Source organism: Gobio gobio (genome assembly GCF_949357685.1).
Source record: "Gobio gobio genome assembly, chromosome: 10".
In the NCBI taxonomy this organism is placed as follows: domain Eukaryota; kingdom Metazoa; phylum Chordata; class Actinopteri; order Cypriniformes; family Gobionidae; genus Gobio; species Gobio gobio.
The window spans coordinates 42,477,551-42,549,639 of record NC_137116.1 but is presented as its reverse complement, the minus strand read 5'-3'; the positions used below and the strand labels follow the sequence as shown (position 1 = coordinate 42,549,639).

The window sequence follows — 72,089 nt, the reverse complement described above, 5'->3', positions numbered from 1 at the left end:
CACATGTGGGGGTCGCCAGAGGGAACCATGCACATGGGGCACCTGGCCGGACATGAGGGTCTGGGCTCGAGAGGGCAGACTGAACTGATGTCGGCGTCGACAGTGCTGGAGGAGCTCAGGGCTCTCGGGGAGCTCACCTGAGGAAAATAATCGCACGTATCCAGTCCGTGGAGTGGAGTGGCGAGCAAGCGAAGACACCTGAGCCTGGCCCATCACCGGCCCCTCGGGGGGGCGAGTACATAGTCGGACACTGGCTCCACTCGGAGATTGTAGAATCTGGCGAATGTGTTGGGTGTCGCCCAGCCTGCAGCTCTGCAGATGTCTGCTAGCGAGGCGCCATGCGCTAGAGCCCAAGAGGAAGCCACACTCCGGGTGGAGTGTGCCCTCACACCAAGGGGACATGGTCGGCCTTGCTGCTGGTAAGCCAAAGCAATGGTGTCCACTATCCAGTGAGACAGCCTTTGCTTTGAGAGAGCACTTCCCTTCCGCTCTCCACCATAACAGACAAAGAGCTGGTCTGAGGTCCTGAAACACTGCGTCATGTCTACGTAGGCGCGGAGAGCGCGTACTGGACAGAGCAATGCCAAGGCTGGGTCTGCCTCCTCCAAAGGCAGCGCTTGCAGGTTCACCACCTGGTCCTTGAACGGAGTGGTGGGAACCTTGGGCACATATCCAGGCCGGGGTCTCAGGATCACGTGAGAGTTAGCCGGCCCAAACTCCAGGCACGCTTCGTCAACCGAAAATGCCTGCAGGTCCCCGACCCTCTTGACTGAGGCCAATGCGGTCAGCAGAGCCGTCTTCATAGACAGAAACTTAATATCGACCGACCGCAAAGGCTCAAAGGGAGGTCTCTGCAGAGCAGTTAACACTACTGCGAGGTCCCAAGAGGGTACGAGAGGAGAGCGAGGAGGATTCAGTCTCCTAGCTCCCCTCAGGAACCTGATGACCAGGTCGTGCTGACTTACCTTTTTGTTCTCCAAGAGATCGTGGTGGGCAGATATTGCGGCCACATATACCTTGAGGGTGGAGGGAGACAGCCTTCGCTCCAGCCCCTCTTGGAGAAACTCAAGCACGGACCCGATCGGACATTTCCAGGGGTCTTCTTGGCGGGAAGAGCACCAGGTGACGAAGAGGTTCCACTTCAACGCATAGGCATGCCGAGTGGACTCTGCCCTAGCGGAAGTGATGGTGGCGACCACCGTAGGTGGTAGGCCACTCAAACCTGCCGGGTCCCGTCTAGGAGCCACACGTGGAGGTTCCAAAGGTCGGGACGCGGGTGCCAATGGGTGCCCCGTCTCTGAGTGAGGAGGTCCGGTCTCAGAGGAATAGGCCAGGGAGGGGCTGTCGCAAGGAGAATGAGTTCGGGGAACCAGGTCCGGCCGTGCCAGTACGGGGCGACCAAAAGGACCTGCTCCTTGTCCTCCCTGATCTTGCACAGAAGCTGTGCGAGTAGGCTCACTGGGGGAAACGCATATTTGCGTAGGCCCCGCGGCCAGCTGTGCGCCAGTGCATCCGTGCCGAGCGTGCCCTCGGTCAGGGAATAATACAGGCTGCAGTGGGAAGAGTCGTGGGAGGCAAACAGGTCTACCTGTGCGTCGCCGAACTGTTCCCAAATCAGCTGAACCGTCCGGGGATGGAGTCTCCATTCTCCCGGGAGAGGCTGAAACCGCGAGAGCTCGTCGGCTGCGTGGTTCAGGACTCCCGGAATATGGACAGCACGAAGGGACCTCAGGCGCTTCTGACTCCATAAGACGAGATGGCGGGCGAGTTGAGACATGCGGCGGGAGCGTAGACCGCCCTGGTGGTTGATGTACGCTACTACGGCCGTGTTGTCTGTCCGGACAAGCACATGTTGACCCTTCAGCAACGCTCGGAAGCGGTGCAGGGCGAACCGTACTGCCAGCAACTCGAGGCAATTGACATGCAGGAGGCGCTGGGGTCCTGTCCAGGAGCCCGCGGCTGCTTGTCCATTGCACATGGCACCCCAGCCCGTGGCAGAGGCATCCGTCGATACGACAACATGCCTGGAAACTCGTTCTAAGGGCACACCGGCCCGTAGAAAGCTGAGGTTCGACCACGGGGTGAGTGTCTGTAAGCAGGCCCGAGTCACTTGGATCCGGAGCGTGCCAGACTGCCATGCCCATCTCGGGACTCGATCGCGAAGCCAGTGCTGAAGCGGTCTCATATGAAGCAATCCGAGCGGCGTTACCGCGGCTGCAGATGCCATATGCCCCAGGAGCCTCTGAAAAAGTTTCAGTGGAACCGCATTCTTGCTCTCGATTTGTCGGAGGCAAGTCAGCAGAGACTGCGCGCGCTCGCTCGAAAGCTGCGCGTACATGGCGACCGAGTCGATCTCCATACCGAGAAAAGAGATCCTCTGCACTGGGCAGAGTTTGCTCTTCTCCCAGTTGACCCGAAGGCCCAGACGGGTTAAGTGGTGGAGAACCAGATCTCTGTGTCCGCAAACCTGCTCTCGAGAGTGGCCTAGTATGAGCCAGTCGTCGAGGTAGTTCAGGATGCGGACCCCGTGCTGCCAAAGGGGCGCAAGGGCTGCCTCGGCAATCTTCGTGAAGACGCGAGGGGACAGAGATAACCCGAATGGGAGAACTGCGTACTGGTATGCCCGCCCCTCGAAAGCAAACCGTAGGAACGGTCTGTGTCGAGGAAGGATGGAGACATGGAAGTAGGCGTCCTTCAGGTCAATCGCTGCAAACCAATCGTACGGACGAACGCATTCGAAAAGGCGTTTCGCAGTCAACATCTCGAACGGAAGCCGGTGAAGGGATCGGTTCAAGATGCGAAGGTCCAGGATTGGCCGTAACCCACCGGTTTTCTTGGGTACAATGAAGTAGGGGCTGTAGAACCCCGACCTCATTTCGGCTGGAGGGACAGGCTCGATCGCACCCTTCGCCAGTAGAGTGGCAATCTCCGCACGCATGACGGGGGCATGGGCCCCGGTCATGGTATAGCGGACTCCCCTGTAACGGGGAGGAGCCTGCGCGAACTGAATCGCGTAGCCGAGCCTGATGGTCCGGGCAGCCCAGCGGGACAGCCCCGGAAGCTGAAGCCAGGCTTCCAGAGACTGCACCAACGGGGTCATCCGGACGACAGACGTACCCTGGGTGGGGCAGCGAGGCAGCGTTACCGGCGCGGACAGGGGAGGCTGTTGGGCGTCCCCGGGTCGGAGCACGGTTAACGGCTGCGCCCTGACAGAGGAGACCAGGGAAGGACTCGCGTTCCACTGGGGTCTGCTCTGCCAGGGGGCTGGCGACAGAGAGGGATGCGAGTGGCGAGACCCGAGGGTGGCGCGCACTGTCATCACCGGTCTCTGGGTGCTCAGAGACAGGAACATGAGTTCTTCCCAAGCGCTGCTAGCCCGGGGGCCAGCAGCGGAAGGATTTTCCCCCGGCCCTCCACCGGGGGAAGGAGAGGCCCTGCTACCATCCCCTGGGAAGAACTGGAACCCATCTCTGAGTTGTCCACCTCCATCCTGGCGTTTAACCAGTCTGGGGAGCGGACTGGGCGACATCCTCAACCACCTCCACGGCGCGGCCCAGGTGAAGGCTGCTGCTGGGGCCGGGCGGGAAGAGGGAGGGCGCCCTCGGCGGCGAGCGGACTGAGGCGACTGGGCCGGCGGCTGGTGCAGCAGCTGGCCGCCGGGGCAGTACGTGTTGCAGCCTCAGTCTGCTCTGGGGCGGCCGAGAACTGTTGGGCGCAGTTCTCAGCCGCGCCGCCGAAGAGGCCAGCCTGGGATATGGGTGAGTTGAGGAGGCGGGCCCGCTCAACGTCCTCCACATCACCAGGTAAGGCCTGGTGTTCTCCCGGACCACAGCTGTGGACATCGCCCGACCCAGGGAGCGTGTGGCCACCTTCACCGCCCGGGGGCGGGGTCAGTTGCGGCACGCAGCTCAATGAAGAGCCCTGGGTCGGCTCCACCCTTGTGCATGTGCAAAGGGGCGGCGGCCTGCCCGTAGCACTGCGGGACCACGCCACCGAAGTAGACGAGCCCACAGGCTTTGGGGGGGGTGCTTAGGACAGCCACACCACGCCACGTCAAAGCCCTCTGTGGACACCGTAGTGCGCAACAGAGAGTTCAACAGTGGGGGGGGAGGGGGCCCCAGTGTACCCTAGGCCGCGGCCCCATCAAGGGCAGAGAAGGCGGAGGAGGCCACCAAACGGTCGCGAGAAGCACGGGGACTTCCGGGACCGCGTGATCTCCTCATGCACCCCGGGAGCGAAAGGCATTGGGGGCGGGGCCCAACAGCTGTCGGGTGCCGCCCCCAAAAACCAATCGCGCAACCACGAGCACCCACGACTGGGCGGAGTTCCACACCAGCGCGAGACTCGCGGCTGCCCGAGATAACATGGCTGTCAACTTTAGGTCAGATCAGGCAGTGCTGACACACCCGGAGGCGGAGCACAACCTAATCGTCATCCCCAAAGGACTCCAGCCCACCTTGGGATGCGGCGATCGACATCTCACTGCTATCCGGAGCGTGAACTGAACGAACGGGGCGTCAGAGACGGGCCGTAGATTCAATCCAACACTCGCGGAAGCGATGTATAAGAGGGGGGTGTGGCCCGAGGAATGAACGTCGGGGTTCTTAATACCACAGCACCGCCCTCAGGTCACCCTGGCCACCAGCCAAAGTACCATCTCACTCGGGGACGGTAGATTGGGGTGTGGCAGAGGGGACTCTCTCTCCTCACGGAGATCATTGAGTCTCGACCGTGACATCGCGATGGTCACGCCCCCGTAATGGAAACGTGACACATCCGCAAACACTGCCCGTGCGCGCTGAAGCCCAAACACGCTCGAGCAGTGAATGCGTCCTCAGACAGCAGCGGAAAATCGATCGCACCCGGAAGTGCACGGGCGAGCCGTCTTGAAAAAGACGTGCCACGCGCAAGCTCTTTTTGTGAGAGGAAAGCCTCGCAGTCGATGCCGAAGCGCCCAGGGAAACACACACCAGCTGTCAGGCGGACCACTGCACAGATCAGCAGGCAGGAAGTATGCGATCACTGGAACGCGCCGTCACACCAACACCGACTGGAAAGCTGCTCGTCTCGAAGAAGCTGACAGAGTCTCAGAAGGCTGTAGGAGTGAAGAGGTAGGTACTCTTGGCTCCGAAAGCAGAAACATAATGCGATATTGCCTCGTACTTCCTTATATACTCACGCAGTGAGGCGGAGCTACGTATGCAAATTCCGCATGCCCCATGGCATTGGCACGCCATTGGGCGTTTTCTCAAAACTCGAAGTTGATAGGCTTCTAAGCGAAACCCCCATTCGTTAGTCACTAACGTTACGTCGTAGTGACTGAACGAAAGGGAACTGACATTAAATTCTTAGTCCCAAAAAAGATGAAAGGGACATCCAGACTTTTATCAGCGACAGGTACAAAGGTAAACATCTGTCATGGTATGGGTGCATCAGTGCAAATAGCATGGGTGACTTGCATGTGTGAAGGTACCATTGACATGGAGACATATACTGGGATTGAACAGAGACATATACTGCCATCAAGATTACATCTTTCCTGGGAAACAAGACAGTGCCAGACCTCATTCTGCATGTGCTTCAACAGAGGGGTTTCTATACCATAGAGTGGATGTGCCTGCCTGCTGTCCAGATTTGTCTCCACCATGAAAAGGAGAAACAGACAATGATGACCATTGACTGTTGAGCAGCTGTCTTGTATCAGGCGAGATTTGGCAAAAATTCCACATGCCAAACTGCAACAATTAATATCCTCATTTAAAATGTAATTAAAGGAAAGTTGATGTGACACAGTCGTAAACATGCCTATGTCCCAATTGCAGACAAAATGTATTTATATTTACAAAATACAGTTAAGTTGGTCAGTGAAAACTGAAAATCTTTTCTTTGAGCTTTTGTCGGTTAAATAAAGGTTAAAGAGAATTAACAAATCACAGATTCTTGATTGTATTACATGTTACAATAATGTCACAACTTTTCTGGAATTGGGGTGGTACATTTTTTAAAAGATAAGTACATGATCTGCGTCCTTCGAACATGGCTTACTTTTAGGAAAGGTGTTGTAAAACTCATTATTATTTTTACTTCATAAATTAAATGTGTTTCAGCATTAGTAAACAGACTGGTTAACAGGCACTGCATAAAATCTTAACAATGGATTACTTGTTTGTTTTTTTTCTCTCAGTCACAAGTTTTTCTCATGCTTTATTCATTCTTGTTGACACACCAGATTGGTCTAGAGCTGTGAGAAACATCACACTCCTTTAAAGTAAGTTATTTTATGCTCTTTTGTTGGTAAATCAGTTTAATGATTGTATTTGCTGGTTCTCAAGTCAATTGGGTAATGCCAAATATATGTTGTTGGTATGTTGAGAAGTAAGAAACAAAGAAAGCGTTTAAGTGCATGCAGAATGCATGTAATTAGTTTATTTTTGTTCAGCGTCTTTTCTCTTCCTTTTTCAGAGAAACAAAAGCCTATTTTCGCATTTCATAATTTTACACCACTCAAGTAAATTTGTGCAGCTTCAATGTTCTTTTCCTGCTGCTCATTATATTTTTATTATAGTGGAAAACATATTGTTTGGAATACTGTAGCATCTTTAACATTTAATGACTACACTTATAGAAATGTAACAAGTGAATATTTTGAAAATGTAGTGAAATACTGAATAAATTACTCCATCTGAACATAGTGTTCTTGGGTGTGGAATGCAGAGATTGTGAGCAAGATAGTCTGACTGAACAAACATAACATCTCTTGCGAAAAGACGTTTATTCAATAAAGTATATTTTCAGACTACTTTTTATGTACTTCTCAAAGATATACTTTATGTAGGCTATACTTCTCAGAACTATACTTAAAATTGCACTTAAGTATAGCCTATACTTGACTTATACTGACAGAAAAGCCTTAACTATTTTTGGCCTATACTTGTACTCAATCCTTTGATCGAGATATGCTTAACAGTATAACTAACGATTCAGATCATACTTGGCTTGTAGTTGTGTTTACTTTTTTGATTGAGTATACTTTTCACATAGTTTTACATATAGTCTTATAAACTTACATTGTTTGCATTACGATACTGATTTATAAAGAAAACAGGATGCATGAAGCTAGAATAAAATGTTTTTTAAATGGAAAGAGTTTTATTTTTCATATATTAAAATATATATTTCAAGTATACAAATTAATACATAAAATAGGAACACAGTAGTATATTTAAAGAGCAAATATAAAATAGTATGAATAGTAAACTATAAGTATGATGTTATGTTTAGCTAAAGAAACTAAAGTATACTTGCAGTATAAAACTGCTAAACTAGTAGTTTACTGAGAGTATACTTCAAAGTGTTCTTTCATAAACTAAAAAAATGTGCTACAAGTATTAAAATAGAAAACTACTAGTATACTTATAAGTTCACTTGTAGTGCAGTAAAAATGAGAAACTGTATTTGTCAACTATGTATTTGTCAACTAAAGTTTACTAATGTTACACGTATAGTACACTTAAACCTATACTTTTATATGCTAAAAGTATTGAAATAGTACACTTACAAGTATACTACTAGTACATTGGTATTAGTATACTTACAAAATGAAGTATACTTAAAAGTATACTTGATCATTATTTAAGTATACTTAATAAAATGAACTTGAAATATACTTCTCTTTCGTAAGGGATCATAAATCAAGTATGTGCTTTTATTTTTTTCTCTTCAATCCTAAACTGTTTACAAAATGTGCGAAGAAATGTATGCCAGATAATAAACTAAACATCTAATAGTCACGCTAATGTTACAAGCATGCCAGGCTCCACCCTCTCCCAGACACAACGATCCCAATCACCCAAGTACTGAGCACACACACCTGCACGTCATCATCACTGCAATCACCACCTGTACTTAAGCCCCACGCACACACTCAGTCACTGTCCGGTATTTTTTGCACATGCACACGCTATTGCCAGCTTCCACGGACTCACCCAAAACCTTACCTGATCTCCAGGTCTGTGTGTCCCCAACTCTTCCTGGGCATTACATCTCAGAATGCCCAGTCCATCCTCCTCGACCCATGGTGAGTGCCATAATCCCTTCACTCAATAAAATGAAGCCACTCACCACTACTGTAAACCTAACTGCTGCTGGTATCTCCCTTCCGGTTACTGCCCCTCCTCGATTCTGGGTCAGCCGGGAACTTCATCTCGGGTACCTTCTGCCGCCAGCTCAAGCTCCGCACGACCGCCACTCCGACCATCTATCAAATCCAGTCGGTAACCAGTAAACCCCTCAGTCGGAGGCAGGTTAGTCGCTCCGTGGGCCCCATGAGGCAGGTTAGTCGCTCCGTGGGCCCCATCGGAAGGCAAGTTGGAATCCTCCACATGGAGCGGCTATACCTGCTGGTTCTGGAGGAATCCACCGCTGACATCATTCTAGGGCGCCCATGGTTAGAGCAGCACAATCCAGTCATCTCCTGGAAGACAGGAGAAGTCCTGAAGTGGGGCGACAGCTGCTTCCCGGACTGCTTCCCATCTCCACCGTTTCGTCCCTCTCCGCGTTCCCAAGATCTCCCTGTCTACGCCACGTCCATCGAGAGTCTGGTAGAGAGACGTTCGGTGGATGTTCCCTCCTGTTACGCCCCCTCCGTATTCCAGGACTTCATTCATGAGGTGTTCCGGGAGTGTCTCCACAAGTTCGTGCTGGTCTACATCGACGACATCTTGATCTACTCCCGGAGCCTGGCCGACCATCGCTGTCACGTTGTGGAGGTCCTTCAACGCCTGAGGAACTTCCAGCTCTACCTCAAGGCCGAGAAACGCTCCTTCCACCAGCCCTCTGTGCAGTTTCTCGGCTACATCATTGACCGCAGTGGCATCCGGATGGACGAGAGGAAGGTGGGAGCCATCCGGTCCTGGCCAACTCCATCCTCTGTTAAAGAACTCCAACAATTCCTTGGCTTTGCCAATTTCTACCGTCGCTTCATACAGCACTACAGCTCCATCGCCAGCCCCCTCACCAGCCTACTCCGTAACAAGCCCAAGTCTCTGTCCTGGACCCCATCCGCAACCAAAGCCTTCCAGACCCTGAAAGACGTCTTCAAGACTGCTCCCCTCCTGGTCCACCTCGATCCAGAGCTACCCTTTGTTGTCCAGGTGGATGCATCCACTACTGGGGTGGGTGGGGTCCTTTCTCAGCAGCAGGGGAACCCCAGTCGTCTCCATCCATGTGCCTTCTTCTCCCGCAAGCTCAGCCCAGCGGAGGTGAATTATGACATCGGGAACCGCAAACTCCTCGTCATCAAGCTCGCACTGGAGGAGTGGAGGCACTGGTTAGAGGGCGCCAAACACCCATTCTTGGTATTAACCGACCACAAGAACCTAGGGTATTCTCTGCGAGGCAAGACGGCTCAACCCCCGGCAAGCCAGATGGGCTCTCTTCTTCACGAGATTCGACTTCAGAATTTCATATCGGCCAGGGGCCAAGAACATCAAGGCGGATGCCCTTTCCCGCATCCACGGTCCCGAGGAACGGTCCGAAGAAGAAGAGGAGCCCTTTCTCCCTACTCAGCTCTTCCTTAGCCCCATCTCCTGGTCGGAGGAGACCCTGCCCTCTGCCAATGCCTCCACCAACGTGCCGCCGGGCTGTCCTCCAGGCTTGCAGTATCTTCCACGAGCACAACGCATCCCTCTCATCCATTCTTCACACACATCGCTGGGCACTGGTCACCCTGGGGTCAATGAAACCCTCTCGCTGCTACGCCAGCGCTTCTGGTGGCCCCAAATGTCAGCTGATGTCAGAAGGTACGTGCAGGGATGTAGGGAATATGCCATGTCCAAGAGTCCACGTCACCTGCCAGCTGGCAAGCTCCATCCTCTGCCCGTTCCTAACCGCCCATGGTCACACCTAGGGATAGATTTAATCACAGATCTCCCAGTCTCTGACAATTGTACCTGCGTCCTCGTAGTGGTAGACCGCTTCTCGAAGTCCTGTCGACTGCTCCCATTACGAGGATTACCCACAGCCCTGGAAACTGCTGAAGCGATGTTCAACCATATCTTCCGTTATTATGGCATCCCCGAAGACATCGTATCAGACAGAGGTCCCCAGTTCATCTCCAAGGTATGAAAGGCCTTCTCTCTCCTAGGTGTGACCGTTAGCCTCACGTCAGGATACCATCCCCAGACGAACGGGCAGACGGAACGTAAGATCCAGGAGATTGGCCATTTCCTCCGTACCTTCTGTCATGGCCACCAGGACTCATGGAACCAGTTCCTTGGATGGGCCGAGTACACACACAACTCCCTCCAACAGCCTACCACCGGCCTTACCCCATTTCAGTGCGTACTCAGCTATCAACCTCCCCTCTTCCCGTGGTCCAGGGAACCCTCTGACGTCCCTGCGGTGGATTACTGGTTCACTGGATCACCCGAGTACTGAGCACACACACCTGCACGTCATCACTGCAATCACCACCTGCACTTAAGCCCCACGCACACACTCAGTCACTGTCCGGTATTGTTTGCTCATGCACACGCTATTGCCAGCTTCCACGGACTCACCCGAAACCTTACCTGGTCTCCTGAGTGTCTCCTCGTCACCTTCGCTCCATCGTCCCTCTGACCTGCAATCAAGAACGTATAGTCTCTTCCATTGATCTCTCCATTCACCTGAACTGCCATTCCTGATACTCACCTCATCTGCTCACATCCTGGTTCTGTCAATAAACTCTGTCATCATCCACCCTGTTATCCGTGTCACCTCTGTTTGTAACAGCTAATAGTTATTTGGAAGCATGTGAAAACTTGAGAAGCAGTGAAACTAAAAGTCAATGTTAAATGGCTTTCACAACAAGAGATGAAATTATATGAATCAATATCCATTTGTTGATTCAAAACTTTTAGTTGTGAGTGTCAGGTTTATTTTCTGCTGAAATCTAAACTTGGGACCTTTCCTGAATTTTTTTTTTTTTTTGTGTTTAACTCCACAGACTGAAATCCATCAGAAAATGATGATCAGAAGTGTTTTCGAAGTCTGATGGGAGTCTAAATCCAACAACATCTCTCTAAACCTTTTCACATCTGTATGAAAATGCAGATTTTGTTTATTATATTATTCAATGCTGCTATTACCTTTCTACACATAGAACTGGGCTGTTGTGTCTGTGCCCATGCTGAATATGAGATAAACGGACAGTGCTGCCCCATGTGTGCACCTGGTACGGACAATTGAATAGTTCACAATAAAAGATAATCATTTTAGTTTTTAGTATTCTTTACCAGGAGAATTGCAAAATGTCTTGACATAGGAATAAGTAAAAATTTCATAAAGTATTCAATGTAAAAATTATTTAACTTTTTTTTAAGGTAACCGTGTTTTTTGGCATTGTACGGTGGATACCAGCACAACTTGTATACCCTGCAGTGAATTCACATACATTGATGAGCCTAATGGTCTTGAAAAATGTTTTTTCTGCTCAGCCTGTGATGCAGGTGAGTGTTTTACATTTATATTTACATTTATTCATTAAGCAGAATGAGAGTTCTGGCTACCAAAAGTATAAGTTTCATTCTTCAATGTCTTTTTGAAGGTTTGAGGATACAGAAGGCCTGCACAAAGTTATCAGACACCGTTTGTGCACCAGCAAATGGATTCTTCTGTTTGATCCAAGAAAAGGGCAGCTGTAGATCAGCTGTTAAACATTCTCAATGTAAACCTGGAGAATATATTCAACAAAGAGGTACGGATGTCCATGTTCTTAATGTAGATGTTATCAAAGCAAGTGAACAAATACACATCAAATTATTTGCCTATCAGGACAGGCAGATAAGAACACAAAATAGAGACCTTGTTTATTAATTGAATATTTTTTTAGTGCTATACATGGCCTCATTCTGATGCAAATGATAAACCAACAGTATTTTGTAAGTATATGCATCAAAATAGAATGATTTGAACTTTTATTAAGAAATCACAATCCACAAGTATATTACATTATATTAGATTGCTCATATAATCTCTGCAGAAATAGTATGTGTGGAACTATATAGTTTAGATCTCTCAAACCGCGCCATAAGTAGGCTAGCATGCGCTCTTTAGGAAGCACCAATGGATCTTCTTTAGTTTTTGGTAACAAAATCTTACAAAGGAACCTTTTTTGTTTACCTGTTTATTCATAGATTAATGATACCTAATTTATTAATTTATGTTAACAAATTATTGTGTTTTACCAAATATATAATAACATGACCTAAGATGGTGTAATGTTTTCACTGGGTCATTCTTAACCTTAAGTAAACATAAGGCTAAATGCTAATTCTAGTACTACAAGTACAACAAATACTTAATACCCCTGGCATAGTGTAAAAAGCCCTGATCTTGAACTGAAAAAAAAGATGAAAACTAAAAATATTCAAAAAACTCTGTGTCTTAATATCTTTACAGGAACAGAGAGCATGGATACTGTATGTGACGTCTGCATAAATGGCACTTACTCTGATGGTACTTTCACAGCTTGTCAGCCACATACAAAGTGAGAAATCTGACATTGCTACGTTCAATTCCCATTCTAATAATTCTGGATGTGCTAACACCACACTGTTGCATATCCACAGATGTCAGAGTATGGGTCATGAACAAATAAAAGCAGGAACTGTGTCATCTGATGCTAGATGTGAATATTTTACCCCAGCTCTCATTGGAATTATAACTGGTGTTGTGGTGATTGTTCTTATTATTATTGGAGTCTCAACTCAGTTTATCATATTCAAACACAAGTCAAACACACGTCCAGGGATAAGGTAAGGCTTTGACATTTACGCCCATCATAATATAATTTACATTTGCTGAATGGAACTTTTATACCACTTTAATATTTCAGGTCCGCCCAGGTCCGAAATGTTGGTGGAGGGCTCTTAAAGTGTACTTGTATACAAAATCTATGGACTTAATGCTACTTATTTCATTTCTACAGTCAAAATAATTTCAAAAGAGAAATAAAATATTTGTTACTTATGGTACATCAATAAGAGTGAGAAAACTATGTACTAATATCAATGTACTTGTAAGTGCACCATTTCAATACTACTTAGGACTAAATTGGCCCACTTTTTAGTGTATAAAAGTATAATTTTATGTATACTTTAAGTGTAACAGTAGTAAACTTTGAGTACACTAGTCAGAATTAGGAAACATATCTCCTGCAAACAAAATTGTGTGTAACATTGAAGTGGGCACATTGTCAGGTACTACAAGACAAGAATTAATTGTTGACAGGATCTTCTGTATCTTGTATCTCTTCTGTTTGTTGCCAGAGCGTATATATGAGCAATACTTTTCTGAACAGTCTGATGTGTATCTTGTCACATATTCAAGAGATGACCTTCCTGTGCTGCTGGGGTGTATTAGGACTTGTGCACTACATGGAGAATGTTCAGTACCTGCCACATTCTATATTGCGAAAAGTGGAAACCCACTGATGGGCATGGACTTAATATCTTCCTTGGATCTGTGCATTAAAGGAAATCAAGTAATCTGTAATCAATCTGTGCAGCAGGTGTCTCATTCTGTAATGCCATGCTTTGGCTGTGCAAAGAACTTTGTACATAAAGTGAAACTGCGTGGAAATGATGTGTCTGTGGAGCTGAACTGTCTGTTAGCAGCAGACTTTATTGAAATACATATATGCCGCACCTGGATATCGCTCATTGTACACTGTAAATTTTTTTTTAAAAATGTAAGTTACCTTAACATTTTTAGTTAATTGATTTAATACAATGAACATTTGAGAATCGACATCACCCTTTATTCAAATATTTATTTAAATATTTTGTAAGCATATTGCGTAATTGTGTATTTTATTTGTAATTATGCAGTGAAACATGCCAAATTGTGCTATTTTCATGATTTATCACAACATTTTTTATATATTTATGTGGTTCAGATACAATAATATTTTGAGTTTTTATTTATTAAACCAATTTCCGTCATTGTATTAACTCAAATTTTTAATTTCAATGAACTAAACATTTTAAGGCAACCAGGTTACTTATTTTTTTAAGTCAAACCAACAATATTTTTTACAGTGTACAAGTTCATTTCAACTCTCTACATTACAATTTACATTCAACTGACTTACAATTTTGAGTTGAATATTGTATAACTTAAATTAAAAACATATGTTGTCATTATTGATCATTATTGTTGTCATTATTGACATATGTTGTCATTATTGATATCAACTTATTGATCCTATAATTTTTACAGTATAGTGACTCAGTGTAGTGAAATCTGGATAAATCAGAATGTGTGTTGTAACCAGTCACTGCCTGTCACAAGGTTTATTCATTGCAATTATGGTTGCTATTTTCTTCCTAGCCACTAGGGGGACACGAGCAGGGCCGTGCAGAGAGTTCTTCAGAGGCAGGGGCTCAAATGTAAAAAAGGGGCAATATGTAAATATATATATATTAGGGGTGTAACGGTACACAAAACTGACGGTTCGGTACGTACCTCGGTTTTGAAGTCACGGTTCGGTACGGATTCGGTACAGCAGTTTTACAAAATTGCTTTTTATTAATTTTTATTCAACAGTGGTTTAATGAAAAAAAATTTTTTGTCTGTCCTTAAATGAATTCAGTTATAACTAAAAGTTTCTTAAAGATAATGCTGTAAACTATAGGGAGCCCTTACATATTGCTATTAAAGATTAACAACAGAGCCCAAACTATTAGCCTAAATTCATTTACTATTTATTTTTAGATATAAAAATCAACACTCATAAGCTTCACATAAGGCAGTTTTTGCATTAGTATCTAAATCTAATTATTATAATTTTTTTCTCTGGAAATTTTTTTTCTTCTTTTAAACTCGTTGAAATATAATAATTTAGTGGCTGTAATTTTCATGACAGGTTTATTTAAACATACATTAAATAAACAAGACATCACTAACAGGCTAAGTGGTATATAATGAATATATATAGGCTAATATAGTGCATGTATTCAGCGAAAGAGTTAACGTTAATCTCTCTAGTGAACTCACAGCTGTGGACACTGAATGACTTCTGAGGTAAATGTGATTCTACATGACATTGTTTACAAGCTGTTTTATTGTCTTTCCGCGGTTGAAACACAGATGGAGCGATTACACAGCATATGATACGTTTCAATAAGTTGTAATGTATCCTCAACATACCTTTAGATATTCATTTCTTTAGGAAGAGATGATCGCGTTCACTCGCGCGCTGCCGCTTGAAGTTGAACTGATACGCTTCTCTCTGTCACGTCACATAATAGAGCGTTAAAATGGCATTTATCGTTTGAATTTCATGATAAAATGGACTGAATACTTAATATGTTCGTGTGGGAACTCGGATTGAAGTGTGTTCCGCGCTTTAAACAAGCCGACTGTTAACTGTTATAGATTACATTCATAACCGTTCGGTACACGCGCGCACCGTAGGCCTACCGAAAGCCCGAAACGTTAGTTCGTCTGTCCATGTAATTTTCAACCGATTTATGAATAAGAACAGAAAATTACTGCTCCACTTCACATGCCCAATGGAATTTGAACTTGCTTTGCCAGATCACGATTGGTTGGTGTATATACATGACAAACGGGCATTGGTGAATTGTGTAATACTTTAAAATATATAATATATAGATTTGTAATTAAATCAACACATTAGCTCTGATTATGGTACAAAAAAAAATATTGGTTTACTTTTTTTCCCGTAAGGCCACACACTCTCTGAAAGGACCATATTTGGCTCGAGAGCCGCTTCCGAACAGAGGAAAATCGGCAATCAATCAAAACGCACGCGACCCATAGCAACGCGTTATGGCAACGCCACGCCTCAACAGAAATTGTCCGACTTTTGAGCCGTTCGTTACATGTTATAATAATCACAATTATTTAGTTTTATTGACCACAATATTATCATTGATATTTGTCTGAGAGGGGCACTTTTGATTCATTTTGAAAAAGGGCAGGGGCTCGAGCACCCAAAGCCCCCCCCCCTCTGCACGTGCCTGGACACGAGCATACTCTGAATGATCCCATTGGTGGACTTTTAATGGGTAGTATTTTAGTGCCTGGTTACAATTCCTGCAAAATCATGTTATGATCAAGCGGCAACCTCCCGCAGTTTCTCTTGAAACCAATACGGAAGTGCCTCAAACTGCAATTCATCGACTGGCCGCTAGGGACAGGATCCAGAAGGGAGCAGAATCTCATTGAGCCCCATGTTAAAATGGTCAACTTTAGAGCAGAATAAAACATGTTTACAGCCTGGTACAAATTGTGCTTTTGGTCTATACGGCTCATTTTGCCCTTCATGACAACTGTGAGGGGGGTGAATTTTTTTATAGCTCATTCGTTTACATTATATAAAGCCTTAAAGTTCTGCATAATTAAGGGCGTGGCCACTTCGAGTGACTGGTGGATAGCCATTTATCTGCTGTCTGTTAGTCATCGCGTCACTTAAGCTCCGCCCACGTCCCGCCTTTTTGCCCATTTTCTGTTATCCGGGAGTGACGCGCGATGACGCGCTGCCAAGATGGCAACGGCCACCTTTGCGCTTCAGAACGGCTCATCAGAATCCTATGGGTGACGTCACGGACACTACGTCCATATTTTTTTACAGTCTATGGTTATGATTCATATATTTTCAAATTATAATGACCATTAATGTCTTTTAAATTACATGGTCATTACGCCTACTAACTTAAGTTATAGGTTGTGAATTCAATAATTTCTTTCTTACTGTTTTTTAATTAGCTTGTGTCTAGCATAGCATACATCTATTTTAGATTAGCATGCTATCTTTTTTGCATGCTAGCTTAGCTTATATTAAATTAGGTATGTTTTTTTTGCTTCCAGTATAGTTCCCAATTCCCAATTGTTTGTGTGTATTTAGCATGACAATTAATGTATTTTTTAATAGTTTTATTATATATAGCCTACTACATTACTATTATTGTGTAAAATTAACATTAAATTACTTTTACATAGCCTAACATAGTACTGTATGTTGCAACAATCATGATCCTTATAAAAAAAAAAAATACATTGCATGGTTGTGTTTCCAGTTTGTTTTATTATGCAATACATAGGCATTCATTTTATATTTCAAGCATGTTGCACTTTATAGGCTAATAACCACCATGCAATAGTTAAATAGGTTATAATTAGTCAAGACATCGAGATAACTTTTGATCAGGCATTAGGCCTACCGCAAAATTTAAACTAAAAGTTTGACTTGATAAGGTTCATTACTTACCAAAGATCCAGTGATCCATGGATGTTGACATTTTGCCATGCATCGGGTTTTCCTGACATTTATACGAGTCTGATTTCGAAACATAAATATTTCCCTGTCAGTCCCTACAATTTCGAGAGTGAATCCTGCATGTATATGTAGATGAGCCTATGTATTGAGGCGTGTATGTGGCCGCTTGTCAAGAATGGAAAACAGAAGTTTATTCAAATTCTGAATAGATTATAGGCTACTGTTAATTATTTTTTGTATATATCGCCTAGCCAGCGCGCAAAGAAGCGCTCCCTTTATAATCACTAAAAGCTGTCACTCATTCAATGAATGCGATCTCAAAAAGTTCCATTTTATTAATCAGTGAGCAGACGACACAGTCAATCTCTTATTTACATAAAGTCTACAGAGGATTAGCGAATTGAGAATTTTCAGATTTTTTATTTTTATTTTTTTAATGCGGTTGGGTAAACTCTGATCCACACTCCAACACAGTAGGTGCACCTACTGGCTATACGTGTAAGTATATTTATGCAATTCGTACAAGATGCTAAATTAAAATAGTTGTTCATTATTTGGTAGATGTTATAGAAAACGATCTTGATTATTATCTGGTATATCCCACATGCACAGGTGTGACGTTATGCACGTGTTTAGAGCAGTCGACGACCATTAAATAATTGATGTAAGTATATTTACTTCATTCATAGACGATTAGCTAGATGTAAAAGAGTTGTTTAATCTATTAGATAATGTAAACAAAACTGTGCTGATATTTGTCTGATGTATCCTGCCGTGCTTATTGGGTACCAATTCTTCATCCAGTAAATTAGTGAAGATCTAAATTCATTTTGTTAAGGCCTTGAACAAATATACTGCATTTTACTGTCTCTTGTTTGGGTCTGTTGTTTTGAAAAGTGATAGAAGTTTGCAGGTGACATGCTCTGTGTAATTGTTGTTTAGACGAGGTGTTACTTAAAATTATTTAAAATAAAGATTAAATAACAGGTTAATTTTGTTAAAAATGGTTAATCAAATTTTGAGATACTATAAAACAGATAATGAGTTTATAGAGGACAGTGCAGAGTTTATAGAGGACAATCTTGTAGAGCCACTGATGTTTATATTTACAGTTGTGCAGGACATGCATACATTTGTAGATAATGTGGAGGACCACATGCACCTCGCACCAATCTTTTCTCGCACACAAAATTAAACAAATAAAACATTGTCCATTAATTTTTTTAATGTAATGTTTTTGTACATCTATCTCTCTCTATATATGTATAAGTAAAATCATTTACAAAACTCAACCACGACCAACTGCTGTGATTTTTTATTTTATTTTTCATGGTGGATTTGGAAGTATATTAACATTGAATGTGACAGTAGCAGTAGCAGTATGTTAAGCTATGATTTAATTCATTATAAAGTTAATTTGGACATCTTTAAAGGTGATTTTTATTAACTATATATATATATATATATATATATATATATATATATATATATATATATATATATATATATATATATATATATATATATATACACACACACCGAACTTAAGCAGCTTAATATATATAATCTTTTTTTTATGTTTTAAAAGTTTATTATGGTCATGAATGCCTATTTTATAAAAAAGAAAAAATACAGGAAAACTCTCATATCAGTTTTCTATTCTATTTTATTAATATACTGAAGGAAAAAAAAGTTTATTCAGGATAATTTGTTAAAATGTGCAAGTAAAGATGTTTTTTAGACATTTAAGAATTTAATATTGAATAAATTGTTTTATTTTTCTCAGAATCTTTAGAATAAAATTATAACAGGCTGTAAAAATAATGAAGTTGTTTCTAGCAGATGATTAATCAGTATTAGATTTCTGACGGATCATGTGACACTGAAAACTGGATTAATGATGAAAGTTCAGCTTTGCATGACAAATACATGTTTTACAATACAAAACTTATTTTGAATCGCAATATTTCACAATACTGTATTTTTTGCATCTGTACTTTTCATCAAATAAATTTAGCCTTGATAAGCAAAAACATTAAAATTCAAATATATGAAAATCTTACTGATCAAACACTTTTGAGCTGTAGTGTAAAAAAACAACAAAAACAAAAAAAATTTTTATATATATATATAACCACAGATATATTATGTCTATGGCCAAAACCATTCACACACTTTTTGCTAACTGGCAAGCAGCATTAGCAGCTCATCTTCTTCTTTGTCTACTTACTACTTCTTCGTCGTATCAATGTGTGCTCGGCAAGACCGATTTTCTGCCTGAGCGCCACCAAGTCGTGTTTTACTGTCACTTCAGCAAATGCAGCCACGTGAACAAAAGCGCTGATCTCATTGGTCGGCCAGTTTTTAACGCGCCGCGTCAAAATAAAAAAAACGAACCCGAGGCGTTTTTTTTAAATGACGCTTTTACGCCTGCTGTTTTGCGCGTCGGTGTGCACACTCACATTGGCGCCCATTGTTTAGTCACGAGGCGTTAAACGTCTGCGATAAACGCGCGCGAAAATCGTCCCGGTGTGAACAGGCCTTTACGTTGGTGCCACCCGCACCCGCCATAACATCGAAGAAGAAGGGCTAGGCTCATTTGCTGAATTCGGAACTGCATACTAGTATACTTCTCCTTTTACCACATATTTCTATGGAATAAATAGTAAAAGTATGCTAGTAAGTATGCGGTTCCGAATGGCCACGAATGGTTTTTTGCAACCCATTTCTCAATCCAGGAAACTGTTTGTTTCCTGCTCAAACTTAAGTTTAATATTTGTATGCATTGCTCTTCTGAACAGTTTTTCTCAATCGATTTGACACATTTCTCCTAATGAATGTAGCTGCTCTCAAAAAAATTAGGCGAACACCGCAAACACTCACTAATGTTGACAAAACATTTCAGTATTCACTGCATTATGAAGCACTGCATTTTATTCTCGTAATGCATATATCAAAAAATAAATACTACCATCAAAACTACAAGTGTGTTCTCTGTTGATTTAATAACTAATGCAGCTGTACAAATACAAGAATTAATATACATGTTTTTCGTGTTCTTTAATTGTGTTCTTCAAAGTTCTTTAATGACGAGATTAGTTGTATAACAATGAGTTTTCTCCTCCAGAAATAAAATAAGTAAATAAATAAATGTAACCTTTGTAACTCTGCTCATCTACAGATAAGACTGGTTCCCTTTCGAACGGTCAGTTCGTACTGCGTCTTAAGATGCTATGGGTAGGTTCTCCTACTCTCAAATATACTGAAGTAATTGTAAAATCACGCAGTGCTACTGCCCAGTCAAAACAGTGTCGAGACATCTCGCACGCTATTGGCTGGCCAATGGGAACTGCATGAACCAATGGCAGAACAGCGTAATCTGAGCGAACCAATGGGCACAAAGCCCGCGAAGCTGAGCGCAAGAGCCCGCGAAAGGGGCATATAAAATACGCTGTAACTGTCAAAACGTCAGATTAATCTCCTTCAGCGACGATCTACGGTCCTCACTGATAAACTCGAACTACACCACCTTCACCGTGAATTGACGAGCCTGCAGCGGAATAGCGAGCTAGCCAGCCCGGACGCCCTGCGAGAGTCAGCGGCCTGCTGTATTTCAGCGTGCTCAAATCGCCAGCGATCCCGCGAGCTGTCACACCTTTCCCCTGCGCTCTTTGGTGAAACACTATGGTGTATCCTTTCTGTACAATACTGAAATACTGAGAAAAACATATCACTTGTGTGCAGTACTTACCTGCACTAGGAGGATAACCACGACGGGTGCGTGATCTGTCTGGGCAACGCCGGGTCCGGCTGCTCTCACTGCGAGGGTATGCCCATTTCCTCCCTCCATTCGCGGATAGCGCCCTTTTCAGAGTGCGACCCCGGCCCTCGCACTCTCCCGTTCCCCCTTTCCGCCCGAGCCTCGGCGGGAAAGAATGGCGGAGCCAGAGGGCTGAGTATACCGAGGCTAGCGAGTTCACGTCGGCCCAGTGCCCACGTGACTCGTCTTCACCTCAGAGAGACGTTTCCCCTGTGACATTCCCTCGATCGGACCGATGCCGAGGGCTTGGTCTCATTCGGCAGCAATGAGGAAGACGAATCCGCACGATTACCAACGTCTCGCTCTTCCTTTTCTCTCACTTGGGCCTTGCTAAGAAGCGCCGCGGACAAAGAATGCCAGAGTGGACGAGCGAACTAATGCCGGAGCTTCCTGCATTACTTCTCTCAGACTGCTGGAGATATTGAGAGCGCAGCTTACGTTACAGGCTGTTGTCACTGCAGCTCCCTCTCTCTCCCAGCGTGCGCTCACTATCGAGAGCGCGACTTACGTCATTGCTGCCTCGCTGTCTAGCGCATAATGGCGCCGTGAATGGCGGCCAAGCCCTGCGTCTTTTCACTCTATCACTTCTCTCAGTCCCCTATTCAGGCGACTGGAGAGGTTCAACAGTGTAGTAAACGAGCCTGTTATGAAACACGCACGCCACACACACTGAAAACACCGTCAAGAGCGCGACTTACGTCATAGCCACGCCGTCTGCTGTTACGGTGCACTTCGCACACAGGGTTGCGGGTTCGAGCCCCGCTCTCACAGGTTTCTCAGTGAGTCTCAATTTAGTGAATGGTGGCCAAGCCCTCCACCACTTCTCTCAGTAAACGAGCCTGTTATAAAACATGCACGCCTGTACACAGAACGCTGTATTAACGCCGATCCTAATAAACAATTAAGAGTTCTTTCCTCTGTTATGACTGCAGGCAGTGTGTCCCCTACATAGTGTGTACCCCTGCATATAAGCACTGTTAATTCAGCGCTATAGAACCACTCAAAAGTCCTGCTGTGGCCGGATTACCACTACAGACTTACTTTACATTCTCTCAATCCCCTCGGTTCAGGCGACTGGAGATGTAAATATTGCAGTCAACTACCCTGTTGTCAAACACGCTCGCCTGCACATCAATGCTGTGTTTTAACAACGACCTTACCAAAATACATGCACCTTGCACATAAGCATTGTTCTCACAGATTACTGCTCACGCCGAGAGCGCTCTATATGTAGAGCACGCGCCTACTACAGGTGTGTGCCGCTACACATAAGTGCTGTCCGCACAGTGTCATATCTCTCCCCACAGCCCGTTTTTGTTCCGGTCAGGGAGAAAAATACTGTTCTGAATGTTTTTCATGCAATGAATGTAAATTACGAGTCCACTTTAATGCGTGCTCCCCTGCATTCTACCACCATAAAGGCGAGTTAAAAAAATTCCAGCTCAGAGTGAGTCAGGGTTTTTTACAGCCGCTACTTCCTTGTTCCCAAAAAAGATGGCGGCCTCAGGCCCATCTTAGATCTCAGACACCTGAACAAGGCTCTATCAAAAGGCCTTTCAGAATGCCGACATTAAAACAGATCATCGCACAAATCTGCCCGATGGACTGTTTTTTCTCATTGGATCAGAAAGATGATTACTCTCATATCCAAATTATCCCACGTCACAGACCGTTTTTGAGATTCGCGTTCGACGGGAAGGCTTATCAGTACACAGTCCTGCCATTTGGCCTGTCCTTTCACGAAGTGCATGCATGCAGCTCTCTCCCCCTTAAGACAAGCGGGAATGCGCATTCTGAACTACCTCGACGACTGGCTCATACTGGCCCAGTCAGAAGAAATAAAATCTCACAAATCTATGCTACTCAGCCATCTAGAATGCCTGGGTCTCAGAATAAATACAGCCAAGAGCTCATTGCTTCCCAGGCAGAGAACCTCCTTCCTGGGAACGATTTTAGACTCAGCCCAAATGAGGGCGTGCCTATTGGACGAAGGCGCTCTGACTACACAGCAGCTTGCATCTGTAGCATGCCCGCCGTACGACTGGCGGTGCTGCAGTTAATTTTCTGTTAGAACAAACAAAGAGACAGACAAAGTTGTGCTGCTTTCCATAACAGAGTCGCTCTCGTAATCATTTATTACAATAAGTCAAAGATGTCTGATTCACAATGTCACCTTACATGTGACTCATTTAAACCAAGCACCAATAAACATGTTCATTACTCTTGTAAGCATCTTTTGTCTTATTCATGAGTAGTATCCTTCATGTAACTCAATACTTTTTCATAAACATACATCACATCTCACCATTTCTGTTGTATGTTCAAATGTGTACCACTAAACACTGCAGAAATGAACAACTGTATACAGCAGTTTAACTTATATGGAAGAAATACTATAAAAACAGTCTGTAATATACAAATATCAACCGTTTGATAGTATATAATATTCAAAAATTCAATATATAAATATATACTTCTGACAGTTAATCAATACATGGCTCTATATACTATAAACACAATTATAAATCTATATATGCAATAAACATGACATTAGTTGGGATATTCAGTGTGTTGGAGCCTTTTACCCTGATGATTTTATAACATCAATACCAGGCCTAACGCGGGACATCCGCGAACGAAGCGCTATTTTTGTAAACATAACACTATCTCGTTTTGACATCTTAACTTTACTCAGGAGCTGTATATCATCCTCCTCAGACAACATAAACATGTTATTTACATATTGTTTCATGTTTTAAGTCCTTGGTGATCGATTTCACCCACCTGTTAGAACAAACAAAGAGACAGACAAAGTTGTGCTGCTTTCCATAACAGAGTCGCTCTCGTAATGGCGGCTTCTTCTCCGCGACTCATAGTTACCCGCATATTCTCTGATCAGCACCTTGTCTCCCCCTACTGTCCACATGAGGGTATTACGCATCACAAATACAGAATAATGACACTAATAGAAACAATATCATGAACACGATAAAACAATCAAATGCTTAGAAAATCAAATGCTTAGAAAAAGGAAAAATAAATAATTATTCCTGTGACTTAACCTACAGGGTGTCACACTCTCCCCGACAAAAGAAATGGCTCCAAACAACACTGACCCTTGAACACTTATAAACAGTTTTCTCAATAACACAAACATACTCCCCACATTGCAATACATTTTAAAATGTATGTGTCAGTGCAATGTATAAGTGTGTTGAGTCTTGTACACAATCATATCTCTGGTGTGTCCTAACCTTGTTTCCTTACTAATTCTCTAGTATCCACCAAAGACAGCATAAGGTGATATGGTAGGATAGGACCCTATCTGGTAAGGAAATGTAGGTGGGACGTGAGCACAACTCACATATACTGGTCCTGATACCCCATTAGAGTAATATGGTAACGTTTGTGTCGGCATACATTGGGCAGCTGCTATCTCAGTTGGCAGTTCGTAATTGGGCTGACCCATTGAAGGGTAAGTGAAGACCCGTGTAGGTTTTCTTTCCCTGTTGGATCGTCTCATATTTCGGTCTCCTGAAGCTCTTCCCATTGGACTAACCATTTGTCTTTCTTCCTCCCCAGGTACCATCTCTCTCAGCTCATCATTCATCACCTCGGGTTCCGGTGTTGCAGGTGAGTCATTCAAGGAGCGAGAAGCCACTGGCTCAGGTAAGTATTCTTCCTCTACTCCTAGAGTAATCTCTCCATGCCTCACAGTTCTATCTTCACTATCTCTCAATCTCTGATCCCCTCTTCCGTAAGTGTCATGTATGTTCCTCCTCTGCTCAGATCTTGGTTGTTCGGAGGACCGCAACCAGTAGTAAGCTCTCGGAGTATCACTGTCATCTGAACATGAATCACTTGAATTACCTTCCTCAGGCCCACTCGCAGATTTTGACAATCTCTGTTTCCTCCCCTTAGGTCTGGATGATGCATTCGTCCCAAGAGGCGGCGGGTCTACAGGCAAGTCATTAACCAGATGTAGCAGGTTCCGATGCAAGGTACGTATCATTGCTGGATTTTGGCCTCCACTGGTCTCAGGATACACTTGATAGACTGGTCCATCTCCTATCCTTTCTTTGACCATGTGCACTGTTCTCTCCCAATACGACCTTAACTTTCCAGGCCCACCTCGTTCACTCAGGTTCCGAACCAGAACTCGATCCCCTGGCTGCAGCACAACACCCCGAAGGTGCTGGTCATAGTACTTTTTGTTCCTTGCGCTTGCTTGTTTACTGTTATCCGAGGCTATTTTATATGCATCGGCCATCCGTTGTGCCCACTTCTCTGCATAATCTCGAGGTGAGTATTGGCCTTCCTCTGATCTTAGACGTTCCTACGTGGCCCATGTCATTGTGTAGCTGTTTCAAAGCCAACTGCTTAAACTTTGCTGGTAGAACAAGTTGAGATCTATGATTGGTCTTACGATAAAGCAGTCCCTCTTCTATTTCCAGTTTTCTCCACTCATACAACAGTCTCTTGAGGCCTCCCTTAGCAGTTTTCGTCATTTCAGGTGACAGTTCTCCCCCATTTTCCTTCAATTCTATCACCTTCCCAACGACAGAATCCTCTCTCTGTGCGGCTTTCAACTCAGAGAGGTCAAGTGCCATGAGCCTATTTTCAAACTGGTGGTTGACATCCTCTTGACGTGCATTAAGAGCCGTGACCCAGGCAACATCATTCTCTTGGTCAACACGACTTCCTTCCCATGTAGCCTGGACCACCTCCTCTGTGAGAACTTCAGAACATGCGGCCATAAACGTATTGATATCAAGGGGACAACGAGAGAGCATGTCGGCATCCGAGTTCGCTTTGCCTGGTCTGTAGCGAATGTCAAACCTGAAGTCTGCTAATTCTCCCACCCACCTATGTCCAACCGCATTGAGCTTAGCTGTCCTGAGAACATACGTCAACGGGTTGTTGTCGGTGAAGATTGTAAAGTGGGGTGCATAGAACAAGTAATCGCAGAACTTCTCGCAGACCGCCCATTTAAGTGCTAGGAACTCCAGTTTTCCGGAGTGAAGTCTATAACTTCTCTCAGCGGGAGTCAACGTCCTGGAGCCATATCCAATGACTCTGAGTCTGCCCTCTTGATGTTGGTATAGCACAGCCCCGAGCCCCTGTTCGGATGCGTCTGTATGGAGCACAAAGGGAAACTCAAAGTTTGGATAAGCTAGTATTGGGGGGGTAGTAAGAGCCCCAATGAGTCTCTGCAATACACCTTGGTGTACACTCGTCCACTCTATTTTCACACGGGATGGTAACTGGTCACCTCTTTTCTCAGCTTTACCAGTCTTAATCTGCTCCCCACCGGCTACCACACTCCGAGACTGGAGGAGCTCGTACAGTGGCTTAGCGATCCGTGAAAAGTCCTGGATGAAGGTGCGGTAGTAACTCAGGAATCCTAACAACCGCCGCAACTCTCCAACAGTAGTGGGCTTTTGCTCTTTCAGGGAGAGGACTGCTGCTAGGTCTTTTGGGTCGATGCGGACACCATCCTCCGAAACGAGTCTTCCCACATATCTGACCTCCCTCTTGAAGAGTTCGCACTTTGCCGGCCTCAACTTTACTCCATGATCCCGCAGTACTCTGAGGACTCTTCTTAGCCCCTGGACATGGTCATTGAACGTTTGGCCAAGCAAAGTATGTCGTCGAGATACGGTATGCATAATTAATCTCTCAGCGAGTCCAGCATCCCCTCCATACTCCTCTGGAATGCCGCTGGTGCGTTTGCCAACCCAAAGGGTATGCGTACCCACTCGTATAGTCCCCAAGGGGTAGTGAATGCAGTAAGGTGCCGAGATCCCTCCGCCATGAATCCCTGATGGTAGGCCTTTCCCTGATCTAGTATTGAAAACCAACGGTAGCCACCAAGGGTGTCGATGAGGTCCTGGATCCGGGGAAGTGGATGTCGGTCTGGGACTGTCTTCTGGTTTAGCAACCTGTAATCTATACACAGTCTCAATGTGCCATCTTTCTTCCGGACGCACACCACTGGGGCTGCATATGGAGACTTTGACTTGACCACCCAACCTCGAGCTAGTAAGTCCTGAACGTATTCCTTCACTTCCTTATACAGGGGTTTTGGGATAGAGGCATAAGCACGCTGAACAGGGATGTCGTCCTTCAGGTTAATTGTCATCTGTAAGCTCGGGATACACCCGATATCCTCATCTCCACGAGCGAACACATTGGATTCTTCATAAAGCATATCTTGGACTAATTTCTGATGTTCTTCTTCCAGATGGCTTAAATCAACAGGCGGATGCCACAAGCTGTCTGCCCTGTGGTCGTTCTCTTGTTCGTGGGAACCTGGTCCTTTCCCCCAACTCACAGGTATGTCACTACTGTTTACCAAATGTTTTCGCTCAGTTTCGATAACACCAGCTATGGGCTGTATACTTCCTAGAGGTGTATGTCGTCTGATAGTGACTTCACAAGCTGTAGGATTGCCCAGGGGAATCCTGACATAGGGCCGGTCTGTCCCCTCTACTTCCATCAGACCTTCTCCAATGTCTAGTTGAGTCAACGATGCACTCTCCTCGAACAGTACTACTGCTTCAGAGCATTCTAAGTTAACTGGAACTTCACACTTTACATGAGTCACCTGGCCTGGTGGTATGACAACATCTCTAGGGCCGACTGTAACAATAGCCCCTGGGTTCACATGGGGCAGTTCCTGAATGAAGCTCACTATAGCGGTGGCTTGCTCATCTTTGATGTCCAGAGCCATCTTTAGGAGTTCTGCGAATGCACATAGACCACGCTCAGTGTCCTTCTTTCCCCTTATTATCTCCTCGACGACATTAAACCCCAGCAATGGCCGCTCTAATGGCATCTTCCCCACGAGGAAAGGCACTTGAATCGTCAAACTTGGATCATCATTCCCAGGCAGGTTCACAGTCAACTCTACCCATCCCTCAAATGGGAGTGGTTCTCCATTAACAGCTGAGACATTAAAGTCGTCCCCTTTGATTATCTCTGACAATGGTCGCAGAACTTGGTCGTTCTCGCCTTTGCAAGTGATTCAACAGTCTTTGTAAGAGCTTCAATTTGTGCACTCAATCGACGAATTGTCTCAGTTTGGTCGTTTTGCCTATTGCCATCTGCATCCTTACTTCGGCTGGACTCACACTGGGCACTGAGGGCATTCGACACTCTCTGCCGTGAAGCTTGTCCCAACCGACGTTGTCTTTCACTCTCATCGCTAGCTATCTGGGTTACTTGGCGCAGGAGTGCCTCATCTGTCACCAGCCTGTTTGTAAGCAGAGTTTTCAATTCTGTGCGAAACTGGTTGTACTTTGCGGCCATGCCCTGATAAATCGTTCTCAGGAACACATTTTGAATTGTTTGTTCATCATACTCCAGGTCTGTGGCAGCTTGTTTGGACAGAAAAATTAGTTTTTGTTTCAGTCCAATCAGTCTATACAGGAATTGTTGTGGAGTCTCATTGTCATTCTGCTTTCCACACATTAACTCCTGGAAGAGCTCAGAGCTACTTCTCTCATTTAGATGCGACTGAAGGAAACTTTTTAACTCTGGGATTGTCAATCCCTCCTTGTTCACTAACATGTCCTTAAAGTTTCCTGGCTTAATGACCCTCAAGACCCCTCTGATGATGTCATTTTCACTGTGATTGGCTGCCAGTCCCTCATCTATTTGCTTGGTTACACTTGTGTAGCTTATATCGGAAGTTCTGTCACCAATCTGTCCCCCTTGGACTTTGAACTCTCTTTGTTGAAATGGTAGAAGCTGAAGATCACGGAGGGAGATCATACTTTCCCTTTTCCCACCACTGGCCTCAACAGCTACATTCACAGGTAAGCTACCGCTAGCCTTTGGGGATTCTGCTTTGCTTGGGTTAACATCAATCTTGTATTGTGCTAGTTTTCGCCCTAACTCTTCATAGCAGTCTACCAATCGGTGATACTCCATCTGCTGTGTCTGTGTGTCAGTGGTAAGTGTGGGTGGTTGTTGTGGTGTGAGTGACTGAGTGTCATGCAAAACAGGTTTTACATTACATTTTTGGATTATCTTATCGACACTGTCTTTCAACAGCAACAATCGAGACAACCCTCCATCTTCTAACTCCAGCAGAAAATCACTGTTCATGTAATCAACAATGTGCTCAAAGCAACACTCCTCATCAGTTATATCCAACCTGTACTTTCCTGGATTTGCAGCTGGCTCCAGACAATCCATCAGGCTGATCAGTTCATCATGTGTGAGTTGATGGAGTCTTTTCTTGATTTCCCAGACTGTTGCTTTTCTCTCGTTCGAAGCCATCCTGTCAACGGTCCTGTTGCTGATGATGCACACTTGGCTCGCACCACGCTGCGCTACAACTCCTCAGCCAGGAAACCCTTTCGCTGCCGCGCCTCGGTTCTCCTGCTGCCGTCGAGCCGCCCTTTGTGGTCCTCGTGCTGATCACCCGTCACTCAGCCGTTCTGTGGTTCATTTGGATTGGATCTGCATACCAGCAGGTGGCGCTAGATCCCGGACGAGCCCCCAAAATCTGTAGCACGCCTGCCGTACGACTGGCGGTGCTGCAGTTAATTTTCTGTTAGAACAAACAAAGAGACAGACAAAGTTGTGCTGCTTTCCATAACAGAGTCGCTCTCGTAATCATTTATTACAATAAGTCAAAGATGTCTGATTCACAATGTCACCTTACATGTGACTCATTTAAACCAAGCACCAATAAACATGTTCATTACTCTTGTAAGCATCTTTTGTCTTATTCATGAGTAGTATCCTTCATGTAACTCAATACTTTTTCATAAACATACATCACATCTCACCATTTCTGTTGTATGTTCAAATGTGTACCAATAAACACTGCAGAAATGAACAACTGTATACAGCAGTTTAACTTATATGGAAGAAATATTATAAAAACAGTCTGTAATATACAAATATCAACCGTTTGATAGTATATAATATTCAAAAATTCAATATATATATATATACTTCTGACAGTTAATCAATACATGGCTCTATATACTATAAACACAATTATAAATCTATATATGCAATAAACATGACATTAGTTGGGATATTCAGTGTGTTGGAGCCTTTTACCCTGATGATTTTATAACATCAATACCAGGCCTAACGCGGGACATCCGCGAACGAAGCGCTATTTTTGTAAACATAACACTATCTCGTTTTGACATCTTAACTTTACTCAGGAGCTGTATATCATCCTCCTCAGACAACATAAACATGTTATTTACATATTGTTTCATGTTTTAAGTCCTTGGTGATCGATTTCACCCACCTGTTAGAACAAACAAAGAGACAGACAAAGTTGTGCTGCTTTCCATAACAGAGTCGCTCTCGTAATGGCGGCTTCTTCTCCGCGACTCATAGTTACCCGCATATTCTCTGATCAGCACCTTGTCTCCCCCTACTGTCCACATGAGGGTATTACGCATCACAAATACAGAATAATGACACTAATAGAAACAATATCATGAACACGATGAAACAATCAAATGCTTAGAAAATCAAATGCTTAGAAAAAGGAAAAATAAATAATTATTCCTGTGACTTAACCTACAGGGTGTCACACATGTTCATTCAAAATGGGAACCAACACACCCCTAAAAAATTTCAGAGAATGCTAGGCCTAATGGCAAAAGCTTCTCCAGTACTTCTGCTGGGTATGAAGCACATGCGCCCCCTGCAGTACTGGCTGAAATCACGGGTTCCTTCCCAAGCGTGGCATTCAGGCCAGCTTTGGATCAAAGTGGGCCGCGGCTGTGTCAAAGCCCTGACCACCTGATCACTTGGAAACAGTTTCCAGACGGATGGTGGTCACCACGGAAGCCTCCAACTCGGTTTGGGGCGCTCTGTACGAGGCGAACAGGCCTTCGGCTCATGGTCGAGCACGGAGTCACGGTTGCACATTGTGGTGAGGGGGGCGTGGTTTAGCGAAGTCTGTGACGGGAGAGAGAGTCAGAGGACGAGCGGCACGTAAGTGAATCAAGGCCAAATGAGAAACACCTGTCTCTTGTTTCAGTGATTGGCATGGGGAGACAGGATATAAGCCACCTAGGAAATGGGACTAGAGAGAGAGGAGCTGGAGAGACACACCCTGGGACTCGTAGCCACACGGATACAGAGAGGAACTGCTTATGAAACCGACGAATGTGAAAAGAGAGTTTTGATTATTGTTTTATGTTTTGTGCGATGTGCACACAGTTTGTTTACTGACGTAAAGAGAAAATAAAAGTGCATTTACGAGTCCCAGAAAGCCGACCCCTTGTCTTCTTCCTTGTCCCTTTACGAACTTTGTTACACTGGTGCCGAAACCCGGGAGGAAGAAGACAGAGCCGCCGCCATGCAAACACCGTCAGCGACGCCATTTGCGGACGTCATCCAGACGCTCACGGCCCTGCATCGGGAGCAACATCAGTCGATGCTGGAGATCCGGGAGGAGCAGGAGTGGCGTTTCCAGGCGCTTCTCCTGGCCCAGCAGCAGGACCGTGAGCTGTTCCGGAGCTGCATCGACCGGGAGGTTCCGGCCGGGGATACATCATCTGCCCCGGCCAAACCCACCCACATGCAGCTCACAAAGATGGGGCCACAAGATGATCCGGAAGCGTTCCTGGACTTGATTGAGCGCTCCGCGGAGGCATGTGGGTGGCAACGACTGGACTGGCCGGTGCGCCTCATCCCGCTGCTGTCCGGAGAGGCGCAGCTAGCCGCCCAACAACTGCCAGTCCAGAACCTCCTGGTCTATGACGACCTGTGACGGGCCATTCTCCAGCGGGTCGGGCTCTCCCCTGAACAACATCGTCAGCGGTTCCGGTCGCTGACACTTGGGGAGAACACCCGGCCCTTCGTGTTGGCCCAGCAGCTCCGGGACGCCTGCCGCAGATGGCTGATGTTTGGCCAGTCGACCAAGTCATCGATCAAGTGGCACTGGAGCAGTTTATTGCGCAGTTGCCCAGGAAGACCGCGCAATGGGTCCAGTGCCACCGGCCGGCGTCGCTGGACAAAGCCATCCAGCTGGCGGAGGATCGAATGGTGGCGTGCCCAGGGGTCGGCGAACCCCTGCCGGCGGCTTCTCTCTCTCTCCCCTCTTCTTCTTTTTCCTTTTCTTTTAGGCCGGTGCCCGCTCCCCAGACGAGGGGAGGGTTCCAGTCCCGAGGTCCGCCCCAAGGACGGGTCGAGGAACTCCAGGGCGGAGCATCGGGCTCGCGGCTGCCCTCTAGGGGCAGGGAGCCGGCCAGGTTCCCTCCACCCTCTGGTCCCGTTTCCCCTTTCTCTCCACGCCAATCCCTTGATTCCCTTCCTGCCACTGGGGCGGCGGGGAAGTCTGGGCCGGCCTGTTGGCGGTGCGGGGACCCGGGTCACTTTATAGATCGTTGCCCAGTGAGGGAGATGGGAACGCTGATCCGGGTCCCCAATGCGCCTCAGGCTGCCCCCGATCAAGCCGGGCTGTACCAAATACCAGTCAGTATTCAGGGGGGTACCTATCCGGCTTTGGTGGATTCAGGGTGTAACCAGACCTCTATCCATCAAAGCCTGATACAATCGTTGGCATTGGATGATAGCCGCATGGTTAAGGTACGGTGTGTGCACGGGGATGTGATGACTTATCCGCTGGTGACGGTTATAATTCAATTTCAGGGACAAAAGCATAGAGTGGAGGTGGCAGTTAACCCGCACCTCCGACATCCGCTAATTTTGGGTACGAATTGGCCAGCATTTGGTAGTTTATTGGGGTGTCTATGTGCGGATGTCTCTGGGGGAAAGAAGGGGCGGGGAGAGAAAGCGGCTGTGCAGGTTGGGGAGACTGAGCCGGGACCATCGGGTACTGTTGCAGAGGAACGGAGTGGTGTAGAGAGGCTGATCCTCACTGACCGCGATGATTTTCCTCTGGAGCAGTCCCAAGATGAGTCGCTGAAAAATGCGTTTGCCCAGGTCCGAGCGATCGACGGGCAGCTTCTCCATCCTGAGCAGCCACTCTCTTATCCTTATTTTGCCATATTAAAAGACAGGTTGTATCGAGTGACCCAGGACACTCAGTCAAACCAAGATACAACCCAGTTGTTAGTACCAAAAAGCCGTCGGGAAATGCTTTTCCAGGCGGCTCATTCTAATCCTATGGCCGGTCATGTAGGTCAAGCGGCCACACTGAATCGTTTAATGGTCCGTTTTTTTTGGCTGGGCATTCACGAGAACGTGCGCAGATGGTGCGCGTCGTGTCGTGAATGTCAGCTGGTAAATCCACCAGCCGTTTCAAAAGCGCCATTGCGCCCTCTTCCGCTTATGCAGGTCCCCTTCGAGAGAATTGGCATGGACCTCATCGGACCATTAGAGCGATCCGCACGGGGGCATCGTTTTGCATTGGTCCTGGTGGACTATGCAACACGATACCCCGAAGCAATTGCTCTCCGTACCATTTCTGCTAGGAGTGTTGCGGAGGCTTTGTTTAGTTTAATCTCCCGGGTGGGGATCCCGAAAGAGATCCTCACTGATCAAGGCACGGCGTTTATGTCACGTACATTACGCGAACTTTATGGATTATTGGGCGTTAAATCGATCCGCACCAGCGTCTATCACCCACAGACGGATGGTTTAGTGGAACGTTTTAATCGCACTTTGAAGACAATGATCCGAAAGTTCGTACAGGAAGACGCCAAAAATTGGGATAAATGGTTGGAACCCCTATTGTTCGCTGTACGTGAGGTCCCGCAAGCCTCCACTGGGTTTTCCCCATTCGAGCTTCTCTATGGACGTCAGCCCCGTGGGGTGTTGGACGTCCTCAGAGAGGCTTGGGAGGACGGACCATCGCAAGGCAAAAACGAAATTCAGTATGTCATGGAACTGAGAACAAAACTCCACACATTGGGGCGGCTGTCCATGGAGAATTTGTTACAGGCTCAAGACAAACAGAGCCGGCTGTACAATAGGGGAACGAAACTGCGTGAATTTTCACAGGGAGATAAAGTGCTTGTATTACTCCCAACTTTTAGCTCAAAATTGCTCGCCAAGTGGCAAGGGCCATTTGTGGTCACACAGCGAATAGGTGATCTCGATTATGAGGTGGTTCGATCGGATAGGAGTGGGGCACATCAAATATAACACCTTAACCTCCTTAAAAAATGGAGTGAGGCGGAGTCAGTGATGTTGGCAGCAGCCGTGAGCGGAGAGGAGGATCTCGGGCCAGAGGTGAGCACAAAAAGTACATCCCTCGCCCTGGCTCCAGGGGGAGACCACCTCTCGCCGCTGCAGCTCACTGACATAGCCCAGTTGCAGGAACTTTTTGCGGATGTGTTCTCGCCCGTACCCGGTCGGACAAACCTCATTCAGCACCATATCGAGACAGAGCCGGGCGTGGTGGTTCGCAGTCGGCCTTATAGGTTACCAGAACACAAAAAAAAAGTGGTTCAAGAAGAATTAGAGGCGATGTTAGACATGGGAGTAATAGAAGAATCCTACAGTGATTGGGCCAGCCCGATAGTTTTAGTCCCTAAAACAGACGGCTCGGTACGGTTCTGTGTGGATTATCGCAAGGTGAACGCTGTGTCGAAATTCGACGCATATCCAATGCCAAGGGTTGACGAGTTGCTCGATCGGCTAGGCACGGCTCGGTTTTATTCGACGCTGGATTTAACAAAGGGATATTGGCAGATACCCTTAACGCCTTTGTCTAAAGAAAAAACAGCCTTTACGACGCCGTTTGGATTACACCAATTTGTGACACTTCCGTTCGGGTTGTTCGGGGCACCAGTCACGTTTCAGCGCCTCATGGATAAAATTCTACGGCCGCATGCTGCATATGCCGCTGCCTACTTGGATGATATCATCATCTGTAGCAATGAATGGCAGCGGCATGTGGAGCATGTGCGTGCCGTCCTGAGGTCGCTGAGACTGGCTGGGCTGACGGCCAACCCGAAGAAGTGTGCGATTGGGCGCGTAGAGGTCAGGTATCTGGGTTTCCACTTGGGTCATGGCAGGCACGGATTTAGAAAGCAGAGGCCCCTGGGCACAAAATCGGAGGCCCCCAAGAACTCGTGGCCCAAACTCACACAGCTTAAAAAACAATTTGTCCTAAACATGACACAAGCTTATATTAAGGGCTTCAAAATAACTGGTAACACAGTTAACAAGTTTTAAGCAGTTTGCCCTGTGTAAAAGATTTGTGCTGTTTAATGCGTTTGAGAAAATCAAAATTACAAAAATTACTCAAAATTACATTCAAATATAGGCTACATTTGTTTGATTTCATTAAATAAAAAAGTAAAAAAAAATAATATAACCGTAGAAAGATAAGGCTTGCTCCCCCGGGAAAATTTGGATTTCTATGATCTACCTAATGTGCATTTTAAATGGTTCTGAATGCCAAAAAATTTGTTATAGCAATACCTTGAAAACCATGTCAGTGGGTAGATATGAATGATAAAGTTTTTCCATTTTCGTCAGTGAAGACAGTAAAACATATGTTTTACTGATATTTATATGTGTTATGAATCATTTTCATAGACATGTTAATTTACTGAAGGCTACTAGGAAAGCTAGGTAACTAAATTTATTAAATTAATTCACAATATGCACACATTCATTATTAATCTGCCCAATACAGGCTGTGAAAAAAGCTGAACTTTTTTATTTACTGAATGCTACAAATGGAATGATTAATTTACAATATGCACACATTCATTACTATTAATCTTATGCCTATAATCGGATGAAAACAGCTTTGTTAATATTTCTTATTTGTTAATTAGCTATATTTTAAATGACATTACATTGGCCAATTCAATTGAAAATATCGAAATTAGACAAAAGTTTATTAATTTGAGTGAACATTTCTGACTTAGAGAAGCAGCTGTCAAATATGAAATGTTTAGTTTAGCTTCATATCTCTCACTTGACGTCAAGTCATGCTGGCAAAATTCGCGCTCAGCCTCAGCAGCAGCCCCCCCCCCCCCCCCCCCACATGCCCATGGACTAAAATATAGGCTACATATTACTAAATTATTTGTTGGAGAATTTTAAACCTACATGTATATTTTTATAAAAGTGACCATTATAATGGGGTATTCAAATGAAGGCTAATATTTAGTTTGTGCTTTTGTTTTATTTTAATTTTTACTAAAGTTTAGCCTTTAGTGAATCTAAAAACAAAAGCATTAACCACCTTTTTGGACATAATATATTGCATAGCCTACATTAACTATATTTGTTTCCATATCCTTCAATTTCAACATTGTTTAGGATATCATTGGGATTGATCATGTGAAATAATAATTGTTTTTTTTTTACAAATAAATACTTTTTAATTTAAAAAATTGTATTTCCGTTTTAATTATTTTGTTAAATCAAGTTAAACTAAATGGAAATGACAAATGACTATAGCTGAAATAAAAATATATTTTAACATGTTTTCATGTTCTTAGTTTTAGTTTGAGTCAACTTAGTTACTTATAACCCCAATAATAGCCCTGCAAATTAGATTATATGATTATTAGTAGCTACTTGAGCAAATAGTTTATGTAAAATGCATAAATAAGCGCTTTTTAATCACATAAAATAGTGATTTAATCAGCCTAACGATTAAATATTAGCTTAAAAATTAAAAACAACAAAGCGATACTTCTGCAGTGATCTGACGGGAAAAGACGAAAGATATAATTATAGAATTATAGAAAGAAAAAAATATGTGAAATATTACGTGAATGTAGGCTACCCTCAACTAATGAGTCCTACATAGGCTATAGGCTTTGCATTGATAAGCCTCGAACGCGTATCTGGTCATACAAATGAACAGTCAACATTAATACAACAACGTTACATGATTTAAAAAGCAACATATCGTACGGGGACAGATGGGTGGTGAAATCTTAAGAAAAGTTTAGTTTATGAAAGGTGCTGGGCTTGCCTCTAGCTCGCTCTAGCTAAATCAGAAAAAAATATTTATTTAGGAGGTGGGTCGGTGGACGCAGATTCGGAAGGCTTCTGCGCCGATCCGGGCATTTAATCAGGGTTTTTAATAAGGGGGAAAAGTAATAGATGCCTACGGTAATGTAGCCTACGTTAACCTACCAGTCACCGCCAGGGCGCCGTGCAGGCTCTATCTGCGTCGAGCAGACTTTTTAAAAAAGTGGAGAAGGTTGGAATAATGCTAATTAAATCCTCTCTGGTATCCTTCTCCCTTTTTTACTTTCCGTTTTGTGGCTCCACCGTTTTTTTTATCCATGTCGTTTGTTTTTTCGATGTCCTCAACTTTTTCACACTTCTACCGCCTGTCTTGCAGCTATTAACAGTTTCCGCAGTAAGCTCATCAGACACAGCCGACACTGATCATGATACTTTTTTTTTGTGTGCAAATAAATTATTGTTAACACACATACACACACTCATTCATTCATTTTATTTTAATTTTAAATAAATAAAAAAAGGGATGAAGCCACACAGTTAGTGGGGTCTTGGAGGCCCTCTAGAGGTCGGAGGCCCCCGGGCACCGGCCCAATCGGCCCAGTGGTAAATCCGGCCCTGGGTCATGGGCAGGTGCGTCCCCAAATTGACAAAACAGCAGCAGTTGCAACCTGCCCGAGACCCAAGACCAAGAAGGAGGTGAGGCAGTTCCTTGGGCTAGCGGGATATTATAGGAGATTTGTTCCTAATTATTCGGACCTCACTAGCCCACTGACTGACCTCACTAAAAAGGAAGCACCAGACCCGGTCCAGTGGTCAGAGCTGTGCCAGCAGGCTTTTACCCAGGTGAAGGCTGCTCTGTGTGGCGGGCCGCTCTTACAATCACCTGATTTTTCTCTCCCTTTTGTGTTACAGACGGACGCATCGGACAGGGGGTTGGGCGCGGTCCTGACCCAGGAGAGGGAGGGGGAGGAGCGGCCGGTGCTGTACATCAGTCGCAAGCTCTCTAAGAGAGAGACGATGTACAGCACCATTGAGAAGGAGTGTTTGGCAATCCGGTGGGCCGTTCTTACCCTCCGTTACTATCTCCTGGGGAGGGAGTTCACTCTCTGTTCGGACCACGCCCCTCTCCAGTGGCTCCACCGCATGAAGGATACCAAGGCGCGGATCACCCGTTGGTATCTAGCTTTACAGCCATTTAAGTTCAAGGTGATCCACAGGCCGGGGGCGCAGATGGTTGTGGCTGACTTCCTTTCCAGAAATGGGGGGGGGGGGGGCTGCAGGCCGGATGGCTCCCCGGCCTGAGTCGGGCGGTGGGGGTATGTGGCGAGGGGGGCGTGGTTTAGCGAAGTCTGTGACGGGGGAGAGAGTCAGAGGACGAGCGGCACGTAAGTGAATCAAGGCCAAATGAGAAACACCTGTCTCTTGTTTCAGTGATTGGCATGGGGAGACAGGATATAAGCCACCCAGGAAATGGGACTAGAGAGAGAGGAGCTGGAGAGACACACCCTGGGACTCGTAGCCACACGGATGCAGAGAGGAACTGCTTATGAAACCGACGAATGTGAAAAGAGAGTTTTGATTATTGTTTTATGTTTTGTGCGATGTGCACACAGTTTGTTTACTGACGTAAAGAGAAAATAAAAGGGCATTTACGAGTCCCAGAAAGCCGACCCCTTGTCTTCTTCCTTGTCCCTTTACGAACTTTGTTACACACATAAACTGCCTAGAAATGCTGGCAGTAGTGCTAGCCCTCAAGACTTTTTTACCACGTCTCTCAGGTCACCATGTTCTAGTCCGCACGGACAACACGACTGTGGTCTCCTACATAAACCGCCAAGGCGGGCTCAGGTCGAGATGGCTCAACCAACAGGTCAGACATCTCCTCCTATGGGCAAAAGGCAAATTACATTCACTAAAAGCAGTACATGTGCCAGGCAGACTGAACCAGGGAGCAGACATGCTCTCCAGGGGCCTTGTGTCCCCGGGGGAATGGGCCCTCCATTCCTAAACGGTTCAAATGAAATGGAGTGTTTTTGGGAGGGCAGAGGTCGACCTCTTCGCCTCCGAAGACAACTGTCATTGCCCAATCTATTTTTCAAAGAGCAAGGATGCGCTGGCCCAAGAATGGCCCCGCTGCATACTTTATGCTTTTCCACCAGTACTGCTCATTCCCCAGATTTTAAAAAGGATCAGGGAATGCGAGCACACAGTCCTGCTAGTGGCTCCACTCATCAGGTTTCCCGAGTTGATTCAGTTACTATCAGCAGCCCCATGTCCAGTTTCCCTAAGGAAAGATCTCCTTTCTGAGGCGAACGGGACAATCCGGCACCCCCACCCCAAAATTGTGGGCGTTACATGTTTGGCCACTCAAGGGGGGCTGGAGAACCTCCCAGTGAGTGTCTTGAGCACCATCAGTGAAGCTAGAGCTCCGTCTACTAGACGTCTCTATGCCCTTAAATGGTCAGTGTTCTCTGACTGGTGTTCAGTCAGGAACTATAACCCAGTGTCATGCGAGATATCACAAATTCTTGTTTTTCTATAAGATGTTGGATGCAGGACACACTCCATCCACACTCAAAGTCTACACGGCAGCTATCGCCGCATCTCATACGCCTATAGCTGGCCAATCAGTAGGCAGACACAACATGGTCATAAAATTCTTAAAAGGAGCCAGGAGGCTTAACCCCCTTCTCCCTCCTACGGTGCCATCCTGGGACCTTCCTTGGTCCTAAGAGCACTAAAAATACCTCCCTTCGAGCCGCTGCAGACGGCTGAATTAAAGACACTTTCGCTGAAAACTGCCCTGCTATTAGCACTGGCATCTGTTAAGCGTGTCAGTGACATTCAAGCGTTATCTGTGAATGCGTCATGTTTAGAATTGGCCCAGGCGATTCTAAAGTCATCCTCAAACCAGGGCATGGTTATGTACCTAAAGTGCTTTCAACACCGTTCAAAGCACAGGTAATCACTCTCTCTGCCCTCCCCACTTCGGAGGATGAGAGACAGTTACACCTACTCGGCTCTGTTAGGTTGCTTAGAGCATATATTGAGCGGTCCTCCCACTTTAGACAGTCGGAGCAGCTCTTTGTAAGTTTTGGTGACCGAACTAAAGCCGCGTTTCCACCGCAGGAACTTTACCCCGGAACCAGGAACTTTGGGGGGGAACTCGTGTGTTTCGACCGCAGGAACCAGGGTCTAAATGAAGTTCCGGGTAAATATTTCCCCCTCCAAACGGCCCTGCTTGCGAGGTGGTACTTTTGAAAAGTTCGCGAACTTTCGGGGGTGGGACTTGGGCGCTGAACATGCTGATTGGTTGAGCTCTCGCAGCATTTTTTTTTCCACCGCCATATTTACAAGTATTTTGCGAGGTGGGTTTCGTGGGTTCTGCGTTCAGTAAATATTTTCTTTGCAACAATGGAGTTCAACAAAAAATTCGACCGATGGACCGACGACGAGGCTCAGGCTTTATTGAGCATATAAGTGGAGGAGGACATCCAGCGGGAACTGGAAACTGTGACCCGCAATGAAAAGGTATAACGTTACCTGAAGATATCGACTCGGTTCCAGTCACACTGGAAAACAGTGCCGAGAGAAGTTGAAGAAATTAAGACAAGATTACAAGAAATTAAAGGATAACAACCGGAGCGGTTCCGACCGGCGTATTGTTGGGAGTTGGGACACAGACCGTCCTTTTCTGGTACAGCGGTAACGAAAGACTCGGCTAGTGCGTTGTTGGAAACCATCCAGGAATCCGAGTGGGTTGAAGGTAAATATCTCATCTTGGTATCATCTATTAAACTCGTTGCAGTGTTTAAACACGTTGCAGTAACTTTTTTCAATGTGCTTTTCCAGGTGTAACGAGTGGCCCTGATGAATTGCAGGCAACGGAGACCAGCGTGTTTTCCCCCGCGGTCACCATTAGTTAACCCCGTGTCTCCTGCCGAAACACACACACACGCAGAGGTATAAAGCTGACAAAAATGTGTATATATTTAAAAACTGATGTGTAATCCTTAATGGTTTTGAGTAGTTTTGTTGTTTTTAATTGTAAACTTAAATTGCCCATGATAAAAATGGCACACTGGGCATTGTTCAAGCTGGGCAAACAATTGTTCATTATTTGTAGTGAAAACACTTTAAATAATTAAATGATGGTTTCTATTGTTTCATGGTTGCCTTGTGTATTAATTTACATGTGTTTCAGTGCAATTTTTCTACTTAGAGAAAAGGAAAAGGGACTGTGACTTTCTTGATGCACTGAGGGACATGGAGGATGCTAACCGGGCCGTCCTGCAGCATGGACAAGAACTGACCAATATATGCAGCTGTTACTGGAGAGCCAGGCCGAGGAGAGATGAGGAGGCAAGAGTTGGCATTCCACCAGTCAGAAGCGGAAGAAAGCAGAGGGACTTTCAGACCGGGTTTCTGTCTGTTCTTGCACAGTTTGTCCAGTCGTTCAAGAAGTAGCCACAATGACCAGCCGCTTGAATGAAGCATTTGCACTACCACATTTGTACTTTATATATTGTACGTGTTGGCACAGCTCTTGGACCGGTTACTGAAAAATACACTTTTTTTTATATTGTTGTTTTCACATTTTATATTTTCATTTTATTGTTCTAGTAATTTATTTGTCTTTGCACACTTATTTTAATTTGTAAGAACTAATCTGTGTAAAATGTCACTGTGTCTTTAATTTCCACATTCTAATATAACCACATTCTAATTGTATTCATATAGTGTAGGAAGCAAATAAAAGGGCTGCTGCTCGCAAGTCTTTCTGAATATGCACATAAACATATCTAGAAAACCCAAATATTATATTTTTAAATGTATAACTATGTGAATGTAGTATAATAACTTAGAACCACAACTTAAGTGAAGCCATAAGTGTGGTCCTGCTTCATTTCAAATTTGAGGAAGAAGTCTCTAAATTATGCATTTAATGAAGCATATTGTAATAGTCATGTGACTTTTTATTTTTGTGAATGTTAAGAGATGTTATTGTGATAAAAAATAAAATACTTGCAGTCTAGTACCTAATCTTTCAACCGCTTAATTCAGTCTATTGTTTTCATTCAATTAACTTTTCACACATCTGTCATGAATGACTGAAACCTAATAATCCTTTTATAGAAAATATTTTGTTTTGGAACTGAGCTATTACAACACATTCAGATTTTGGATTGCCCATCATCCCATTTTGCATTAAAATGGTCAAACCAGGTGAAAGTGCACGTTTAAATAAGCAGTGTTGGTAATGTGTATGCAAAAGCAGCGCTGCTTGCATCTCCTCCACTTGTTATTGTTGCAGAATGCAGACAGTATCGCGCAAAAGTGATTCATGTCCGTTGGTGACTGGGAGAAGCAGTCGCGCGCATTGCCACGTCACCGGACTAATTTGCCTAATCTCCCCGGTACTTTAGACCGCGGTGGAAACGCAGATTGTAGCAGGTCTGGGGGAGAAAAAGTTCCTGGGAAAAAAGTTCCTGGTACAAATAGTTCCGGGTAATTTCGGTGGAAACGCGGCTTAAGGGACTTCCGGTCACCAAACAAAACCTAGCCAGATGGCTAGTGGACGTGATAACGTTAGCATATGACACTATGGGCCTCCAATGACCCATAGGTGTCAAAGCTCACTCCACCAGAGGCATGGCCTCCTCTTGGGCGTGGTCTAGTGGAGTTTTCTATGGGTGACATTTGTAGATCGGCAGGTTGGTCCTCACCATCTACTTTAACCAGATTCTTCAGTCTGGATGTCCCTGCACTGCAGGCACAAGTCCTCGCTGTATAAAAATACTAAGACGGCCTAACGAATATTAGACGGCCTTGTAAGCCCGTCCCCGTCATACATTGGCATTGGGGCCTTCATATGCTTCAATGCTTACACATTCCTTATAGTTACCGGCCTCTATGAGCCCAGTAGTATAAGACGTGTGTACATATATATTATATATATAAATGATGTGTCAGTAACTCTAGTCTTGAGCCCTTTCTAATAAGTGTTCAAACTTGAGGGAGTACATGTCACTGCGCTTATCATAGCACGGCGGGATTTTACAGGTTCCCATACAGCGTCTTAAAACGCAGTACGAACTGACCGTTCGAAAGGGAACGATTTCGTTTTAACCTGACGTTTTTGACAGTTACGGCGTATTTTATATGCCCCTTTCGCAGGCTCTTGCGCTCAGTTTCGCGGGCTTTGTGCCCATTGGTTCGCTCAGATTACGCTGTTCTGCCATTGGTTCATGCAGTTCCCACTGGCCAGCCAATAGCGTGCGAGATGTCTCGACACTGTTTTGACTGGGCAGTAGCACTGTGTGATTTTACAAATTACTTCAGTATATTCGAGAATAGGAGAATTCCCATACAGCGTCTTAAGACGCAGTACTCCTTCCCTTATCTCAGGGAACCGAGGTTACGTTAAGTAACCGAGTACGTTTTCATTCCCCGCTGGCTCAAACGCATGCCCATAGCGGTAAACTTGAGGAATCAACATGCACATGAGGGGAGCGTCACAACACCACGCTTCAGTCGTGCCGCAAAAGTGGATCTGTATCGTTTGCCTGCCTTGTCGCGACGGGCCTGATAACACGCGACTTTGGGTTTCTTTTTTTGGCAAGTCGCGTTAAAAAAAATCACAAGTCGTGGGTTGCGGTTTTTTGGGCTTATTTGAAAAAATGTGGTTGCTTTTTAGGAAAATATAATAAGCAACTTCGTTTCTTTAAATTTATGTTCGCTGTTTTGTCCAATACATTGGCTGCCACTGTCTTCTCACAACTAATAGTCATTCAGTGCAACGATACAAGCGCTGTAGTAATTCGTCCTCATACATCCCGCCTTCTCCCCCTGAAGGAAAATCGCGTTCAACGTGCAGGCATGTGACGTAAAGAGTATACATTTTCACAAACAATGCCACCAACAGAGATGTACAGAGATTGAGAGGAAACAGGGAGGATAGGCACCTAATTTAATTAAAAAACCTAAATTAATTAAAAAATTTGTATAATGTATTTATCATTACAGGCTATTATAAAAATAAAAAAACAAGTAGGCCTAGCCTATACTAATAACAGTAGGTATGGTTTGAATTTATTTTATTATAGATATGTGGCTATATTGCAGTGCTCCCTTAAGGCCCGGGTATACTTCACTTACCTGCCGTCAGATTATGCGATCACTTTGATCTATATTGTGCTTCATATTTTATGTTGAGATAGATCGTTGTTCAGGTTTTGGATGTAGGCCTATGCAGTGAATTACAGTGTATAAGTACAAGTGTGAGTTGATGAAGATTATAGTTAAATGGCTTATTCAGATGCTAATATGGCTAATCATGGAGCTATAGTATTTCACACTTTGCAAGTGATATTCCACTGATCGTTTTTTGTTTGTTTATTGGATTGTTAATCATTTGAAAGGTCTGTATTATTTACTTATTGTAATTGTTGTTTATCTTTGTACAGACCACACACATACTCATCTATAAAGTCATAAAACGAAAGAACTGTGGTTGACTGAGTTCCTGGGTTCTGACCGAGTGTTGCTTATCCAACAGTCCTTTAAGAGAGAAACTAGAATTCCAATTCCAAATCCTACAATGACAACTAATTTCTGATTTTGTTTGTACATTCTGAAATTAACACTAAACAAGCACAATAAATGCTGTAGAAAGTGTCTTGTAAACTAATGTACTAAATGACGCCTCTTTGTGCAGTTAGTTTTTATAAAACATGTCTTATTTTATCAAAGGTTCTATTTCAGTTAGTGTAGGCTCATTTTGAAAATGTAGTTACTTACACAAGTGCAAACTGGGTGCTTCATGCAAATGTATTCTAAAGTCCTATTCACAAAAGGAATGGATGGTTGTACGGATGGATGCCCATCAATGCAAACTTTACATGAATTCTGTGCCATCTGGCTGTCGCGATGATCCCTCATGGAATGGTCATAAATGTGCCGGTACTGACGCACCAGCTCGTACAAGGTCGTCTAGAAATCGTACATCTTCGGATGCGGAGGTGCGCGCGGAGTTACAAAAATGCGCTGCGCACCGCCAGGCGAAATGGGGTCTTGCGGAGCCAACGCGCGAGACCGCCCCCTCCGCGTTGACGTCATTTTTGCCGCGCGCACCCTCGCCCTCTTGCGGCCGCGGCGAGTAGGCCTATATGCCTGCGATTATAATGTAAAACAGACGCTGACAGCTTCAAAAAAGACGTCAAGTGTGAACGCTGCTTTCCTATGGCGTTCCGATGGGTTCTTTAATATGACTTTGCAACATGCACTCGTCTCAACGAACGTCTCACTCAACGTCTTAACTTTTTTTTTATTCTGCTATTTATTCCATTCAATTTAAGACGCAGACGAGGCGTAGACGTGACGTAGACGTCACGCAGACGTCACGCAAATCACGTGTGGCAGTGAAGTGTCCACTCAGACGTTACACGTCATTCACGTGTAGCAGTGAAGTTATAATTTAATTTTTTCGCTAACACGTAGTATAACACGCTACTCAACACGGCTCAGTGCAGTGTGTCAGCGAATGCACAATTTACTTTCTCTTCACTCATTCCTCTCAATGAACGTGACGTCTGCGTCTGTGATTTTATTTGAGTGTGTAAATGCGTGCGTGAATTATATATTAAATTATATATATATCAGTCTAAGTTGTAGGCTATATATCAGTCATGTTATCAGTCTAAGTTGTATAAACTATAAAGTTGTATTAATATAAAGTTAAGTCCTTTTTTACAGTCATTTTATGGTTTAGGATGTTTCCATAAACACTGATATCACCCTGTGCAGGTCTTAAATGCTTAAAAATAGATTTTTAGTGTAGGTGATTAATAAATAATTGTGCATATTTTTAATGCCTAAAAATTAACGTTTCCATATCTTTTCATTTAATTGTTTATTCATGTATAGTAATGATTTATAAAAAGAAAACTAAAACCAGTGTGAAATAAATGTTAAAAGCAGGAATAAGAAATTAATTTTACAATTGTACTTTTCCTGCAGGTACTAAACATCTGCAATGTTTAGTCTGGTGTCCACAAATGACAACGGACCTTTCGCAAAAACAGTAGTATGAAACAGAGCTTACAATTTATTTTTATTTTTTTTACATTTTAAGAAACCCAATCAATTAATAGACCCACTGTTTTGTGACTTTAGTAGCCTATAGTCTCAGTTCAAGCAGTAGCTATACGTGCACTGATCGATCATCTCTTCTAGCACATGAATATGTTGTTTAAGTGTGATAAAAAACCAAGGCAGAATTGAAAGAGTATCCCTGGCTCTAAAATGTTAATTCTCTGCTAAATTATATGCTAAATAATAATAATGAACTGCTCGTCTTTTTCTTTTACATTTACATGTTTTCATTTTGCAGACTCTTTTCTCCAAAGTTTGAGGAATAAGGCATAGGGAGGGATTTGGCTCTGACTGTTGTAGTTGCTTCTATTGCTCTCATTTGTAAGTCGCTTTGGATAAAAGCGTCTGCTAAATGACTAAATGTAAATGTAAATGTAAATGTAAATTTGGAGGTGTAACTGTTTTTATAATTCTGTTAACTGTCAGATTGCCTGTCAATCAAACTTGGGCGAAACACAGTTAAAAACTAAATATTACAACTATAAAATTATTACAAATTATAAATATTATGTACATTAGCTAAATTACCCCGAATGTTTACGTTATTTTGTGTTGGTCAAGTGACTCCAAGTGGTGAATACAAACATGAACATAAAACATAAAAACCTTTCTAGCATGAGTTCTTCATAAGTATCTGTGGATATGTTGACAAGAAACAACAGTAAACAAAACTTTTAGATATGATAATTTGTGTAAATTAAAATTTGGTATTTGGAATAAAAAATCTATAGCTACACAAGCAAGGTAAAAGCACTTAATTGCTAATAAAACATAATTGAAGATCAGTGGGGAAAAAATAATAAAGAATGAATTGTGTGGAATGTACTGGAAACCCCTTTAAGGCAAACGCAGACGTCACGTTCGGCAGACGCAGGCGAAACGCTCGGCAGACGCAGACGTCACGTTCGGCAGACGCAGGCGAAACGCTCGGCAGACGCAGACGTCACGTTCGGCAGACGCAGACGAGACGTTCATTGAGACGAGTGCATGTTGCAAAGTCATATTAAAGAACCCTTCGGAACGCCATACTTTCCATCGTTAGGTGCGCTCGTTCCTGCTGGTGTCGTCTGCGTGTGCTTCAAGTCTGAGGAGGAGGGGGCCGGTTAAAAAAAAAACACTGGGTGTCCATCCTACATAAAGCCCATTGAAAGAGGCGACACGAATGTGATCTCTCTTGATTTGGGTGACTACACAACAAAGTTCTGCGTTATGTTCTACAATGTGTAGGCCTACTTTGAGAAAGACAGCCTACTGCAGTAGGCTACATGTAGTTCTGCTTTAAACGACAATCTTTGGACATGTGCATTATTATTGTCGTTAATTTTTTTTCAGGAATGGCAAATTCTCGGCGGTTATGGTGTGCATTAGCGTCACTGTCAACCAAAAAGTTAGCTTTTTAGCCACTAATTAGGCTTCGGGCTTTGTCTGCCCTCTGGGGGTTTTTGCCTGCATTAAAATATTTATTGGCTTGTTTTGCTTTTTCCGCTGTTTGCATTTGTGTTTCTGAGGGTTAATGTCTGTTCATTTCTTGACTGCCGTTTGCAAATATTTTAAATAGGTCTAGACCAATAGGCTACTTACTTGTTGGCAGCGGCTACAGGCACGCTTTTTGCACTTGGTGTAAATAGACACCATTAGCCTACTGGCTTTGGTAGAAACATTTTGTGTCATATTTGCTCATTGTATTTTAGGCTACTGTATTGTCATGTTGCTGTTGTAACTATTGTTCTCCTGGCATGGGAATTTTTATAATATTATTTTGTCATTATTATTTAGTTTTAGGGAGGTTAAATGGTTCTTATAATTAACTTTTATTTACAATATAGGCCTAATTATAAAGTTCTTTTGGCAGTGAATGTTTTGGAGAATGTTTGTGCTGGATCTGGCAACACATGTTTACTGCAGGGCAAACCGAAAGTTAACTTTGGACAACGGGGGAAAAAAAATCCCATTCCCAGAATTTCACTCTAAACGACCTTCAACGGTGAGAGAGAGCCTATATTTGTTTTCAGTTGATTAAGTCTGGTAGGCTAATTAGTTTTGTGAGTCGGCACTGTGTTTGAATCCATTTGGCTACATTAAATGTTTTGTGTAAAAATTTCACCATGACGCAACTTTCAAACGTCGTGCGTGTTGACGAAAATTAGGCTACTCGTAGCGGCTTAAACTTTATTTTAAACAAATTGTAAAACATTTTTTACTTTATAAAGTAGTTTTGATATTGAGCTCTTTTTGGTTATTGTAAAAACACTGGGGTTGGGAAACCTTGCTTCATCCACAAAGCCTACACCATTTTGTGTTCCGCCCAGAAAAACTGCGACGTGGCTGGCACAATGACATGAACATGTAAAATGGCTAAGGCCAGTTTGTATCTCCAGCGATCTATATTAAAGAATTATTTAGTATTTGTTTTGTTTGTGCGTGTTGCTAACTAGATTTGTGTAAAACAATCACTTTTTTTCCTTCATAACAAATTGAAATATTCATAAAAGCCAATATAGGCCTATTGGATATAAGGAAGTGTAAACATAGGCTACTTATGAAGAGAAAGTTCTGTTTGAATCATGTTAAAATAAATGTGTTAGGGTCAAACATTTATTTTTAATGCAGATGTCACAATATTATGATGATGGACAGAAAGTGAAGGATGAAGGCAAGTTCTGTATTTTCTCAGTTTTTAAGTTTTAAAAAACATTAAAAAAAAAAATTAAAGCAAAGAGGTAAAAATCTATTTTAATTTGTGTAATTTTGTGTTAAATAGGCATGTCTTTTTAGTGATGTCATAGAAGAACCATTTAAAAATAACACATTTCGGTAACACTTTTGGTCATTAGTAGTTAACATTAGTTAATGTATTAACTAACATCATTTGTTACTGTATTTGTTCATCTTTGTTAATGTTAGTTAATAAAAATCCAGCTGTTCATGGTTTGTTCATGTTAGTTCACAGTGCATTAACTAATGTTAACAAGATTTTAATAATCCATTAGTAAATGTTAAAATTAACATTAACAAAGATAAATAAATGCTTTATAAGTGCAGTTCATTATTAGTTCATGTTAACTAATGTTGTTAACTAATGACTATTATTCTAAAGTGTTACCCACATTTCTTAGTGTGAATATATTTTTAATCATCTAAAGAATATTTCTCTACAAAGAATGTTTTGTGTAGGCTAATGAAAAAGATGTGTAAGGTTTTTCATGGAACCAGATGCCAATAAAGAACCTTTATTTGTAAGAGTGGAAGAGCCTGTGATTTTTATACTGTGCATGCAAAGAGATTAGTCAACATTCACTTTCACTTTTAGTCAACATTCATTATTTATAATCAATTAACTCATTAAGAATACTAATGTAAGGTCTGTTTCAAAAACTAGCATAGCCACAGAGATTTAAAAGTAAACAATTTTTTTTAAATGGCATCAATAAAACCTGAAAAAAAATTAAGTAAACCATTTATGTCTGAATATTTAAAGGAAATTCATCAACATATAAATGAATAAAAGATGAGATGTAGCTATTTTGGCGTCCACTAAAAACTAAATATACTATTAGTGATATACGTAAAAAAAAATTAAATGCAAGTAAAGTGTCTACTTTTATGGTTCCAATAACTTTCGCGAAAATAAAATGTCAAAATATGTCTGAAATAATGTTCCAAAGTGTCAAATTGTCATTCAGCGTCTATATATTTGTTTTCTTGGCATTTTCAAATAAGTGTTGGCTGTTTTATTAAAATGACATGTCTTACTGTTTATTTTAAAGTATTAGAGGAGCTTTGTCCTGAATATGGAGTTTGTTTGAGGTCATTCAGTGTAAAAGGAAACAAGAATGCTTCCTGAAATCATATAAAAACTGATAGTCATTCAACAGTCTGTGAATTCAGCAAAAGGCGCCCTTAAGACCACGAGATTCAGCAGCAAAGTGAGTTTATTGCTCTTTAATATTTGATAATTTCACCTTTTCATGGTGTGACAACCTAAGTTACAAAAACAGGTCAGTGAAATTCCCAAAAAAAAACAACGTTTTTGTTGAATTATTTGAAAAATAAGTAAATGTAGTGAATACTTGGGATTAACTTTACTTGTCAAGCTCATTGTTTGATATAGGGCCAGTTGATAGCCTGCAATATAAGCTGAAGTAGTTTCATAATTCAGGGTATTGTTTTTGTCATTTACTGTAATGCAAATTCTTTTCGTACTTTTCGTACGAGTTTCGTACATTACACAAAATGACACTGTATAGATAACAATTTTAGCATCTTATTTATATTACAAATAAATATGGAATGTTTACTGACAAATATGTGTTAAACATATTTAGATTCTTAATACTATTTTAATGCATTTTTATATTGTTTTATTTGTTTTATTGATTTAGAGGTTCAGATGCCCATGAACAGAGAGAGTTGCTGGGCACAGTAAACAGCTAAAAAGTAAATGCAGACCCAGTAGCTTGTAGCCTGGGAAAACCCAGACAACTTCCGGCAAATTTAGATTTGCTCTGTTACTACTGAGAATGGTCTGGTGGTTTTAACCAGGCTAAGTAGCTTGGGCAGCACTCTTAAGGCCCATTCACAACAGGAGTGATAACTATAAAGATAATATCCTATATAAGCTATATTATATAATAAGCTATATTTTAATATAGATAATAAGCTATTTGCATCCTTAAATTGTTTCTCAGGAGGGCCAAACAATTCTCGTTGCTCAACTGCTTCATTCCGTACTGATCCGGCCCAGCCGGTACGGATATGGTTTTATTTTCCACTGTGGGGCAGCTGATAACAAAGCTCTTTGGAATGTAATACAAAACGTGTGCTGTTATCTCTGCAGCCCACAGTGAGCGCATGCAGAGAGAGAGAGAGTGAGTTTCAGACAGTGACTGTAACCGTTCCTTAACGCTCTTAGAACTATTCAGCCTGACGATGGAAAAGCGGCATTAGATGTAAAATTCTTAAATGCAATCACTAAATAAAGTTAGAATAAGACACTGTTTTCATTGGTAAGGTTGTCAGTATTTACAAAATCCATTTTTGCACTGCAGAAGTGGCACAGAAGCTGCATCGGACGTGGCATTTAGATGTAAACGCACCAACACCGGGAGAACATAGAAATACAATTATTTTTTTTAAAGGGGTGATGAATTGAGAAATCAACTTTCCTTTGAGCCTTTGGTATATAAAAGTTCACCGTGATATAAGAATATCCTGCAAGTTTCAGAGCTGAAAACGTCCTTGTTAGTCAAAGAAAAGCTTTTATTGACACCAGGCCCAGAAAACGAGAGATCTCAGAATATGTCGACCACTGACGTAGTAGGACGCAGAAGCTGCGCCTCAAGCCCGCCCACCGACTCATAAACGATGCGGAATCGATTGTAAACAAGATAGGGGTCGAGACTGGATTTGCAGACATATTGAGATTAAAACACAATGCTTTGCCTTCTATATTGGATCCGACAGGAACGGTGCAACACACTTATGTGAGTAAAGCATGTTTTTATATGTGTTAGTATTGCATTGTTAGATTTTGATATCTATTGATTACATACCTTAGCACGCGGTCACAGGCTGGAGAAGGTGTTATTGGTTCATTTGTGATCAGACTCGGACTTGTAACGCCAGCTCGCAAAGCCCAAATTCCCAGGGCTATGTGCTTTTCAGACGGGCTCTGTGTGTGTACGGTTTACGGTTATATTCACTGATGATCAAGCGAAATGATACAGAAATAACATTCCAATCAATCGCGGGAGGATGAGAGATGAATCATTGTGTTTGTTTGAAAAAGACATTTTGCGAGCCCTGGCTGTGGGCTGGGGGATTCATTCCAGTTGCCGTTTGCCACACGCTGTCACTGACAGGGGAGCAGAAGCTCATTAAATATGCAAATCTTATCCAATCCTAGCCGTGGGCGTTTACTTCCAAGTCTTCAGTGCTGCACGCCCATCAAAACCGATTGTTTTTCAGAAAGCCTCAAAACCAGGGCAGAAAGTACCCTATTACTTATTATTACTTGTTTTTGAATGTAAAAAAATTTGAATGTTAAATGCAGATTCATTCAAGAGCACTGTTGCCCAAAGACGTGCTACTTTTCGTAGTTTTCAGAGAGGAAAAAATCTAATTTGGATTACGTATAAAACTGGGACACAATGTCACTTCGACAGCACAAAACTTCTAGTTTCAATTAAACAAATGTTCCCATCCTATCCCACATTGGCTCCCCCTCCCATCAAATCACATGATCCCGTCATATGATTCTCATCCCTTAAGACATGAGACTCAAACAGAAAACAAAGTAATATTGCTATTTTATGTGGTCATTCAATAGGCTATTGTGTGGTCATGAATATGATTCCTGATTTTTCAGATTTGAGTTATAAGTACTTTCCAGTCAAAGTGAAAATGTTTTGCACTTAACTGATCAATTTATGCTGATTATTATATTATTATGCCCTGCTTTTTATTTAGTCTAAGAATTAAGTTCCTCAAACCTTATATGTCTGGTGTTATGTATATGGATCTTTGTTTACTACTTAAACAATCATAAATGGGCTTAAAGCATAGTATCACTTTGTTTTATGAAAATGTAATGAGACGGACAAACGTAGGTGATCTTAATGCACCTATTTTGTCATTTCAGCTCTTTCCACAAGACAACTGCTTACGCACCAGTTTCAAGAGGAGACTTGCCATGTGTGAAACCTGGACAGAGGAATTTAATTATTTTGTCTGGGAATCTGCATTCGGATGCAACAACCCTTTCCAATATAACCAAGGGTTTTCTTACCGTTGGACCCTGAATGTTTTACCAAAGAACCCAAATACTCCACAAGCTGTAGCTGATGAGGAAATCTAAAGGGCTACCAATGTATCCGTGACTTCATCCATCTAATGTTTTGAAGAAACCATAAGGGAACTCGTGAAGTATGGTGAAGAAACGTTTGCCTCCACTTTCAAACGGACTAAATAAACCGGCATTTCATTTGATTGAACATGATCAAGTTTGGATTTATCTTTTTAATATCTTATCAACTATGTTTTTCTGCGAGTGCATGTGCTCGTGCTGAGTACGAGGTCAATGGAGAATGCTGCCCCATGTGTGCACCAGGTACAGTACACATTATGTAATGTGGGTTCCCTTTCGTTCAGTCACTACGACGTAACGTTAGTGACTAACGAATGGGGGTTTCGCTTAGAAGCCTATCAACTTCGAGTTTTGAGAAAATGCCCAATGGCGTGCCAATGCCATGGGGCATGCGGAATTTGCATACGTAGCTCCGCCTCACTGCGTGAGTATATAAGGAAGTACGAGGCAATATCGCATTATGTTTCTGCTTTCGGAGCCAAGAGTACCTACCTCTTCACTCCTACAGCCTTCTGAGACTCTGTCAGCTTCTTCGAGACGAGCAGCTTTCCAGTCGGTGTTGGTGTGACGGCGCGTTCCAGTGATCGCATACTTCCTGCCTGCTGATCTGTGCAGTGGTCTGCATCCAGCTGGTGTGTGTTTCCCTGGGCGCTTCGGCATCGGCTGCAAAGTTTCCTCTCATAAAAGAGCTTGCACGTGACACGTCCTTTTCAGGATGTTTCGTCCGTGCACTTCTGGGTGCGGTAGATCGCTTTTTTCTTTTGACGGGCACGAGCGCTGTGTGACGTGTTTGGGCTTTCAGCACGCTCAGGCAGCGCTCGTGGATGACTCATGTTCCCTCTGCGGGAACCTGGCCATCTCAGTGCTTCGATCGAGACTCTGTGAGTTCCGTGCTGATGCCGGAACGAGAGTCCCCTCCGCCACCCCCCAATCTGCGGTCTCCTCTGGAGGCGGCACTTTGGCTGGTGACCAGGGTGATCTGAGGGTGACGGTGTGGAACAAAGCTCCGACGCTAGTTCCTCGGCCCACACCCCCCTCTCAGGCACTTGACCCGGTCCGCGCTCAGGCGTCTACATCGGGGCCGGCTCCTGCTGTCCCGACTGTGGCGTTTGGCGCGGCGGAAGAGGAAGTGATGTCTATCGCCGCATCACAAGGTGGGCTGGAGTCATCTGAGGATGATGATTCGGCTGTGCTGCCACCTTCGGGTGCGCCAGCATTGCCCGAGTCGGACCCAGAGTTGACAGCCATGCTGTCTCGGGCCGCCGCAGCGCTTGGACTGGAGTGGAACCCTCCGCCTCAGCCCGAGCGTTCGCGGTTGGATGATTGGTTTTTGGGGGCGGCGCGTCCGGACACCCGTCCGGCCGCTCCTCCAATACCTTTCTTCCCCGAGGTGCATGAAGAGGTCGCGCGTTCCTGGAAGGCCCCGTTGTCTTCCCGTGAACGTTTGGTGGCCTCTTCCGCCTTCACCTCTCTCGATGGAGCCGCGGCTCATGGGTACACTGGGGTCCCCCCAGTCGAACGTTCTGTTGCGATGCAACTGTGTCCTCAGAGCGCTTCGTCCTGGCGTGGTGACCCAAAGCACCCCTCCAAAGCCTGTAGGTTTTCGTCATCTCTGGTGGCGAAGTCCTATAGAGCTGCGGGGCAGGCCGCCGCTTCTTTGCATACCATGGCAACTCTTCAGGCTTACCAAGCCAAGTTGCTGTGTGATATGCACGAGAGAGGGGCTGATCCAGGACTCAGCAATGAGTTGCGTGCCGCCACCGACCTCGCTCTCCGGGCGACGAAGGTGCCCGCGCGCTCCCTGGGTCAGGTGATGTCCACAAATGTGGTCCAGGAGAGACACCTATGGCTCAACCTGTCGGATATGCGCGACGCTGAGCGAACACGTTTCCTCAACGCCCCCATATCGCAGGATGGGCTATTCGGCGGAGCGGTCGAGAGCTTCGCCCAACAGTTCTCGGCCGCTCAGAAGCAGACTGAGGCAATAAAATACATCCTGCCCCGGCGGTCAGCTGCTGCCTCCACCCCACCGCCCGCGCAGGTGCCTCAGCCTGCTCGCCGCCGAGGACGCCCTCCTGCGGCTTCCTCCGCCTCTGCGCCACCCAAGCAGCAGCCTCCACCCGGGCCGCGCAGAGGCAGCCGCAGGAAGGCGTCCTAGTCCGCTCCAGCCCCGCAGCCCGCGAAGAAACGCCAGGCTAAGCGGCGCTCCTGATGCGGACGGCTCAGGGATGGGCAGTTCTTTCCAGGAGACGGCGGCAGGGCCGCTCCTTCCCCCGGTGGAGGGCCGGGGGAGAATCTTTTGTTCAGCTGCTGGCCCCCGGGTCAGCAGCACCCTAATGTGGTTAAAGAAAGAACTAACAACCCCATCCCTGAGCCCCCAGAGATCGGTGACAGCAGTGCGCGCCACCCTCGGGTCTCGCCACTCTCGTCCCTCTCTGTCGCCAGCCCCCTGGCAGAGCAGACCCCAGTGGAACGCGAGTCCTTCCCTGGTCTCCTCTGTCAGGGCGCAGCCGTTAACCGTGCTCCGACCCTGGGACGCCCAACAGCCTCCCCTGTCCGCGCCGGTAACGCTGCCTCGCTGCCCCACCCAGGGTACGTCTGTCGTCCGTATGACCCCGTTGGTGCAGTCTCTGGAAGCCTGGCTTCAGCTTCCGGGACTGTCCCGCTGGGTTGCCCGGACCATCAGGCTCGGCTACGCGATTCAGTTCGCGCAGGCTCCTCCCCGTTACAGGGGAGTCCGCTTTACCATGACTGGGGCCCATGCCCCCGTCATGCGTGCGGAGATTGCCACTCTACTGGCGAAGGGTGCGATCGAGCCTGTCCCTCCAGCCGAAATGAGGTCGGGGTTCTACAGCCCCTACTTCATTGTACCCAAGAAAACCGGTGGGTTACGGCCAATCCTGGACCTTCGCATCTTGAACCGATCCCTTCACCGGCTTCCGTTCAAGATGTTGACTGCGAAACGCCTTTTCGAATGCGTTCGTCCGTACGATTGGTTAGCAGCGATCGACCTGAAGGACGCCTACTTCCATGTCTCCATCCTTCCTCGACACAGACCGTTCCTACGGTTTGCTTTCGAGGGGCGGGCATACCAGTACGCAGTTCTCCCATTCGGGTTATCTCTGTCCCCTCGCGTCTTCACGAAGATCGCCGAGGCAGCCCTTGCGCCCCTTTGGCAGCACGGGGTCCGCATCCTGAACTACCTCGACGACTGGCTCATACTAGGCCACTCTCGAGAGCAGGTTTGCGGACACAGAGATCTGGTTCTCCACCACTTAACCCGTCTGGGCCTTCGGGTCAACTGGGAGAAGAGCAAACTTTGCCCCGTGCAGAGGATCTCTTTTCTCGGTATGGAGATCGACTCGGTCGCCATGTACGCGCAGCTTTCGAGCGAGCGCGCGCAGTCTCTGCTGACTTGCCTCCGACAAATCGAGAGCAAGAATGCGGTTCCACTGAAACTATTTCAGAGGCTCCTGGGGCATATGGCATCTGCAGCCGCGGTAACGCCGCTCGGATTGCTTCATATGAGACCGCTTCAGCACTGGCTTCGCGATCGAGCATGGCAGTCTGGCACGCTCCGGGTTCAAGTGACTCGGGCCTGCTTACAGACACTCACCCCGTGGTCGAACCTCAGCTTTCTACGGGCCGGTGTGCCCTTAGAACGAGTTTCCAGGCATGTTGTCGTATCGACGGATGCCTCTGCCACGGGCTGGGGTGCCATGTGCAATGGACAAGCAGTCGCGGGCTCCTGGACAGGACCCCAGCGCCTCCTGCATGTCAATTGCCTCGAGTTGCTGGCAGTACGGTTCGCCCTGCACCGCTTCCGAGCGTTGCTGAAGGGCCAACATGTGCTTGTCCGGACAGACAACACGGCCGTAGTAGCGTACATCAACCACCAGGGCGGTCTACGCTCCCGCCGTATGTCTCAACTCGCCCGCCATCTCATCCTATGGAGTCAGAAGCGCCTGAGGTCCCTTCGTGCTGTCCATATTCCGGGAGTCCTGAACCACGCAGCCGACGAGCTCTCGCGGTTTCAGCCTCTCCCGGGAGAATGGAGACTCCATCCCCGGACGGTTCAGCTGATTTGGGAACAGTTCGGCGACGCACAGGTAGATCTGTTTGCCTCCCACGACTCTTCCCACTGCAGCCTGTATTATTCCCTGACCGAGGGCACGCTCGGCACGGATGCACTGGCGCACAGCTGGCCGCGGGGCCTACGCAAATATGCGTTCCCCCCAGTGAGCCTACTCGCACAGCTTCTGTGCAAGATCAGGGAGGACAAGGAGCAGGTCCTTTTGGTCGCCCCGTACTGGCACGGCCGGACCTGGTTCCCCGAACTCATACTCCTTGCGACAGCCCCTCCCTGGCCTATTCCTCTGAGACCGGACCTCCTTACTCAGAGACGGGGCACCCTTTGGCACCCGCGTCCCGACCTTTGGAACCTCCACGTGTGGCTCCTAGACGGGACCCGGCAGGTTTGAGTGGCCTACCACCTACGGTGGTCGCCACCATCACTTCCGCTAGGGCAGAGTCCACTCGGCATGCCTATGCGTTGAAGTGGAACCTCTTCGTCACCTGGTGCTCTTCCCGCCAAGAAGACCCCTGGGAATGCCCGATCGGGTCCGTGCTTGAGTTTCTCCAAGAGGGGCTGGAGCGAAGGCTGTCTCCCTCCACCCTCAAAGTATATGTGGCCGCAATATCTGCCCACCACGATCCCTTGGAGAACAAGAAGGTAAGTCAGCACGACCTGGTCATCAGGTTTCTGAGGGGAGCCAGGAGACTGAATCCTCCTCGCTCTCCTCTCGTACCCTCTTGGGACCTCGCAGTAGCAGTGACGGCGCTACACCGGGGCTAGGGGGGGCTAAAGCCCCGTCAGAATTTTGAATAGCCCCGGTTTAGCCCCCCCAAGCAGTTGAGAATCAAATGGACCGTTTTTTGATAAAGAATACAGAGTGCAGGCCGAAACCCTGTCTCTGATGGGGTCCAAAAGGAGAAAAGAAAGAGGAGTCAGAGAGAGAAATGCCCTTATCGAAGGCCATTAGGCTACAGAAAATACACACAGTGCTGCCGCTCCCACCATGCATCACACGCGATGCGTAGGGCACCACAAGAAAATGCTCTCTCTACCTAAATTACTCTAAGTGATCACGCTTAGGGCATCAAAACGGCCAGCGGCGGGACTGTGTACACACTTTAATCTAACTACCGGTAAATCTAATCTAATCCGTTAATACGACGACGAAGTGACTCCGCAGGATTTGTGACATACAATGCGCATTAATGGCACTTACTGACGACCACTGTCGTTATTGTGAGCATGTATACAAATAAAAGTAGACAATCTAGCCTATAATTTATAATTATGTCTCAAGCACAGTATGGCCAAAAATTATGCAGTAGGCTAAAGTGAGTTTTTCCCGCTGTCATGAGGAAAAAAATCCATCAGAATGTGCCGCCGCTTTCGTCGACCAGAGGGTTAAAGAAAACGTATAGCCTATTTAGTTTCATATTTATGTTTAAATAGTAGCCTATATTATAGAGCCCTGCATTTCTGCCCAAGCCCGACGGTCCCGACTTTTTTACACCCCTATAGGGCCGGGCTTCGGGCCAATTGTCCCGTCATACCTCAAACGCGGGCCGGGCTTCGGGCCTTTTTAGGCTTCTCCTTCATTTTATATTTTAGACATTCAAGAATTAAAAGAAACAATGAGATATGCTGCGCTGGTGGAAACAACATGAGACCATGATATCGCGAGTCCGCAACTGTCAAGACTGACTCGCGCAATGTTTAGAGGACGGTGCTATGCCTACACGAGCCCACAAATGAGTAAAGCAAGCCAACACGCAAACTGCCGCAAGTGATACTGAAAATAAGCCAAGTCTGAGATGTTCAAAAACACAACCATCTTCATTAAAACTAATGAGACTAAAGGCTCTTACCAGTGTTCAGGTCGCTCTTTCCCATAATGCGGTCTTTGATGTTGAAATGAGCTGATGAATAAAATGCTCATATCTGTTGCTTTCGTTGACATGAACTCCGTTAAATGTGCATATAGCGCTGGAATTGAAGATCGGATTTATATTCATTTCACGGAGAGGTAGGCAAGACAACCATGTTTTTTTTATTTATTATTTGTTTAGATTGTGTAGCCCGTTTCATTTGCGCGCGCCGTTGCGATCTGCCTGCCTCATCTTGTCAAAAAATATTTTTATTGTGATGGTGGTGATAGTAGGCTAAACGTTTAAACGATGCTTTAAGTGTTTATATGGATTTTATAAGCAAGAGAAGTCAAGTGTTGATTTGAGAGGCTAAAGTGTTGGGTTAACTCACTGTCGGCCAGGGCCGCTTGGTCGTCAATTTAAATAACAAAAACTTTAATTTAGCAAGCAACAAAATGCTTCAAATATTTTTCTAAATAAACTTAATAAAGAAACTAAACGAAATATAACTACTTTTACATTAATAACAAAACTGAAATATTTTAATGGCTGCAACTAATGTGTAATAGGGAGGATAAAAAAAAACACGGGATCCAGTCGGGCTGATCATTTTGATGAGCTGTCGGACACGGGCCGGGCTAGGGCTTAGTTTTGAGGCCCGTGCAGGGCTCTACTATATTAAAAAAAATATATTATTTCATCTATGTTAAAAAAGTGAACAGCTTGAGCAAGATCACTACATCATAAGACTAAGATGCCCAATATGTCGGGGGACATGCGGATCAGACATGATTTTGACTTCATTACGTTTTGTTATGCAGAAAGCCACGTGAATTTCGTTTTGTTTAAATTGTATCTTTACTTGAATCAATAAAGAAGCAAACCAACCAAGAATGTTCGGAATGGATTGACATGCTTAACGAAACCTGCCTGTTTCCGCGGCCTTTAAGACTGAAACAATATGTCTTTCTGTTTTTAATAGCCTACATTTCTTATATAGGCTATTCATCTAAACGCAATCGTACTGCAAAAAATGTTCTTCTTAGTATTTTTGTCTTTTTTCCTAATCTAAATATCTAAACATTCTTAAATCAAGATGCATTTACTAGATAAGTAAAATGACAATATATTTTTTCTTCTTTTCAAAATTTTGTCACCTTTGCATATAAAAGGTTTTTGTCGTTGTCTTGTGGTCACCTAAATAAAAAATCTATTTTGTTGAATATGCCTATTCTTTGACCATATATAATTTTAAACTACACTTCTGATGAATGTGGTGTGTACCATAGCTGCTTTTATTTAAAAAAAGAAAACGACAATTTCTTTATGAAGTAACTATGACGTCATGAATACTGATTATTTTCTTAGCACCCCCACATATTGGTCTAGCCCCCCCTTAGCACCGGTAGAGAAAATATTCTGGCGCCGTGCATGCGCAGTAGTGTTAACTGCTCTGCAGAGACCTCCCTTTGAGCCTTTGCGGTCGGTCGATATTAAGTTTCTGTCTATGAAGACGGCTCTGCTGACCGCATTGGCCTCAGTCAAGAGGGTCGGGGACCTGCAGGCATTTTCGGTTGACGAAGCGTGCCTGGAATTCGGGCCGGCTAACTCTCACGTGATCCTGAGACCCCGGCTTGGATATGTGCCCAAGGTTCCCACCACTCCATTTAAGGACCAGGTGGTGAACCTGCAAGCGCTGCCTTTGGAGGAGGCAGACCCAGCCTTGGCATTGCTCTGTCCAGTACGCGCCCTTCGCGCCTACGTAGACATGACGCAGTGTTTCAGGACCTCAGACCAGCTCTTTGTCTGTTATGGTGGAGAGCGGAAGGGAAGTGCTCTCTCAAAGCAAAGGCTGTCTCACTGGATAGTGGACGCCATTGCTTTGGCTTACCAGCAGCAAGGCCGACCATGTCCCCTTGGTGTGAGGGCACACTCCACCCGGAGTGTGGCCTCCTCTTGGGCTCTAGCGCATGGCGCCTCGCTAGCAGACATCTGCAGAGCTGCAGGCTGGGCGACACCCAACACATTCGCCAGATTCTACAATCTCCGAGTGGAGCCAGTGTCCGACTATGTACTCGCCCCCCCGAGGGGCCGGTGATGGGCCAGGCTCAGGTGTCTTCGCTTGCTCGCCACTCCACTCCACGGACTGGATACGTGCGTTATTTCCTCAGGTGAGCTCCCCGAGAGCCCTGAGCTCCTCCAGCACTGTCGACGCCGACATCAGTTCAGTCTGCCCTTTCGAGCCCAGACCCTCATGTCCGGCCAGGTGCCCCATGTGCATGGTTCCCTCCGGCGACCCCCACATGTGTATTTCACCGTAAGTCTCCGCAGTGAGCGGGTTTCTTCCCTTGGCGTGTCCCCGCCACCCCTAGGGTTAAAAATCCACCTTCGGCTGGTACCCTAGAGATCTTCCATATGCAGCCCCTACCGGCTCATATGTGTCTCTTAAGTCCTCCCCACGGGCAGGCATTTTTGGCATTCCCTCACTGGGATATGCTTCCCAGTGTACCTTGGTATTCCTGTGTTAAGTGGGAGTCATTCGTCCGTACTAGTCTTACGACAGGGTACTCGCACTTACGCAGGGCGCTGGAAGACAGCTGAGTGGCGGGATTATATTGGGACCCCCATTCGTTAGTCACTAACGTTACATCGTAGTGACTGAACGAAAGGGAACGTCTCGGTTACGGATGTAACCCTCGTTCCCTGAGGAGGGAACGGAGACGTAACGTCCCCTTGCCACATCAGTTGTGCTGCCTGGAACGCAGAAGTTCAGTCTTGGCTCCTCAAGCAGGTAACATAATGCGATATTGCCTCGTACTTCCTTATATACTCACGCAGTGAGGCGGAGCTACGTATGCAAATTCCGCATGCCCCATGGCATTGGCACGCCATTGGGCGTTTTCTCAAAACTCGAAGTTGATAGGCTTCTAAGCGAAACCCCCATTCGTTAGTCACTAACGTTACGTCTCTGTTCCCTCCTCAGGGAACGAGGGTTACATCCGTAACCGAGACGTTCTGCAGGGCATCTAACAATATTAAATTTTGAAGCCTTGTTAACAAAATGAAAGCTTATTAAAAAAGATTGCATAATGTTATAGTTAAATGGCCCTGGGACTAAAAATTGCAGTTTTACGTTGCAGGTTTCAATGGGGACATTTTTGTGTTGCTATTTTGTGTACTTAGTGTAAAAATTCCAATAAAAATACACACTTCTGCCAAAATGTATGCAGTTGACATTAACACAGGCATGATTATTAAAAAAAACATGAAAGACAAATGTCCTTAAGGATTAAGAAGTTAAGTTTTAAAGTCACATTTTAAATTGTCCAATGTAGCCCAAAAGTGAGGTCATGTGCTTATTTGAGATTGTAGTCATACATAGAATCATATGATTCTTATGAACACACGTGGAGATAACAGTGTGACATTCTGACAGGGAACCGTTTACTTGTGTATCTTAGAGAACCCATGTTTTTCATGGCAATATTTAATGCTTTTGTGAAGTATCTCTTCAAAGATTTTTTTTTTAATGTTTGTAGGAAACCGTGTTTATTGGCATTGTACTATAGATACTAGCACCACTTGTGTTCCATGTCCTCCATCAACTTACACTGATGAGCCTAATGGTTTAAATAAGTGCCTTCTCTGCACTGTATGTAATGCAGGTGAGTATTTTCTCCAAAAATAAGACTTGAAATAAAAAAGGTCTAGTACAGCACTTTTGTTTATATGACGAGATGTTTTCCTCTTCACAGTACAAGGACTAAGAGTAAAGAGAAGCTGTGCACGCACTGCAGATACTGTTTGTGAGCCACTGGAGGGATTTTACTGCATTGAACAAAATAAAGGCAGCTGTGGATTCGCTGTGAAACACAATGAATGTCACCCTGGACAATATATCAGACGAGCAGGTGTGTGTATCTGTTTTTACTAAACTGGAGAGCCATAAATTTGAAGGACACCTAGCTTTAGTAAAATGGTTGACTCAGACATGAGAACTACCAGTACTTTTAATGCTAGATTTTTATAAAGAGAGTTATTGTTTTAATATCCTTACAGGAACAGCACTTACTGATACTGTGTGTGGTAACTGTTCAGAAGGCACTTACTCGAATGGCTCTTTCATTACCTGTCAACCACATTCAAAGTGAGTGATTACCATAGATTTACATAGATTATGTTAACAATTAAATAAACTGGTCTAATAGGTCCATACTTTATAACATTGCTCTCATTAACAGATGTGAGACTAAAGGACTTGCAGAAATAAAACCAGGAACAGTCTCGACTGATGCTGAATGTGGGAGTTCAGCTCCAATTGGCATCATTGCTGGAGCCACAGTCACAGCTGGTGTTGTTTTGGTGACTCTCGGGGTCTCATCATTATTTTATTACAAAATAAAACATAGAAGACCAACCAATGAAATGGGTAAGACTATAATAATACAAACATCTATTCAAATTTTAACATGTTGTGCAAGTGTCAATGCTTTTGTTTTATGTTTTAGATAATAATTACACACTTCCAATACAGGAGTGTGGCTCTATGCAAAGTCAATGTGACACTGAAACAGTAAGTGAATAATTGATCTGTGTTCATGAAATAATTAACAAAACAAACAAAACTTTAGTGGGTCATTTCATTAAGAAAACCATTTTATTTGATTTAATGAGTTGAAAGAGCTAATTTATTATTTGTTCCGAAACTTGATCCACCCAGTCACAGTGAGATGTGCCTGAATGTGTGCAGCACACACCATTCTGCATCCTGCTAAATAAATGCAAAAATGACCCTTTTAAAACTTGAGTTCACAAACCAAGTACAGATATTTGATAAAACCATTATATTAATAATATTATAGTAATCTTTTGTATTTTAATGAAATCTTCTTAACTTTTTACAGACATCACCAGACTCAGGGATTCCTCTTATATCATCCAGTAAAAGCCCTGAGATGGATAGGCAGTCTGCCCAGGTTGTCTCCCTGCCTTTGTCCTGAGATGCTGGATCTGAGGATCTGAGACCAGGTTTAAGCATATAAACAGCGCCACTCAATGATAGGGAATGCCAAAGTATTGGCAACTAATCCAGTATTAATGTAAATGTAATGTGAAGTTGGGAAGTAAAAATATAGGCTATGAAACCTGATGCAACATTTTCCTTTCAAATATGTTGTCATTATTGAAAATTTTATAATTTGCTGCTATTTTCTTTTAATTGTATTTTAACTAAATTCTTAATGTAGTCTTTAAATTAAAGGTTGTACAAAAGCTTTTTCCTGAAATATCTTAGTAGCAAATATTACTAAGTAGCAAATATTGCTGATAGTCTGCCATTTTGATTGTATTCTTTTCCTTTTCCTCTCATTGAATTATGTATATTTCATAGTATACATTGAATATGAGAATTGTGAAAGTGACATGTGAAGGCCAAGTATAGTAGCCTAATCCATACTCTGGATTACTATATAGGCCTACCCATTACCCACATCTGCTTACTATTGGCTACAGAAATACTTGGCTATATTTAGCTATACTAAAAGTACTATTGTGAGACATTTTGACAGATCAATTACTGGTTGTTACTTAAATTTGCTTTTGCATCTCTTTTATTGAAGCAAGATGGCGGCCGGTCATGAGACGCTGACAAGTGGAGAGCCTGCCTTCTCTCTGGTGAGACAAAAACCTGAGATTTACACTGCCTCCGATGGAAAGATCATTGTGGAGGATGAGTTTTAAAAAATTTTAGTCATTAAAATGAAGACAATGGCTCGGGACCAACTTGTGTTGTTAGCCACATGTCAGTTCCCAACTGAGTGGATTAGCCTACGAGATCAAGAAAAACCCGGTTTGAACTCTGCCCGGGGTCTACACAGCACTATATTCAACACAGAGGGGAGCAAAAGGACATAAATAATGTCAAAAGCTGCTAAATGAATGTGGAGACAAAATTCCTTGTTTTGTCTCACATCACCTGGATGAGCTGCCGCCATTTTCTTGTGGTGCCCCCCTGAGCACTTGGTGCCCTATGCGCAGCGCATGATCCGCGTGCTGGGAGTGGCGGCACTCCCCGCGTCCCATATGATATAAGCGGGATGGAAAATGGTGAATGGACATCAATAATCAGTAGCCTACTACAAACCATGTCTTGTTTTGAACTTGTAAGGTGGAAAATAATCAAAGATATTTTATATATCATCAGAAGGGCCATTTGGGATTTCTAAGGACAAAAGAATGGCTTGCCGGCCAAATGCTTTTCACACCTTTGGTACAGTGGGAGAAGTTTCGTCTGATTGGTTACTTTCAAACATCTCACGGTTTGGTCTGATTGGTCAGTGTTAAAAGAGTCATATTTGAGTTTGGTGACATCAGATCAGGGAAGAGGATAAAAGAAGATCCGAACTGTAGCTCTTCCTCTTTTGATTCTCTGCTTTCTCTAGAGAGAGCCACACTCACTCACTCACTCACTCACTCACTCACTCACTCTTAACATTCTAGGCATAGGCCTTCTGAGTATAATTAAGGGTTTAAGTTTACATCTATTTGAAACTATTTTAAGTGTAACCATAATTAGAATTTGTGTTTCCCTTTAAAGAGATTTCTGTCCATTATGTAATTGACATTTTACATTTACTTGATTGTTAATAAATTGTTAAATTTTTTATCCTTTCTGAATTAATCTGTAATTATTAACTATCTCCAATACGGATCTGTATAATTGCAACAAAGGGTTAAAATGGAATGATTAAATGTATGATTAACTATCAAATATAAATGACCAGACAACCAGTTAGCATTCTCTTCTAAATTCGACAACTATGATAAATGGAGTCAGATAAAGAATATTATAATCAAATAAATTTTTCCAGCTGAAACACTGAACGCGCATGCGGCCTTCACCGCGGTTCGCTACTGATCCTTGGAGCAAATTCATGCGGTCTTACAAACTTATTTAATCAATAGAAATAATTCAAGCACATAAACCTTCATATGAGGATTAAATAATATTGAATTATGCAAATATGTATATTTCGTAACTTGTATCACTGACACTACCACAACCAGGTTTTACGTTTAAGTGCCAAATAACAATGACTTCAACCAGGACCGTACCCAGGATTTTCTAAATACCGAGGTCCAAATATGAACTTTGGAGGGTTTGAAAAAAAAACATTTCCCTCCTTTACATATGCATTTTAAGACATAAGAAAATCAAAGAATCAGCTAACTGTAGCTTTAAAACCATGTCAGTGTGCAGTATAAATTATTTTAAGAAGACAACAGATTTTTATAAATGAGAATCTGGTTAAATGTTGCAAAAAAATTTGACTCCAAATTAGAAAATCAAAAGAGGTGTTTATGTTTATTATTGACAAAACACAATAACATACTCAAGAGAAATGGCCTTAATGAGAGATGCTTCAAGGATTACATCTCTCATTTACAAAAAGAGATTTTAATCAAATTACAATTTCACAGATAAAAATTTTATCAAATGCCAATATTATCCTTCTGTGTCCAGAGGCATCTCAGTGCCTAAGAACTTTTTCAGGATCCAGTGCTCTGTTTTTATGCACATGCATCATTGCAAGACCTGATAGCCTGTCATTTCCCATGCTTGACCGAAGCCAGGTTTTGAGCCGCCTCAATGCAGAGAACGACCTCTCACATGAACAGGTGGTCACTGGTAATGTTAGGTAGATGGAGAGGATACAGTGGATGTTGGGGTAGTACTGCTTTTCTATGTGATTTAATGTTTATTTTGCTGTTGATAAAAGCACTGTTTGAAATTGGTTCTTAACCTTCCATCTGTGAATCTCCTGGTCAATTGAGTCTGGCTGAGGGAGATCTTCTCTGTACCAAGACACCATTGTTTCTTGCTTTACTTTTGTGAGTTTATGCAAATGTGAAGGTATTAGGTATGCAGCAAGCATAGCTGGTTCAGAGTTTTCCATGAACCTGGTGTTTAGTTTGCTTGTCACATGGTCAATAAAAGGGTAGAACAAATTAAGTCTGTAATGTTCTTCTATTGACTGTGAGGGTGTGTTCTCTCTGTTTTGCTGCCTGTTTGTTACACGCTTCTTTACGGGAACCACATCAATGGTGCTGGCCATTTCTGTTGACTTTTCATAAATTTCACTAAATCCCTCCTCATTCCTTAGTGTTGAAATGACCTGAGCCACCTCTCTGGCCTCTTTGTAGGCAGTCATAATATCCATATTTGTTGACTGTAACTCTTTGGTCAATGGCTGTATATAGCCAAGGATTTTGTTTATGGTGATAGCAGTGACAATTGTGTCGAATGACTCTATACTGTGTCGTAGGTTGCTAGCCTTGCTGGATTTTAATGATGTTCCTGATTCTATTTCTATGAGTGCAGAGTGGGCTGCACTAAAGTGATCCAGAAAAGCACCTACTGTCTTTCCTCTGGAGCCCCAACGTGTATCTGACATAAGTGGGATGCCTCCCATTTTTTTCTTGTCATTTGATTTTGTTTCCTGGCTTCCTTGTGGTTGCTCTTTTAACATGTCCTTTCTCACAGCAGATGCGGAAAAAAACACGGCAACATTCTCAATGGTAGCCAGGGTGTTCCTGATGAGGGGCATGACAAAACATCCATGGACTACCACAAGGTTCAGTGCGTGGCTTCGGCAATGTGTGAATAGTGCCTGTGGTTGCAGTTCTCTAATGCGTTGTTGTAATCCATTCACATGTCCACTCATTGTGCTAGCTCCATCATAGCCCTGCCCTCTAAGATATTTAATCTCCAGACCCCACTTTTCCAACTGAGAGAGGATGGCTTGTGTAACAGATAATGCATCTAGTTTGGATAGAGGACAGAAACCCAGAAACTCTTCGCATATTTCAGCTCCACTGTCATGGTTGACATAGCGAATGCAGATAGACAGTTGTTCAGTCCCACTCACATCCATTGTTTCATCTGCAAGGACTGTGAAAAACCTGACTTTTTTTATTTCCTTAACTATGTCCTCACGAATCTCAGCTTCACAGCATGCTATTAGTTCATTTTGAATTCGTGGTCCAATGTATTTGGCTTTTTTTGGTGCTGTCTCAAGATGATGTTTCAGTGTGGCATCGAATGTGGATTTCCATGCGAGGAAATGATTAAAGTTGCCATCTTCATGTTCTCCTGTCCAGTTGCCACGCAGTGCTATGTTTCTCTTTGACAGATTGATTATAACATCTAGAATGGAAAGGAGAGCTTTGCGATTCATATTAACCTTTTCTGCATATGCATTGCTTATAATAGAATTAATGCTTTTCTTTTGCCCTTGTGCAACGGACAAAAAATTCTCAGCAAATGCAAACGCCTTCAGGTGCTCTGGACTACAACTGTGGTTGGAAATGATGCCCCGCTTCTCTCCAATAGCATTTTTCCAGTCACAAAATCCTTCATTTATGAAAATTGTGTTTGTAGTTTTTTTGCTGAATGCCATACAAACAGCACAGTAAGTAGAATCTTCTGAAACAGAATATCTAAGCCAAGGATATTTCTCCTCCCAGTTCACATTATAACGCAACTGCTTTTCACCAAACTTTGTTTTGGGAAAATTATGGTTATGTTTGAACCACTTATTCTGGAGAATGTAGTATTTGTCATCATCTGTTAGTTGTTTATTTTTAAACTTTGCTGGATCAGATTCATGAATTGTGCCAGTTTGACAGCCATCACTTCTCTTCCCTCTTGTCCTGCTCTCCTTTTCTCCTGTCACCTCTTTAACCTGTTCTTCTATAGCATTGCATGGCTTGTGTGATCTCTCTTCTTCGTTTCCTTCTCCACTGCTTTTTCTCTCTGCCTCTTTTTCTGTCTCTCTCCGTTTTCCCTCTTCCTCTCTCACATCTTTGCTTGTCTCTTCAACCTGACATTCTTTCTGTTCATTTCTCTTTCCACCCTCTTCTACTCTTTGTCTCTCTCCCTCTGTATTAACAGCCTCTCCCTTTCTCTCATAACTTGTTCCTCCTGCAAAAAATATAGCTAAACCTAGCTAAAGTTAATTTTTGTGATTTACATTATGTAAAGAACATTATTTGAACATATAACCTTGATATATTTAATGTTGAATGAGTAAGATCATGTCAAAGATAGAAATCAATGTGAAAATATAACCAATGAGTGAAATCAAAATTTGATGCTCCTAATCTCAATATTAGATTATGAGACTTTAGCCTGGATTTCACAGACAAGAATCGCATTATGTGTAGCAATTAGGAATATATTGTAGGCTAATGCTTTTTCTATTCTGAGCACAGTGGGCTACCTGCTCTTTCTGTCTCATCGCCATCATCTTCTCTCTTTCTTTTTTCCCCAGTCTCCTTCTCTTGCCCTGTATCTTTTCTCTTTTCAAAGCTGAGCTTTGTTTGAAGCAGTCTTATCATTTTCGTCTGTATCGGTAAAAACAAAGTTGTAAATGTAAATTTACTGAAGGCTTCCAAGAAAACCAGGTAAAGAAAACGTTATTAGTTTGCATCCCTGATTATTAAGTCAGTCGTTTAACATTTCTATCATTAAATAGCTGTATAATATTCCATGTTTTGTTTACTTACATCATCTCGCACATCGTCTAACTGTCTGAAGCTTCGCGCTCTGCAGCTTCTGACGTGTAACTCCGACTGCTTTGATTGGTCATCTCATGGGCAGATTTTTGCGCGTGTGACATCACACTACCGCGAGAGCGCTCTCGCGGTGTTGTGATGTCAAACATCAGTCGTTGATCGAAGCGCCGGTTGGTGGTTGTGGCATTTGTCCCGCCTCTCCTCCACTGTGATTGGACATTGATGTTCACCCAAAGTTCAACGCGCTCAACGCGTAAAAATTTACAAAACCTGCCAGCTGTTGGCGCTATTGAAAAGTGCGGCGCATCCATTGGAAACAATTGAAAACATACGCCGGGCGAGGCGAGAACACCTGTTTGTACACGCCGCCTTAATAGGCTATTATTTTGCAACTTCTATTATGTACACCTCGGAGAATTACCGAGGTCCGGACCTCGGGGACCTCAATGGTGGGTACGGCCCTGCTTCTAGCAACCTACGTTCCTGCAGCCTATCTGGCAACCTCGAGTCAGGGGGGAGGGGGAGAGGGGATACACTAGCCTGACAAGCCTGACACTAGCCTGAAACTCACCATTGACAGGGCTCAATCCGAGGGGCGGGATAAACGGTTGTCTTTCAAATTCCCTCTGCATGCAATTGGATAGCCATGGGCACCAACCAACCAGAGCAAAGAAGAAGGTGAAGCCGAGCTAACGTTAGTTGATAGACTTTCGCCGTATCCGGTCGGCAAAACTTCGAACATATCTTCTTTTCTTAAGAATTACTTCAGTGCCGTTCTTTGTTCTTTTCTCAAAGAAAAGCTTAACTTTTTTTTTTTACTTCCTGCTTCGCTACTGTTCGGACGCTCTTGCTTACTGCTCCGCGCTTTGCTCTATCGCTTCTTGACTCTTGACTCAAATGATAAAATTAGATACTCTGGTGACTGAATTCCTAAACAAAAAGCGGAATATTTCAACCGACCAGCCTCCCACTGCCTCCAGCTTACATTCCGGAGAAGGGAAAACACAGCTGCCTACATTCAAAAGGATAAGAAAATGCCTCTTCTAGAATCTACTTGCTGCACAAACTGCCACAGACTTTTACAAACAGTTCTTATTGCAGGATTGCAGTTCTTGAAACAAAGTTATTTGCGGAACCATCCAACCAGACGAATCACACAGCAGAGCTTCATCATGATCGCCCTCTGCACACTGCCGGTGAGTCCCATAAATGTATTGCTACTCAACATGTAGAGAAACAAGTAACTGATCAACACACTAATCGATGGAACAAACAGGGAGCAAGACCAAAAGGCACTCGAGACATCAGATTGTCACGAGCGTCACATATTGCCGCAGTAGCATGCTCTACCCCAGACACAAGGATTGCAAACACTAGTTTTCTACCACCAAATATACATCTTGAAAACAGATTTGAAGTGCTAATGAATGTGGGTGAGGAATCCCCAAACGTGATAAATGTGACCGAACACAGATTGAATCAGCCCGCAGCTAACACTAATGCTAACAGGCGCTCAAGGTCGAGCAGACAGCGGCCCTCAGCTCAGAGCGCAGCCGAGCCCAGGACTCTGATAGTGGGCGACTCAACAATCAGAAACATTAGCAGCAGGGATACAACTAAATGCTGCCTTCCACAAGCAACAGTTTCTGATGTAAACAGGAAACTTAAGAACATTCTGATGAAACACAAGACTGCAAATCGACTTATCATTCATGTGGGAAAGAACGATATTCAGAGAGAGGAGTCAGAACTCCTAAAGAGGGATTTCAATGAACTTTTTGAAACACTTAGAAAACTGAAAGTTCAGCCGTTCATCAGTGGACCACTTCCAGCAAAAGGAACAAATAGGTTCTCACGGCTACTTGGGCTTAATACATGGCTGCAAAAAACCTGCAACATGAAGGGAGTGAACTTTATCAACAATTTTAATCTCTTCTGGAGTCAGAGACAACTGTTTACATCAAATGGCCTCCACCCAAACAAACTCGGTGCAAGAGTGCTAAAGGACAATATTTATTTTTCCCTTCATCATCCTTCAGCTGTGTATGCTAACCCACTCAACCTGGATGGCACACACACACCAGTAAAGTACGATCACAGGACTTCATTTCAGCATCTGAATGGACATGCGGTTGATACACCCCACAAGGACAATGATAACACCACGCAGCCACAACAACCACTTCTCATGGACACACTCCCAGCTGAGCCCCGCCCTCAGAGCTCACCACAGACACACTGTGACGGTAACATCTCAGCCCATACTGTGGAGTCTGTGGAGGCACTGGTAAAAATGGGGACCTTCAGGGGTGAGACTGGTGAACTTTTACAACTTATATGTGATATAAGCAATAAGCTGGAAGAAATGTCACTCCTTGAACCGGACGATAACATATTGCAGCTTCCGGTAACACCAGAGAAACAGCCCCCCTCACCAAACATGTTATCCCTCTCTACAGCATCCCCGCCTCTGAGCTTCACAGAGAAAATGGATTTTGGTTATACTGGAAACAGACAATCACACTCGATCACTGCGAGCCCCCAGATATCAA

General features: G+C 44.2%; 2 protein-coding genes across 5 annotated transcripts; both read left to right on the top strand.

Annotated features, from left to right (window-relative positions):
• The first annotated feature begins 6,206 nt into the window (after positions 1-6,206).
• Positions 6,207-14,185, top strand: LOC307133253 (tumor necrosis factor receptor superfamily member 14-like). The gene is made up of 7 exons (XM_079828185.1): positions 6,207-6,268; positions 10,988-11,215; positions 11,364-11,489; positions 11,588-11,737; positions 12,442-12,529; positions 12,612-12,797; positions 12,878-14,185. The coding sequence occupies exons 2-7, from the start codon at positions 11,083-11,085 to the stop codon at positions 12,945-12,947; spliced, it is 753 nt and encodes a 250-aa protein (XP_079684311.1). The 5' UTR covers positions 6,207-6,268; positions 10,988-11,082; the 3' UTR covers positions 12,948-14,185.
• A 33,469-nt stretch (positions 14,186-47,654) lies between these two features.
• LOC307133252 (tumor necrosis factor receptor superfamily member 14-like) lies at positions 47,655-65,631 on the top strand. Of its 4 annotated transcripts, none has more exons than XM_079828182.1 (9): positions 47,655-48,141; positions 52,798-53,265; positions 62,502-62,627; positions 62,718-62,873; positions 63,022-63,109; positions 63,204-63,391; positions 63,471-63,535; positions 63,867-63,990; positions 64,581-65,631. In XM_079828182.1, the coding sequence occupies exons 2-8, from the start codon at positions 53,151-53,153 to the stop codon at positions 63,960-63,962; spliced, it is 834 nt and encodes a 277-aa protein (XP_079684308.1). In that variant the 5' UTR covers positions 47,655-48,141; positions 52,798-53,150; the 3' UTR covers positions 63,963-63,990; positions 64,581-65,631. The 4 variants fall into 4 exon arrangements, 3 of the variants coding, with proteins under 3 accessions (XP_079684308.1, XP_079684310.1, XP_079684309.1); XR_013817418.1 differs by having other exon boundaries at positions 48,061-48,141; positions 63,497-63,535; XM_079828183.1 differs by lacking the exon at positions 47,655-48,141 and adding an exon at positions 48,488-48,810.
• Positions 65,632-72,089: the final 6,458 nt, after the last annotated feature.

What these genes read in the sequence shown, in the direction of transcription:
- LOC307133253 (XM_079828185.1), top strand. Translation starts at nt 11,083, where the DNA reads ATGAAAATGCAGATTTTGTTTATTATATTATTCAATGCTGCTATTACC. An exon ending in CTGCTCAGCCTGTGATGCAG is followed by an intron (nt 11,490 to 11,587) that starts GTGAGTGTTTTA and finishes GTCTTTTTGAAG; the next exon opens with GTTTGAGGATACAGAAGGCC. An exon ending in GCTTGTCAGCCACATACAAA is followed by an intron (nt 12,530 to 12,611) that starts GTGAGAAATCTG and finishes GCATATCCACAG; the next exon opens with ATGTCAGAGTATGGGTCATG.
- LOC307133252 (XM_079828182.1), top strand. Translation starts at nt 53,151, where the DNA reads ATGATCAAGTTTGGATTTATCTTTTTAATATCTTATCAACTATGTTTT. An exon ending in CTGCCCCATGTGTGCACCAG is followed by an intron (nt 53,266 to 62,501) that starts GTACAGTACACA and finishes TAATGTTTGTAG; the next exon opens with GAAACCGTGTTTATTGGCAT. An exon ending in ACCTGTCAACCACATTCAAA is followed by an intron (nt 63,110 to 63,203) that starts GTGAGTGATTAC and finishes TCTCATTAACAG; the next exon opens with ATGTGAGACTAAAGGACTTG.